This window comes from Littorina saxatilis, linkage group LG9 (genome assembly GCF_037325665.1).
Source record: "Littorina saxatilis isolate snail1 linkage group LG9, US_GU_Lsax_2.0, whole genome shotgun sequence".
Lineage (NCBI taxonomy): Eukaryota > Metazoa > Mollusca > Gastropoda > Littorinimorpha > Littorinidae > Littorina > Littorina saxatilis.
Genome location: NC_090253.1, coordinates 37,251,328 through 37,323,416, shown reverse-complemented (window position 1 = coordinate 37,323,416; position 72,089 = coordinate 37,251,328). Strand labels below are relative to the sequence as shown.

Genomic DNA, 72,089 nt, shown 5'->3' with positions numbered 1-72,089 from the left:
GTCATAGCCTTTTTGGGAGCCGCTCAGCAAGAACTTTCGATTCGTAGGAGATTCCAACTGCAGAGTGCTTTGCCAAAAGACTTTGCATCTATTTGTGGCAACGACACCATACCCATTACAGACAAACTTTTTGGTGACGATGTGGAGAAAGCGATTCGATCAGCCAAGGAAACTTTTAAAATCAGGAACACTTCACGTGAAAGTGCCAGTCGTTTCCATCCGTACAGGCGTGGTTCACAGTCAAACAATGAAAACGTCATACCGAGGTCAGAGGTCGGGAGCATCACGGGGGAGAATGTAAACAAAGATGGTGAACAAGATGTGGTGAGAGACTTGTACCTACAGTTAGACAGCATTGAATGGTCGCTTTGTGAAGATGTGAAGGATTTCAGGGCAGGCCAGATTAGTGAACATGTCAAGGACTGGGGTTCAGTCACTAGTGATCATATCATTTTGGATATGGTTAAAGGTGTGGACATTGAGTTTAATGATAAACCACGTCAGGAAAAGCCAGCTCATGAAGCACGGTTTTCAGAGAAAGAAACAGAAGCTGTGGCAGCTGAAATTGAAGAACTGTTACAGAAAGGCGTCATTACTGAATGCACTCATTCTGACCAGGAATATGTATCCTTTATCTTTGCACGCCCCCAAAAAGATGGTAGGATCAGAATGATTCTAAATTTGAAACAGTTGAATAAAAGCGTTGAATACCACCATTTCAAAATGGAGAATCTTAGAGAAGCTCTCTCTCTTGTGACACCTGGCTGTTGGTTTGCATCATTGGACTTAAAAGATGCTTATTACTCGGTGCGCATAAATGAAGAGTCTCAAAACTTTTTGAAATTTTGGTGGAACAACAGAATGTTCAAGTTCACTGTTTTTCCAAATGGACTAGCATGTTGCCCCAGATTATTCACTAAGATACTAAAGCCTGTTATGACTTATCTGCATCAGATGGGGTTTATTTCAACCATTTTCATAGATGACACGCTACTGTTTGGAGACTCAGAACTGGAATGTGTACAAAATGTCAAAGCATCTTTGGAGATTTTTCGAAAACTAGGTTTTGTGGTTCATCCAGAAAAATCAGTATTCAAGCCCACCCAGTCGGTCCGATATCTAGGATTTGTGATAGACTCTCAAAAGATGACTGTGACGCTTACTCCAGAGAGAAAGCACAAGATTTAGGACTTGATCTCTGACATGTTTTTGATGAAAGAAGTCCCGCAGTGGGGCACTGCGGTTATGAAATTAAAGGCCCCTCCTGTTTTTGGAACCGCAGGAGCTTTCTAGTTTGCTGTTAGGTAGATTTTTGGTTCCTCTTTCCTGTCATGCTCTCTTTTTCTTCATGAAGTCTTTTCTTTTTTCTGCCTTCTTGCTCATTCACCTGTATTTTTTCCAAAAATCTCTTCTCTTGCCGCTTGTCTCGCGATTCATGTATAGTTTAATCTGTTAGTGTTCTGATGTAAGTCCAGCAGTAGATAGGTTAAGCCTATTTTAACATACTGGAAACTGGTAATCTTCCAGTAGGTATTAATTTAGTTTTACTAAAGCCTGCTGGGACACAAGTAATGGGTGAGTGCATTTGTAAACAGGAATCGCTTGACAAGTGGCCCCCTTCATCCCCCCCTTCCTCGTCCTGATATGGCTCTGCGTAGTCGGCTGGACGTTAAAGGCATATGTACTCGATGACTATACACGCTAATTGCTTTACCAACAGCTGGAGACATGCTAAATTAAGTTCCCTGCAAAATATTGTGGTCTAGGACCCCTTCAATGTTGAGATATGTTAATTTTCATTTTGATCTGGATCGTCCTATTTATAGATTTGGCAACACATGTAACGTTGATGCAAGGGAGCTAACACCGCGGCTTTGTTGACATCCTCACTTTTTCAGAGGCTAGAACAAGCTGTAATGCATGTATTATGGTCCGCGCATGGTGACATATCGTCATTATATGGTCTTATGGTGCGTTTGACATCGATTATGGGCAAACTACACTTTGTAAACACGGGAGCGCGTACATATGCCTTTAAGCAACAAATAAACAAACAAACAAAAATTTGATGAAAGAAGACTCCATCAGGAAGCTGGCAAAACTGATAGGCACTTTGGTTGCTAGTTTTCAAGGAGTTATGTATGGTCCACTGTGGTACAGGGCATTGGAGAATGACAAGACTCGAGGCCTCAGAGAAAATCATGGAGATTATGATGCTACGGTGCAGATTTCTGTTGAAGCACGAGAAGAAATGAAATGGTGGATAGAGAATGTCAGTGCATCCTATACTGTGATAGATGTTTCACATGGGGAACCAGATTTTGTCATCTTTTCTGATGCTTCTTAGAGTAGTTGGGGCTGTTCGTGTGATCTAGGTCGGTCAGGGGGTCATTGGAATGCCCTGGAATCTCAAGAACATATTAACGTTCTAGAACTCAAGGCAGGTCTGTTTGCTTTGCAGTCATATCTTGCAAATCAGTGTGACATTCATGGATAACACTACTGCAGTTGCATGCATTAACAATATGGGCACCAGTCATTCTGTTAGTTGTAATAAAGTGACCAAAGACATTTGGAGTTTTTGCATAGCAAGAGACATTTGGCTCTCTGCTGAGTATGTGCCAGGGAAGGACAATGTTATTGCAGACGCCGAATCTAGGAAAACTAATACTGACACTGAATGGAAGCTTTGATCAGATCTGTTGTCTGAAGCTCTTGGTAGAGTCAAATTTGAACCTGAGGTAGATTTGTTTGCTTCTAGACTGAATCATCAGTTGCCTATATATGTGGCATACAGGGGAACGTCCCACTAGTCCGAGGGTTCACTAGTCCGAGGGTTCACTAGTCCGAGGGTTCACTAGTCCGAGGGTTCACTAGTCCGATGGTTTACTATAGACGCTCTCTTTTCCAGTTCGTCCCACTAGTCCGAGGGTTCACTAGTCCGAGGGTTCATTTGTCCGAGGGTTCACTAGTCCGAGGGTTTACTATAGACGCTTGAATTTCCAGTTATTATACCGCCCCTTAAAAGGCGGTATATAGGTTTCACTGTGTCTGTCTGTGTGTGTGTGTGTGTGTGTGTGTGTGTGTGTGTGTGTGTGTGTGTGTGTGTGTGTGTGAGTGTGTGTGTGTGTGTGTGTGTGTGTGTGTGTGTGTCTGTCTGTCCGCAAATAGATATCCGATGTTTGAGAACCGATTTCAATGAAATTATGTGTGAGGCTGTAGTACAACCCAGGCTCGATCCTCTCCATAATTCAGGTTGGTGGGATAACTAATTGACCCTCACGGGCAAAAGGAAACCCGAGGTGCTATATTATATATATATAATATGACTAAAAACTGTAGGCAGTTCGATTACGTAATTGTCCAGTCGGGGCGGTATCCTGATAAATTTAATATCCTTTCTTCAGTCAAAATATAAATAACTAAGTTTCTTGGGGGAAATAGTCTGAGATTTCTTCAGTCAAAATATAAAACACCACATTATCTTTTTGAATGAAAACAACTCAGTGTTTTTATGAGAATATTCTTCGATTTGGTTCCCAAAGCAGTGAAAAACACACGCACGCACACGCACATCCACGCACACATACACACACAAAATAAAAACAAATCAAATTGAATATCCTTTGTTTAAGCGTCCCTAGTGAACCCTCGGACTAGTGAACCCTCGGACTAGTGGACCCTCGGACTAGTGGACCCTCGGACTAGTGAACCCTCGGACTAGTGAACCCTTGGACTAGTGGACCCTCGGACTACTGAACCCTCGGACTAGTGGACCCCAGTCGGACTAGTGAACCCTCGGACAAGTGAACCCTCGGACTAGGGAACCCCTCTCGACATACAGGCCAGACCCAGGAGCTTATGCTGTGAATGCATTTCACTTGTTTTGGGGCAACATAAAGTTTTATGCTTTCCCTCCCTTTTGCCTTATCTCCAGAGTGCTGCAAAAAATTCAGAGAGACCAGGCAGAAGGAATAGTGGTGGTACCTTTCTGGCCAAGCCAACCTTGGTACGCCAGGATTGCCAACATGCTCACAGAAATACCAGTACTGATGTCAGCAAGGACAGATCTAATCGGCTTACCAGGAAAGGAGTGTCAGCATCGACTGGCAAGAACACTGCAGCTGATTTTGTGCAAGGTATCAGGAAAAGACTCCGACAGTCAGGGTTTTCGCAGCAAGCTTCACAACTCATCTGTGCTTCGTGGAGATCTGGCACATCTAGACAGTATGCACACTACATACAAAAGTGGAAAGTGTATGCTCGCAAAAAGGGCATTGATTCCGTTCATTCGTCTGTGAGTGAAGCTGTTAACTTCTTAGCAGAACTTTTTCAGTCTGGATTGAGTTATAGTGGAATCTGCATAGCCAGATCTGCATTATCATGCTATTTGAGTATTGAAGGATGTGAAAGTTTGGGTGAACATAAACTAGTGAGAAGATTCATCAAGGGTGTGTTCGAGCTTCGGCCTGCTTTTCCCAAGTACAGTGTTACCTGGAATGTAGATATAGTGTTGAACTATTTGGAGAATCTTCAGCCTCACAATAAACTTACTCTTAAGGAGCTGTCCAGCAAACTTGCAACAATGCTTGTTATTTTGTCTGGCCAACGTTGCCAAACTGTATATATAGTCTGTCTTTGGATAATTTAACTATGGAGAATAATCGTTGTGTGTTCAAAATAAGTGAAAAGCTGAAACATTCACGGAAAGGTGTACATCAAGAGCCTCTGGAATTTCTTGCTTATCCTCAGAATGGAAGCCTGTGTATAGTATAGTCAATGTACTGAATGAGTACATTAAAAGGACTCAGAGTTTGAGGGGAGACTTAAAGAAACTGTTCATCAGTTACCAGAAGCCTCATGGTGCTGTTTTTAAGGATACTGTGTCACGCTGGATTAAAGACATATTGAACAGAGCAGGTATTGACACATCAGTGTTTGGTGCTCATAGCACGAGGGCTGCTAGTACATCAGCAGCGGCTGCAAGGGGTGTTCCCATTGCTACAATCATGAAGGCTGCAGGCTGGTCTTCGGAGTCAACATTTGGAAGGTTTTACAAGAAGCCACACGCTGTCAACATGGGTCAAAAGTTGTTGGATTCTTTCCTGAAGAAGAACTAAAGTGTTGGATTGAAGTTTATTCTAACCAAGACTTTATGTTGGGACAGTTTTCTGTTGTCTCATGTACACTATTGCTCTAAAAATTCCTTGACGTAAACGCTACTGCATGTCGAGGTTAAATTACCACGAGCATGCAAGGCTTACCTGTAAGGTGCAGCTTTCTCTGGATTTATCCGAGATATGCATCAGGAGCGTTTATGTCAAGCCCCTCCCTTAATTTTCCCTCCCTTTCTTGTCATGCTTGACCTAGCATTGTTATATCAGTTAATAGTGTACATTCGTTCTCTGAAGTGTGAGTTCTGCGCATGCGGGCCGTTCTATTACTTGACATAAACGCTCCTGATGCATATCTCGGATAAATCCAGAGCAAGCTGCACCTTACAGGTAAGCCTTGCATGCTCGTGGTAATTTTGACATAACACTTTTACACAGCGTAAACAAGGACATTATCGATTGGATAATCATTTTATCTCGAATAATTGAAAGTTTACACATAGTTAATTCCTCGTGTGTTTTGTTATCCATTCAACCTCCAAACTGAAATTTTTAGAGCTTTTTTCAAATATGTACTCTCACAAGAGTGTGTGTATAAATCCGCTGTTATGAAGAACAGTAGGGCGTTAATGAAAAGAAAGATTGTGCCACTGAGAAGATCATCGATTCACAAGCCAAGGCGTTTACATTTGAATAACTGAGCGCTCTGAAACTAAAGTATTCCTGATGCGCGGTGACATAATTTCAAACCCCAACCCGAACTGTTTAGGGACTTGAGACAGGTTTTTTGTTTGTTTAATAGTACCCCTTTACCCTGTACCGAAATTTGACTCATTTGGCGGAAGTGCATTGTTTCAAAAGTGGGGAAAATGCCGTTTTCATGTTTAAAAAAACCAAAAAAAACACGTGTGTATGAGAAATTGAATAAAACACGCTTAAACCAAAATTTTAAAAAAAGTCTTCGCTTATTTCCACCTTTCAGTTTTTCCGCGTTTTTATAAGAATGTGTTTGTGTGCACACTTTCTGTAACTGTGAACCTGTGTACACGCAGGAAAAGAACAAAACGGTCACTTAGTGGAAGGTGAGTCATGGTTCAAAATTATTTTAAGCAAACAAAAATGGCAGACAACTGGAAAAGTAAACGGTCAAATATGGTTTGGAAACATATGACATAATTGTTTCAGACACACAACAGATGCAACATATTCTTGTTTTGATGAAAACTGATGGTTGTATTTTTTTCTTGAGGCAGGTGAACCAGGACAGTAATCTGAGAATGACCCAATTTCAAAGTTCAAGAATGGCTTTAATTTTAGGGAAGGAATAATCAACAAGATGGAGGATAACAATTCCGCAAGTCAGCACATCAACCTGAAAGTGAAGGGACGGGATGACAGTGTCGTTCACTTCAAAATAAAAAAGAAAACACCTTTTAGGAAGCTGTTGGTAGCGTATTGTAACAGAGAGGATATCCCAAGAGAAGCCGTCCGGTTTTGCTTTGAAGGAAATCCAATCAAGGATGAAGACACACCAGCCGTGTTGGAGTTGGAAGATGGTGACTCCATAGATGTGCGCCAGCAACATACAGGTAGTTGTCATTCTTTGTGAATTTCACCCTCACTGAAGTCTGCATGGGGTACACATTTTTTCTGCACTATGGAGTCTATATGTTCATTGGTGTCTAAACGTTGTTTTGTACTTAGCCTGAATTCAAGTGATCAAGGGTTGTTGTTCTTTTGTACTGTGCCTGTAGTCTTAAGTTTTCATGTACTCTGCCTGTAGTATGCATGTTGATAAAGTGTTTCTGTACTGTCTGAAATGGGTCTGTAAGTTGTAAGGTAATTGAACGTTTTAAGTTTAAACAAATCTAAGACATTCACGGGTACATTGACCAAGTGGTTTGTATAGGGGACAGACAGATGAATAAGTGAAGCAAAAACTTATCTCAGATAATCTCCGACCGTCTTGCCCGAGACTGATCACAAGCAACGTTTTATGAGATAAGTTTTCGCCTCGTTTGTTTGGTCCCCCTGTCCACACAATAAAGACCATTGGGTCGACGTAATTGTGAATTTTTGTTTTGTTAAACATCAAAACGTTCCAGTACCTTAAACACTTTTTTTCTTTCGAGGTATCCGAAACTGAGGTAGAGCAAAGGTGCTAATTTACATAATTTAATCACCACCTTTAAGACACCTTAAAGACACCCTTGGTGTACTTTCTCTTGCTAGGGGTTACCATTTTTATTTATATTGATTCTTGATTTTGAAACGTTAGCAGTCTATCTATTTTTGGATTTGGACTGAATCTGTGGTGGGTTTTGCATGCATAAATACGCAGTTGACATGGGAATCACATATAGCTGCTGATATTCTGTGTGCTTACGTGCGTGTGTGTGTGTGTGCGTGTGTGCATGTGTGTGTGTGTGTGTGTGTGTGTTTGTGTGTGTGTGTGTGTGTGTGTGACGCTATCATGGCAGGTTTAACAAGAAGAAAGACAGAGTGTCCAGTCTGCCATGACGATTTCACCAACCCCAAACTGCTGCCTTGCAACCACCTAGCGTGCCGTGACTGTGTTCTGTCCTGGCTACAGAAGGAAGGGGGACAGGGGGGTTGCCCCCTCTGCAGAGCCCCCATTCTCTTCTCCACACAGCAAGGTCAAGGTCAGCTGGCCACCATGGTCGATTCGCTACCTACCGACCGCGTCACCGCGGCTCTAGTGGAAAGTCAAAGAGTTATCAAGGGTCCACATATCTGTGCCATGTGTCAAAGCAATGTCGCTGCTACTTCATATTGTTTTGCATGCAGCATCAAACTCTGCAAGACATGCACCAGATATCACCAGAAACTTCCTGTGTCCAAAGACCATTCCCTGGAACAGATCAGTAAACTAACTGCAGAGCGATTAGCTGCGAACCGAAAGGCAACATGTAACAACCACTCCGATAGGCCGGCTGAACTGTACTGCTCCGCCCACCAAGAGCTCATTTGCATGATGTGTTACCATACCGATCACAGCAGCTGCCCAGAGGTGAAGGCCATCACAGACGCGGCGAGAAAGAAGAGGACAGAGTTGACACAACAGTCACAGAGACTGAAGGAAAAAGGAGAGGAATTCGCAAAACAGGTATGTGATCCTTCGCCTACCCTTTCCACCAACTGTCACCATTTCATGCGATCAATGTTATCACTCCCAGGCATGCATCCCACGCCACACACACACACACACACACACACGCACGCACGCACGCACCCACGTAAACACGCACCCTCGTAAACACACACACACACACACACACATGCGCGCGCGCACGCACACACACTTCTAATTTTTCAATTTAAGGCATTTCGCTCATTTGCGTCGCTACTCGTTTGTTGCGCGTCGGAGTATTGCATTTCATTTCTTATTTTATTTACTTTATTATCCCATGGCTTGGAAATTTGGGTCAAAGTCAACTTCGCCAAATTAAGGACATGCTTAAAGACCTGTAGGACTTTAGTTCTTACTCAGAAGATCGCTTACACTACTGCAATGTATCATACACACGTGAGAAGTACCACTCATGAGATAACAATATCGTTCAAACCACACATGTGTATATTATGTAAATGAGTTCGTGTCAAACTAGTCTGGCAGGGACCTACTTTTTTTTTACTGCTTATGACGCGAAAGTCACCGACACAAACCATTCTGATAATCATCGCTCCACGGCTATCGCCACTGAGTTTCTCTCTGACAGCATGCTAAATTATTGCGCGAATCTATCAAAACAAGAATACAGAGTTATCTCCCATATGTTTTTCGCGAGCACTGATCTAAATTTGAGATCAGTGTTCGTGAGACGAAAATGATTGCAGATTGGCTGACTTCGACAGTGATCTCCGTTCTGTTCTTCACAGTAATGATAAAGACATCAGGGCCGGACTACCGGGGGGGTTATGGGGGTTGCGCAACCCCCCCCCCCCCCCTAGCCTAAACATGTACCTTACTTATTTAATTTTTTTTTATTATTGCTTATTTTATGCCGTTTCATGCAAGGAGCGACCATTTTCCTATCTCAGAATATGACCTACCCATCAGCTTCAGGGGGCTTTGCCCCCTGACCCCCACAACGAGGGGGGGGGGGGGTTCTAGGGTTTCCGGACCCCCCCCCCAGCCCAAAAATAAAAATATTGAATGAGGTATGCATTTCTTTATTTTACATTGAGTTTCAATTTTTGGGGTATTAATCAGTGACAAAATCTGCTGCCTGAAACTGGTAATGATCATCCTCAGAATGCACCAGATTGCACCATTTTGCATCCTTTTTTTCAAAATTTTCCGGGGGGGCATGCCCCCGGACCCCCCTAGCAAGCTAGGCACTTCGCGCCGTCGGCTCGGCGCTTCGCGCCTTCACACCCATATCTTCACAATATACTTTTGAAAAAAAACAAAACATAAAATGAACTGATCCGCCCCTGCCGCCAGGGGGGACATCCCCCTGGGTCACCACTGGCAACCCCCCCCCCCCCCCCTCCTCTTCGCTTAGTCCGGCCCTGCACATCGTTTTAAGGTCAGAACAAGTCGACATTTTGAGACTGCTGTCGGAAGGAGACCGTGATATATGGTTGCATCACTCTCAATTGGTTACAGAAAAAATCGTCTGCACCGGTGCGCACCGAAGCCAAAGTTGATTATCACGTGACACTTTAGAGTTGTTTGCACAGTATATACATCCGCGAAAGATAGCTCGCTTGAAACTGTCTTACATATCAATTCCTTTGTAATTTAAAAATTACACAACACCATGAAAACTCATTATCGACGATCGCGAATCTGCTTATATCCATAACACAATTACGAAAAGATCTAAATATGTAAAAAATCGATTTCCTCTCCAGTGGCCGAGGTCTTGTCGGTAGCCCAAATAAGTTAGGTTACGCATGGAGTTACGAACACGTAAAGCCTACGTATTCCGTAGCTCCGCAAATGCGTAACTTGGTGGTCACGACGCTTGCTTAGTCGTTTGCGGAGTAACGAAATACGTAAGGAGCTAACGCTGTGCGCAAAGTTGTACTATTTTTAGTGAAGGGGTATATCCCGTGAAGTCGCGTCTAATTAGTGACGTCAAAAGCCCCAAGGAAGTCTAGTAGTCTCGGCGATACTGAGAATTCTTTCTTTTTGTGTACTTTACGTCATGATGTTGTGTTTGATTACGTAATATAGTATTCGTTTTGTTCTTTATTACGTTGTCGAAGCTGAAGCTCCAAAGCACCGCGGCGGACATTTTAGTGAAGTTGAAATCCACACCTTGCTAGAAAAAAAGAAGCAAAGCAATGAGGATCTGTTCAGCAACATCCGTTGACGGCTGAAGTTACGCCGCAAAAGCATCCGAAAAAATAACGTGCTGCCCGCCATGTTTGTTCGCCACCCGCGTGCTGCGCAAAGGTTTACGACAGGGGGGGGGGGGGGGGGGGGGGGGGGAGCTGTCGTAACTTTACGGTGAACGTAGCGGCGCAAGTTTCGCTACGCTCGCGTCATGCCCACCACGTTTTCATCTTACGGTGTCCGTAGGCTCTGCGCATATGCGTAAAGCCGCTACGTAGCCGACAAGACCTCGGCCACTGAGAAGGAAAACCAAGGCATCCTGTCAGGGATAGAATGAGACCCGAAGGGAAGTAACTCATTTTTGACCTGAACGTTAATGCACGACTGCATGGAAACACTTTTGCACCTGGTGTTTCCCCTGGATGAATTTTGTTCAGGACTAACACGTCACGCTACATCTTCTAGAGTCACGTATCTTTGCTTTGACGTGACAGATTGCACGAGTCTTTAGAAGATATTGAGGTTCCAAAAAAAGCGTCTTCAATGTGTAGGCCTACGCCTCGACTGCGGGACGTTTTGAGTAAAATACACGATAGTGCGGTATGTAGGATAAACAGAATACTAAAATGTGGCTTGCTGTGACGTATCAGATTTACACTCGTTACTGTTCTGACAAACTAACGGCGCTAGAGCGCTCAAAACAATTCCATTCGCTGTATTCACCCTCTCTGGATAACCTGCACATGTCAAAACAGTTGCAGAAACACAAACCTCAAAACCGTTAGGTTTTTTCTCTTTTTTCACTTTTGGCAGCGTTCACTCTAAATTTGCAGCGTAAAACGGACTCGTTTCTGTCTACAGCCAAAGCTTTTATCACACAAAAATTGCTATATATGACAGCTAAGACGGTATTTGTTACATTTTAGCAGTGTTCACCCCGAGTTTCTCCTGCAAATAAAAAATATTAGCAAAATCTCAAAGTATGTGCGAATCCCCTAATATGGACCATCTTCAACAAATCGAAGGAAATAAAAGCTAAAGGCTATTTTCATTAATTCATTAAGAAGCTTGCTGGAAATAACCTATAACTAGCCCTCGAGATTAAAAAAAAATATTACAAAAAGTCTTCTTTTCGTGGAAGTTGATAATTTCACTTATTTTCACTCTGTTTTTGATAAGCTTCTTTAGTTTCCTGGTGTGCTTCAAATAATGCTCTCATCGACCCGAAACAGATAAATCTAAAGCATATTTTAATTAGTCTGACTTGTACGCTAAGTTGTATAATGTTATTTTGAAGTATAGGGGTGGCAGTAGCGGAGGGTGATTCGTGAAGGCCGCTTGACTGGTCCATATTAGGCGCCCAGGCTCCTAATATGGACCATTTGTGATTTTTTCTGTATTTAATTTTTGCTGAATGTCTATCAAAGCTATTTCACTCTAATTAGTCCTAACGGTTAACATAAGAGAGAAGGACTACCAAACACAAAATGAAACTTCTTCGCAAGAAAACAAGCTAGTTATCAGCATGAAACAAAAAGTGGTCCATATTAGGAGCCCTTCCCCTATTCTCTATATATGTTTTTGCTTCAGATCAAGACTGCACAGGACAGGTTCGAAGACATGCACAGGAAGGCGAATGACGCCTTCGATAACATCCAGGAGAGTGTGGAGAAGCGACGTCAGGAGGTCCATGACCTCATTCAGACGGACGAAGACGAGACAATGACGGCACTGAGTGCAGTGAAGAAAATCAGTGCAGCAATGACATCACAGTCTGGGAACATCGATCACCTGGTGAAGTCAGCCCCTGATGACGCATTTCTGCAGACGCTTGAGCAGCTGAAGTCACGTCTGGACGACCTTGAGACAGAGAGTGGAACGACCGCCGAGGTCAAGTATGATGGAGATATCGGTCTGGACAGCAAACAACTGACCCGTCTGAAATCAAATCTGGCTAAACTAGGTAACGCCATTTCTTTCAAAAAGCAAGGAAAGAAAACACAAACAAACATACACACAAACTAAATGAATAACATATAATAGTCACAGCTTATGACAATTCTCATCTGGAAACAGATACCTGTTCTTAAAAACTTCACATTTGTATTTGTAAAAGGAATAATTCCTACACCAAAAGTCTCACAAATCACTATATAAAGTTGTTCTATATGATTCTGAGTGACAATAAGTGTCACTTTGCAATAGGAAGTGTTATAAAAGGTTAATTAAATGTTGCAGAAACGGCAAAGAAAGAGCGCTCTTCCCACCATTGAAGCTCAGACACTTCCACTGGGTTATTTCCCTAGTTTTTGGACGTGACGCTTGTTACTAGGTTTCACTCAATCAATCGACTAAACTATGATTTAGGTTTGACATTTGTTTACATTAATACCTTCAAACACAGGCATATTATATTTAACGACAGGAAACTTGTTTAAACGAATACATAAAGATAAGTTCTTAGAGCAATTGTACGGGAAAATGAATACGTACAGTATGTATCAAAGAATTAATTTTGTAATGGGTTGTTACAGGAACGATACAGAAAAAACAAAAGCAGACATCTACATCAACAAAAGCCTCCTCCGCTACTGCCACCCCGTCGTCAGGTAATCAACGTTCTGACATTCAATGTATGCTCTATTGGACATGCTTGATTTATTGATGGTTAAATATTACGTATGCTTGGTTGTTGTTGTTGTTGTTGTTGTTGTTGTTGTTGTTGTTGTTGTTGTTGTTGTTGTTGTTGTTGTTGTTGTTGTTTTGGTTTTTTTGTTGGTTTTTGTGTGTCTTTGTTTGTTTCTTCATTTCAATGCTAGGTTTTCATTTTACTGATTATTTTATTTGTGTCTGTGTCCGTCTGATCACATGAACAACTGTTGCAACCTCAGCCAGGAGAGCAGCGTTGGAAATTACCCTTCATGTGGGAGACAGAGTCATGCCGGGACTGGACTGGGTGCATGGCAATGAAGTAAGTGTAGGGTTCTTTTGTTCCCTAGCAGTAGCCAGTGCCACATGCATCCTTGCCACATGCAGAAGTCTGTCTTGCTTACAGCCTCGCCACTGTTTTTTTGTGTTTGGCAATCATTGTTAGCTTTCATTTTCCATGTTAGTTTGTGATTTTGTTTAGATACCCTGTTGATCAGGGGCCCGGTAGCTCAGTTGGTAGAGCACTGCCGGGACTTGTGATCGAAAGGTCGCAGGTTCGAATTCGGGCCGGGACGGACACGGGTCAACTTTATGTGCAGACCCAGAGACGGAAGCCATGTCCCACCCCGTGTCATCACAATGGCACGTAAAAGACCTTGGTCATTCTGCCATAAGTGCAGGTGGCTGAATACACCTAAACACGCAGACACCTGGGTAGCGCGACTCCGTTGCTGCTAGCTTTCCACTGGGAGGAAGCGACCCGAATTTTCCAGCGATGGGACAATAAAGTAATGAAAATAAAAAATGAAAAAAAAAAGGAAAAAAATGATCAAACTATCTTGCAAGTATGTAAACAGACAGACAGACGGTCTTTTTACCACACACACACTCACACATGCACACGCACACCCCACACATACACACACACGCACACACACACACAGACAAAGCCAAAGTAGTATATATATATATATTCAAAAATGAACCAAAAGGTGCCATTTGTTTCATTGTAAGGAGGATTTATAAGTGTTCAATATTATCATTATTATTAAAAAAAATCCATTATTATTAATAGTATATAGTATTATTATCCCTCCCAGGCTGCTTGGTCATCAGCCCCGACCATCAGTCCCCCCCCCCTTCTCTCCTTCGTCACATACCTTCTCCTTCAACCCCTTCCTTCTCCATTAGCAGTATATACCACCCACCGTTCCTCGTCTACTCAATCAGCAAAATACCTGTCACCGTCCTCCCCCCCCCCCCCTCCCCTCCCAACTCCCCTTCACCCCTTTTTGTCGATCCTTAATGAGTGCAATTCCACCCACAACCCTTTACCCTTTTTGTCGATCCTTTATTAGTGCAATTCCACCCACCTTCCTTGCATGCTCCCCCTTTTTGGGTTCATCCTCCTCTGACTCTTTTCAAAATGAGCAGTGAGCAGTGTCTTGTGTGTGCAGAATGGGGGAGGACCGGGCACGGTGACGGCGGTTCCAACACGGAGGGGAAAAACGCCAGGCTGGGTGGACGTCCAGTGGGACAATGGCGGTGGCGGTGGCCTTGAATGGACCTACCGTAATGGAGCTGCGGGCCGCTTTGAGCTGGAACTGGCCTGATCCACACTGCCACCACTCTGTGTACTCTGTACCGAGTACTGTTACGTGTTTGATGCTAGATTTTCGTCGCCGTTGTGGTAGATCACAATCGCGACATAACACCCCAAGAGCTTTTGTTCTTTGTCTTCGTATAGATAAATAGATAGAGAAATAGATAGAGTGCTTGTGTGTGTGCATGTGTGCGTGTGTGTGTGTGTGTGTGTGTGTGTGTGTGTGTGTGTGTGTGTGTGTAGGTTTTGCTGTTGTTGTTGTTGAATGAATTGTATTTCATTTAAGACCAAGCGGTTGAATATTATAAGGACACTTGAGCATCCAGCAGCCTCTTGTGCAGAAAGAAAACGTAGAACGAATTATGACAAGGAATGCGCATGCTCAGATACGGTAAGTGCACAACTGTTTAGCTTTCCAAAGCGCATGCTAAGAAAGTTACAGCATGGTTTTTCGGGTTTTCCCAACCCTACTCTATGAAAATTTAAAATGGCGCATTTGACCATATAAGTGTAACTGAGTGCTGAAACACAACAATCACCTTTGGAGGCGAAGTCCAATCAAACAGGATTGAGAATTTAAGGGTGAATTTCTTAGCCCTATAAAAACTGTTTTGGTTACACAAAGGAAACCAAGAACATACACAGAGACCGCGGCAGCCAGACCCCACCACAAACAAAACTACAATTCACAGGTGTTGCCTGTGAGCTATAAATAGCCCCAGACGACTCTGCAGAGTCTGCTGTGATAAGGGTGACGCAGTAGTCTCCCTGTCACACTCGCCCCCGTTTGAATGAACTTTGTCCCCAAAGTTTCGAACCCAGGACCCGCTCTACCCAAGCGACCAGTCCCCGTGTGAGGTTCGTCTGGATGAGACAGCACGAAAATAAGGATAAGATTTTATATAGTCCATGAGGGTAACCTCACAGATATTCGGGCTGCTTTCTCCCTGGGGAAAGCGAGCTGCCATACAGTATACGGCGCTACCCATTTTTTTCCTGCATGCGTGTATTCATGTTTCCAAGCCCTGAGACTTAATGCTGTGTGAGATGGAATTTTTTTTAACACTTTATTCCAAGTCGCACGGGTATTTGATGGCCATTTTTATCTATGCCTATACAATTTTGCCAGGAAAGACCCTTTTGTCAATCGTGGGATCTTTAATGTGCACACCCCAATGTAGTGTACACGAAGGGACCTCGGTTTTTCGTCTCATCCGAAAGACTAGCACTTGAACCCACCACCTAGGTTAGGAAAGGGGGGAGAAAATTGCGGCCTGACCCAGGCCTGAACACGCAACCTCTCGCTTCCGAGCGCAAGTGCGTTACCACTCGGCCACCCAGTCTCCCTGTAACGGGCGACGCCAAATGTAACCGAGTGCTGAAACACAACAATCACATTTGGAGGCGAAGTCCAATCAGACAGGATTGAGAATTTTAGGGCTTATTTCGTTGCCCTGTAAAAACTGTTTTGGTTACTCAAAGGAAACCAAGAACATACAGAGAGATGATACAATCGTTTATTTAACGTCACTCTGTAAAAACATTGGCGACATTTGTCTTAGATTAAAAACACACACAGGCGCGCACACAAACTTTCCCTTTATGTACAGAGAGATATGTAGAGGTTACATGCCGAGTCTCAGTGATTATCAAAAATAATGGTCGAAGTTAGCGGATCATGAAAAATGCGAGCTTTTTTTGATAATCACTGAGACGAGGTATGTAACCTATTTATTCCTCCTTTCTTCAGTTATTCAAAGAAAAGAGGAGTTTTTGTGCGAAAGTTTGATCGAATCATATTCACCCAACCAGTCTACCTGCGCAGGCGATCGATTAATGCGCGGTTGTATAGTTCCGTGCAAATCATTCAATTTTGTTAACACTTCTTGTCAGTTTCCATGTTTTGAACTAAAATCAAGTACACAGTTATGTTGTCATTCTGCTGTGGCGGTAAAGGCAGATAGTGTGTGTTCTGTTCATGTTTTGGTATCGCTCAGGAAATGTTCTTTCCTCGAATGTGACTAGCAGACGAAGTTTTACACCCGTGTTCCAACGTTAAAAACTGTATGAAGTTTAGTTTTCTGGGGCAAAATAGTGCATAAAACCGCTGCATGTTCTTTAAGTTGATTAAATGTTTGCAATTGATTGCGTGTGATCTGTTTATAAAATGAAATATTGTTGAAAACTGACCGTCGGATTGCAGTCTTGTCGATGCAGCCGAAATCTGAAAGGGGAACTACTCGTGTCGCTAGACAAAGTATGAGAGTTACCGTTTTCCTTGGAATCTTGCTGGCGATAAACGATTGTGCACGGCAGATCTGAACACAGGCGGAAGGTATCGTTCACTGGACCACTACTTTCATAGAAAGACTACAAGGTATGAGTCGTCTGTGTTCTTGGAGTCGCTTCATGCGGACAATTTTTTTGTTCAAGACGGTTTGCCTCTTCCTACAGTCTGTGTGATGTCAAATAAATGCAGTTGAATGATTGTTTTAACTGTATGTACCTTTAATTTTCAGCTGCCGTTCGCTGCAGGTTGTTTTTAACCATGATTTGGACGAATGTTCGTTTGCGAACCGCTACCCTGTAGTTGGTAAGAAATCATGCATCCCGCACCGAATATGCATACCAGTGCTCATTGGTCTAAAACATATGTAAATATTGCAGCAAAGGGAAGCTACCCACGGGAGTTTCAGTTTAGGTTTTTGGCATAACAACGGAATAACAGTAACCGTGAACGAAAGCGATGCAGACGATTTCAGTCGACCAATGAAAATAATCATCGAATATCCGACCAATGATCGCATCGGACTACTATCTCCTCGGACATACGACGATCATCATTCGCACAGGATCTAAGTGGTATGCCGTTGACAGACACGTTTGGTCGCACAAAATACGGTTTAAAAACATGCAGCGGAGAGGCAGCTAAATATAAAAGGTACAGATAGTTAGAACATTCATTTATCACGGCATTTGTAAAGTTACAAAGATTCTTGACATTGGCAATTATTTTTTGCACAATTTTTTTCTGAAGTTAGTAGAGCACGACTCGAAGCTGAGTGACATACCTTGTAGTCTTTCTATGAAAGTAGTGGTCCAGTGAACGATACCTTCCGCCTGTGATCTGAATTCAGAAAACAACCAAACAAATGGATTTTATATTGAGATTCATGTGTTCAAGCCTGTAGTTGCTGGTTTAAATGCGGTATGGTTGTATTGTTTGCTCCAAAAATGTATATTTTGTACATTACTGTATAATTAGAGTGTTCTGAACTTTTGAGTCGCAAAAAGTAGATCCACAATGTGTACAGTCTCTACCCATGAGCTATCGAGGATTCAGGCCCGTAGTTGGGTAAGTGATTTTGGTTGTTGGGTAAATTACCGAAAAATAACTAGCCCTACAAGTTGACAGAGAGAAAGAAGCAGAGGGGGGAATAAATATTATTATTTATATATACAGAGAGATGATGATAAAATCGTTTATTTAACGTCACTCTGTGAAAACACTGGCGACATTTGTCTTAGATTAAAAACACACACAGGCGCGCACACAAACTTTCCCTTTATGTACAGTGGTTCACCCCCCTCCCACCCCCCGCACACTCTCGCTCATCTAATGAAAAGTGGTAATTAGAGATACTTGGATATAAAAGGGTATTCTTAAAAGGTTCTGATAAAAATATAAAGTAGCTATGAGGAACAATGGCGTTAGTTGCAGTAATATCTCTTCATATCCAGGGACCAAGTGGGTGCGTGTGCACAAGTCTAGCGATAAGTTTGGGACCTTGCCACCCAAGGTCTTTATTAAAACTTAAAAGATAGCTTAATTTTCCCCGAGTACGCTAGTACTAGGGCTCAGCAGACTTTAATTGTCTGTCTGTGTGTGTGTGTGTGTGTGTGTGTGTGTGTGTGTGTCTCGACTTAACAGCTTCTTGCTGGGAAACTAATGGGCGCAGCTCGTTCAAAAGTTGATACACTAACTTGATAATAGGTCCGATTGATCGTATTAAAACTTCATAATGTTACCTGGGACCTAAATGCGAAATAAACCACACAAAAAAGACGCTTGTTTTAGAACCTCGATCTCTTCTAAAGCCTCGTGCAATCTATTACGTCAAAGCAAAGAAACGTCACTCTGAAAGTGTGGCGTGACGTGTTAGTTCTAAAGATTCATCGAGGGTAATTAGCGAGCGCAATTTGTGTTTCTATAATGACGTTTGTCTCGGTGACTTTGGCATCATAAGCAGTGGAAAAACAGGTCCCTGCCAGACTTGCTTGACATGACCTCATTTACATGATATACACACGTGTGATTTGAACGATTATTATCTCACGGGTGTCTCTCTCACGTATGTAGGATAAAACACATTTATCAATAGAACATACATGCAGTAATGAAGACGTAATATATTTGCGGGCCGAAAATTTGAATTTAAAAAGATGCGACATTCTGGCTTGGTTTTGGACTTTTTATTGTGTTGTTTATATATATATATATATATATATATATATATATATATAAAACATCAGAAATTGTGAAAGAAACAATTGAAAGTCAGCAGAGACTTTCTTCCGAGATTTGTTAAAATCTCTTAGCAGAGAAAGAGAGAGAAATAAGTATCCCTTCACAGACAGCCTATTGGCAGCATCAGACCCTCCTCAAGGGGGACCGAGATTTACAAAGCAAAGTCCCTTTGTGGGGGACGTATCACAAGGTAATCTAGTCCTGAGGAGGACCATTGTTTTTGTACCTAGACCAGACACGTGTTTCGACACTATTGTGTCTCATCAGTGGTCAGGTGGTACTGATGGCGAGAGTTGTCAACCCATGGTATCCAACTAAGAAGCAAACCACTCTCTGAATGGTAGCTTCTGTTGGCATGGGAGACTACCCTCATCTGACAACCCCAAGGGGATATCTGTGAAGGGAAACACTTTGATTTAAAGCCAAAGTTTTTATATAATATATATTAAATTGTAGTGGTGGTATTTTTTTGCAATTTATTTACTTTTTGCTGTAACACTTGGAATATTTAAAATAAAAGTGTCTGTATTTGGGAATGATGATTTTTTATTTGTTTTGTAGGTTGGTTGTGGTGATGATGGTGATGGTTTGTGGATTGTTGTTGTTGTTGTTTGTTTGTTTTTGTGTGTTGAATTGTTGCTGTCGTTGATGATGATGATGATGATGATGATGATGATGATCTCAATGTCATGTAGGTGTTTTTTTCTGAATCGCTGTACACACACACACACACACACACACACACACACACACACACACACACACACACACACACACACACACACACACACACACACACACACACACCACTACCCTCGTCTCCGATTCCCCCTCTATGTTAAAACATTTAGTCAAAACTTGACTAAATGTAAAAACATGAAAGGAACGAGTCGAAGGAACATATACAGTTAAACATATGGAAGGAAACAGTAACAGAAAGGACACGGCAAATACCTCAATAACTGTTTAAAAAAAAAGAGTAAACACACGTATAACAAAGATAGCTCGCAGAGAAAAAAAAGCAAACCCCTAAACCCGATGTCTCAATGGAGATCACACGCGGCAGGCACACACACACACACACACACACGGCAGGCAGGCAGGCATGCACACACACACACACACACACACACACACACACACACACACACACACACACACCGTGCACACACACACACATGTACAGAGCATAAATAAGAGTTATGGCTACAATAGGCACCAAACTTTGAAAGTGTAGCTTTATTTCATTGGAATACTTAACATAAGACAGGCGTACTGTCGCTGTATCTGGCGCCTATACAACAACAAAGCCGCCGACAATCACAGTGCAATACGAGTGCTTCTTCAAACACTGCAGAAAGTTACCTCCCTTGGATCACCCAAATTTGTATCACATCCGACCACTTCAACTGCACTTCCGCATTGCCGAAACTTGTGCTGTGTTGAGAGCAGCGAGCAAATCAAACCATCCCCGCTGACACCTCTTCTTAGTGACAGGTAACTCTTTCTATCTTTTGTACACAGTCTGCGCAGTTGCCAGTGAGTGATAATTAGAACTGTTGTTGTATAAGTTGAACTGTACAAACGATAAAGTTGGTCTGTTCATCTGACACGAAAGTCACCGTCTGCCGTCGCGTGTCTATGGAAAGCCGTTTGGCTCATAACCATTACGCGTGTAATAAAACATAAATACACGCGTAATAAATGACTAATACACGTGTATTTATTTCTTATTGCACGTGTAATTTATCTTTTTTCTCATGCTACAGAATAGCATAATGATTAAATACACGTGTAATAAATATTTCATACTCGTGTAAGAAATGATTAAATACACGTGTAATTAACATTTCATGCGCGTGTAAGAAATATTTAAATACACGTGTAATTATTTATTACACGTGTATTTAAATATTTTTTACACGCGCATGAAATGATTATTACGCGTGTATTAATTATTTCTTACACGCGCATGAAATATTTCTTACGCGTGTATTAAATATTTCTTACACGCGCATGAAATATTTATTACGCGTGTATTTAATCATTTCGTACACGTGTATGACATTTTTATTCCACGTGTATTTAATCATTTCGTACACGTGTAAGACATGATTAAATACACGTGTAATACATTTTTCATACACGCGTAAGAAATGAATAAATATGCGTGTAATAAATATTTCATACAAGCGTTAAAAATGCAGGAGTCACGTGGTTAAGCGACTTAAAAACTCGGACTGGGAATCCACATGAAAAACACTCTATGCGTCTTCATCGCCTCGCTTTGCACGCTTACAGCTCAAGATGGCGGAAGCGGCAAACGTCAATGTCACCTTAGAAGGTTTGCGAGAACAATTTAACCCCTTTGCCCAGGCTCGCACAGCATTGGAAAGGTAAGTTACTTGTTTTATCAGATGAAGTCGGTTGTTGTGCGCGCGAACCGGAAGTAGAATAGACGAGAGTTGTTGCTTTGCATGTCGTATATTTTCCGATTCAAGTTTTAAGTTTATTACGGGTGTATGTAATGATTAAATACACGTGTATTTAAATAATTTCCTACACGTGTATTTAATCATTTCTTACACGCGTATAAACTATTTCCTGCACGTGTATTTAATCATTTCTTACACGTGCATGAAATATTTATTACACGCGTATTTAATCATTTCTTACACGCGCATGAAATATTTATTACACGCGTATTTAATCATTTCTTACACGTGTATGAATTATTTATTACACGCGTAAAAAATGATTATTACACGTGCATTAATCATTTATTACACGTGTATCAATTATTTATCAATCAATCAATCAATCAATGAGGCTTATATCGCGCATATTCCGTGGGTACAGTTCTAGGCGCTCTGCAGTGATGCCGTGTGAGATGAAATTTTATACGGCCAGTAGATTGCAGCCATGTCGGCGCATATTTACCTTTCACGGCCTTATTCCAAGTCACACGGGTATGGTAGACAATTATTAACTGTGCCTAAGCAATTTTGCCAGGAAAGACCCTTTTGTCAATCGTGGGATCTTTAACGTGCACACCCAATGTAGTATACACGGGGGGTGGTTCGGACACCGAAGAGAGTCTGCACACAAAGTTGACTCTGTGAAATAAATTTCCGCCGAACTTGGGATCGAACTCGCGCTGACAGCGGCCAACTGAATACAAATCCAGCGCGCTACCAACTGAGCTATATCCCCGCCCCGTGTATTTATGTTTTATTACGCGTGTACACGTGTATTTATGTTTTATTACGCGTGTAATGGTTATGAGCCAAACGGCTTTCCATACGTGTCGGTTTGTTGGTCGACCAACGCTCGAAATGAGGGCAATGCCGCGGAAATGCGGATAGCAAGCTTCTTGAATGTAGGTCACTAGAACGAATCATAAGAAATGGGATTTGCTTATACAGCGCTGTGTTGCAAAAGCATGTGTTTTCCCAAAATGTAGACGGCTGTACTATTTAGCTCTGTAGATGTTCTATCAAGAGAAAACACACTACATGTACGTAATAGCCGTTTTTTACATTTAGTCAAGTTTTGACTAAATGTTTTAATATATAGAGGGGGAATCGAGACGAGGGTCGTGGTGTATGTGTGTCTGTACATGTGTGTGTGTGTGTGTGTGTGTGTGTGTGCGTGCGTGTGTGTGTAGAGCGATTCAGAGTAAACTACTGGACCGATCTTTATGAAATTTGACATGAGAGTTCCTGGGTATGATATCCCCGGACTTTTTTTCATTTTTTCGATTAATGTCTTTGATGACGTCATATCCGGTTTTTTGTAAAAGTTGAGGCGGCACTGTCACACCCTCATTTTTCAATCAAATTGATTAACATTTTGGCCAAGCAATCTTCGACGAAGGCCGGACTTCGGTATTGCATTTCAGCTTGGTGACACGCTCAGAAAGTTAAAACGAAGAGAGGTACAGTAAAGCGTGCTATGAACCACAGCGCAACCGCTACCGCGCCAAACAGGCTCGTCACTTTCACTGCCTTTTGCACTAGCGGCGGACTACGTTCAATTTCATTCTGTGAGTTCCACAGCTTGACTAAATGTAGTAATTTCGCCTTACGCGACTTGTTCTACTTTCGGTTTTAATGCATTCTTGGAATGATATGGGATTTGCTTGTACAAAGGGGTGTTGCAAAAGCAGTTGCATACAGAAAGGTAGACGGCTGTACTATTAATTTTAGCTCTGTAGATGTTATTTCTAGACAGAAAACAGTACAACGTAATAACCTTTTTTTCTACTTTCGGTTTTACTGCATTCTTGGAATAGTCAGGTACGTTCTAATTTCTGATAAATCATGCAACGTTTCTTGCTCAGGGAATTGCTCAGCGGTTGCAACGGAGCCTTGGAATTGTCTTTCATTTATATGTTTTTACCTCAGCTATATGGGGCGGGGATGTAGCTCAGTCGGTAGCGCGCTGGATTTGTATCCAGTTGGCCGCTCAGTGTCAGCGTGAGCTCGTCCCCACGTTCGGCGAGAGATTTATTTCTCAGAGTCAACTTTGTGTGCAGACTCTCCTCGGTGTCCGAACACCCCCGTGTGTACACGCAATACCAAGTACGCACGAAAAAGATCCTGTAATCCATGTCAGAGTTCGGTGGGTTATAGAAACACGAAAATACCCAGCATGCTTCCTCCGAAAGCGGCGTATGGCTGCCTAAAAGGCGGGGTAAAAACGGTCATACACGTAAAAGCCGTGGGAGTTTCAGCCCATGAACGAACAAACAAACCCTATATGTACATGATTATATTGGTAAGAGTAGAGAGCAGCAGTAACCCCCCGCGGGTTAGGGGGAAGAATTTACCCGATGCTCCCCAGCATGTCGTAAGAGGCGACTAACGGATTCTGTTTCTCCTTTTACCCTTGTTAAGTGTTTCTTGTATAGAATATAGTCAATTTTTGTAAAGATTTTAGTCAAGCAGTATGTAAGAAATGTTAAGTCCTTTGTACTGGAAACTTGCATTTTCCCAGTATGGTAATATATTGTAATATTGCTATTTCATATGTTACGTGGATTTCCATTGGTCAATTGGGCAAAACTGAGCTCAGTGCAAAAGTGATATCGACGACATTTCCGTCGATATCAGTTTTGATATCGACGACCACTTTATTGCTTCCCCACTTCAAAAACAAAAACACCTAAATTTAAAAACATACAAATATATATGAAAATGTAATGATCCCAGAATTTAGTTGAGCAAGTGACTAAAGACTTTTTGAAAGAAAAGACATTTTGAAATACTGAAAAGTACAAGAAAAGAGCGAACAAGTCGCGTAAGGCGAAATTACTACATTTAGTCAAGCTGTGGAACTCACAGAATGAAATTGAACGTAGTCCGCCGCTAGTGCAAAAGGCAGTGAAAGTGACGAGCCTGTTTGGCGCGGTAGCGGTTGCGCTGTGCTTCATAGCACGCTTTACTGTACCTCTCTTCGTTTTAACTTTCTGAGCGTGTTTTTAATCCAAACATATCATATCTATATGTTTTTGGAATCAGGAACCGACAAGGAATAAGATGAAAGTGTTTTTAAATTGATTTCGAAAATTTAATTTTAATCATAATTTTTATATTTTTAATTTTCAGAGCTTGATATGTGAAATATGATATGTTTGGATTAAAAACACTCAGAAAGTTAAAACGAAGAGAGGTACAGAAAAGCGTTGCAGCTCAACGCAACCACTACCGCGCTAAACAGGCTCGTCCATTTCACTGCCTTTTGCACGAGCGGCGGACTACGGGCATTGTGACAAAATGCAGTGCGTTCAGTTTCATTCTGTGAGTTCCACAGTTTGACTAAATGTAGTAATTTCGCCTTACGCGACTTGTTTTTTATTCTGTAACGGATAATTCGATTTTAATGACAACTTTAATGAGCAAACTAATTAACTATTTTTAAGCTTCCATGCTGAAATGCAATCCCATAGTCCAGACTTCGTCGGAGATTGCTTGACCAAAATGTCAATCTATTTAGTTGAAAAATGAGGGCGTGACAGTGCGGCCTCAACTTTCACTAAAAGCCATATATGACGTCATCAAAGATATTTATCGACAAAAATATATCATACCCAGGAACTCTCATGTGAAGTTTCATGAAGATACGTCCAGTAGTTTTCTTGGAATCGTTCTACACGCACAAATACACACATACACACACACACATACACCACCACCCTCGTCTCGATTCCCCGTCTATGTTAAAACGTAAATGTAAAAAGAGCACACAAAACAAACACTTAATTTACTAGTATTGGTGAGAGGCAAACATTGTAATCATTATGGGAACTAGATTTTCATCATGAAACACAAACAAACGTGACATTAAACGTGTAAAAGTGATAAGAATGTTCTTGTCCCTCTTGTAAGGTACACTTTAACCACAGTATATCTAAAGACCCCATACGCACTTACTTTTGAACTGTGATGATTCTACAATCCAAACACACTACTTATTTAACTCAGTACCGAAATGTGTCTCATTTGGCGGTAGTGCATTGTTTCAAAAGTGGAGAAAATGCCATTCTCATGTAAAAACAAATTCTTAGCTTCTTTTCACCATTCATTTTTTCAGCGTTTTTATTTTATTTTAAAATGTTATTTTTTTACACAAATTCTGTAACTGTGAACCTTTGTATACGCAGTGAAAGAAAAAAAACACGTTAAGAGTTAGTGGAAGCTTAGTCATGGTTCAAAAATTATTTTAAGCACACAAAAATGGCAGACAAATGGACAAGTACGAAACAGTCAAAAATATGGTTTGGAAACATATGACATCATTGTTTCAGACACACAACAGATGCAAAATATTCTTGATTTGATGAAAAATTATGGTTGAATTTCTTTCTTGAAGTAGGTCAAGAGAGTAATCTGAGAATGACCCAGCTTTAAAGTTCAAGAATGGCTCTTATTTCAGTGAAGATATAATAAACAAGATGGAGGATTCCAAACCCGCGAGTGAACACATCAACCTGAAAGTGACGGGACAGGATAACAGTGTCGTTGGCTTCAAAATCAAAAAGAACACACCTTTGAGGAAGCTGATAGGAGCGTATTGTAAAAAAAATTGTATTCCAAGAGAAGCCGTCCGGTTTTGCTTTGGCGGAAATCCAATCAAGGATGAAGACACACCAGCCGTGTTGGAGATGGAAGATGGTGACTCCATAGATGTGCGCCAGCAACATACAGGTAGTTGTCATTCTTTGTGAATTTCACCCTCACTGAAGTCTGCATGGGGTACACATTTTTTCTGCACTATGGAGTCTATATGTTCATTGGTGTCTAAACGTTGTTTTGTACTTAGCCTGAATTCAAGTGGTCTAGGGTTGTTGTTCTTTTGTACTGTGCCTGTAGTCTTAAGTTTTCATGTACTCTGCCTGTAGTATGCATGCTGATAAAGTGTTTCTGTACTGTCTGCAAGTGGTCGAAATTTGTCTGTAAGTTGTAAGGTAATTGAACGTTTTAAGTTTTAACAAAACCAAGACATTCACGGGTACATCGGCCCAGTGGTTTTTATAGTGAACAGACAGACGAATAAGTAAAGCGAACACTTATCTCAGATAATCTCTGATGACCATCTTGCCCGAGACCGATCAGAAGCAACGTTTTCTGAGAAAAAGTTTCGCCTCAGTTTTTTGTTGTTGTTGTCTGCTTGTCCACTGTAAAGACCATTGGGTCGATGTACTTGTAAAAGGTGTGAACGTTCCAGTACCTTACCATTTTTGTTGTTTTAAATTCTTAATTTGAACTGTCAGCAGTCTTATCTATTTTTGGATTTCGATAGAAAAGAGACAGTGAGATATGTTGTGGGTTTCGCAGGTAAAAACGCGCCGTTTACATGGGCATCCCATAGCTTCTGATATTGTGTGCGCTTACGTGCGTGTGTGTATGTGTGTGTGTGTGTGTGTGTGTGTGTGTGTGTGTGTGTGTGTGTGTGTGTGTGTGTGTGTGTGTGTGTGTGTGTGTGTGTGTGTGTGTGCAATCCCGCGAGTGAACACATCATAAGTCTGAAAGTGACGGGACAGGATGACAGTCGTTAACTTCAAAATCAAAAAGAACGCACCTTTGAGGTTGCTGATGGTAGCGTATTGTAACAGAGATGGTATCACAACAGGAGCAGTCCAGCTTGGCTTTGACGGAAATCCAATCAAGGCTGAAAACACACCAGCCGTGTTGGAGATGGAAGATGGTGACTCCATGGATGTGCTCCAGCAACAGACAGGTAGTTGTCATTCTTTGTCATTAGCCCAGTGGGTTTTTTTAGTGGATAAAGACAGACGAATAATTAAAAGGGAAAACTTATCTCAGATAATCTAGCTCTGACTGATGCCCGAGACTGATCAGAAGCAACGATTTCTGAGAAAAGTTTCTCCTCAGGTTTGTTTTGTCTGCCTGTCCATTGGTAAAAAAGACCATTGGGTTGATATACTTGTTAAAAATGTGAACGTTCCAGTACCTTGTCATTTTTTTTGTTTTAAATCTTGATTTTGAACCGTCAGCAGTCTATCTATTTCGCTAGAAAAGAGATAGTAAGATATGTTGTGGGTTTCGCAGGTAAAAATGCGCCGTTCACATGGGCATCCCATAGCTTCTGATATTGTGTGTGCTTACGTGCGTGTGTACGAACGTGCGTGTGTGCATCTGTTTGTGTGTGTGTGTGTGTGTGTGTGTGTGTGTGTGTGTGTGTGTGTGTGTGTGTGTGTTTGTGTGTGTGTGTGTGTGTGTGACGCTTTCATGGCAGGTTTAACAAGAAGAAAGACAGAGTGTCCAGTCTGCCATAAGGATTTCACCAACCCCAAGCTGCTGCCTTGCAACCACCTAGCGTGCCGTGACTGTGTTCTGTCCTTGCTACAGAAGGAAGGGAGACAGGGGGGTTGCCCCGTCTGCATAGCCCCCATTCTCTCGTCCACACTGCAAGGTCAAGGTCAGCTGGCCACCATGGTCGATTCGCTATTTACCGACTGTGTCACCGCTGCTCTGATGGAAAGTCACAAAGTTATCAAGGGTCCACATATCTGTGCCATGTGTCAAAGCCAGGTCGCAGCTACATCATATTGTTTTGCATGCAGCATCAAACTCTGCAAGCCATGCACCAGATATCATCAAAAACTTCCTGTGTCCAAAGACCATTCCATGGAACAGATCAGTAAACTAACTGCAGAGCGATTAACTGCTAACCGAAAGGCAACATGTGACAACCACTCCGATAGGCCGGCTGAACTGTACTGCCCCGCCCACCAAGAGCTCATTTGCATGATGTGTTGCCATACCGATCACAGCAGCTGCCCAGAGGTAAAGGCCATCAGAGACGCTGCAATAGAGAAGAGGACAGAGCTGACACAACAGTCACAGAGACTGAAGGAGAAAGGAGAGGAATTCGCAAAACAGGTGTGTGATTCTTCGCCTACTCTTTCCATCAACTGTCACTATTTCATGCGATCAATGTTATCACTCCCAGGCACGCATGCCCCGCCACACACACACACACACACACACACACACACACATACACACACACACACACACACACACACACACACACACACACACACACGCACGTACACACACTTTTAGTCTATCCATGTAAGGCCCTTCGCTCATTTGCGTTGCTACTCGTTGGCTGCGCGTCGGAGTATTGCATTTCATTTCTCATTCCATTTACTTTATTATCCCACGGCATGGAAATTTGGGTCAACTTCGCCAAATAAGGACAGGCTTAAAGACCACTAGGGTCGACAGACTTTTGTTCTTACACAGAAGAGCGCGTACACTACCCATGAATGTTTTTGCTTCAGATCAAGGCTGCCCAGGACAGGTTCGAGGACATGCACAGGAAGGCGAATGACGCATTTGATGACATCCAGGAGAGTGTGGAGAAGCGACGTCAGGAGGTCCATGACCTCATTCAGAAAGACGAGACAATGATGGCACTGAGTGCAGTGGAGACAATCAGCGTAGCTATGACATCACAGTCTGGGAACATCGATCACCTGGTGACGTCAGCCCCTGATGACGCATTTCTGCAGACGCTGACGCAGCTGAAGTCACGTCTGGACGGCCTTGAGTATGAGAGTGGAACGACCGCCGAGGTCAAGTATGTTGGAGACATCGATCTGGGCAGCAAACAACTGACCGGTCTGAAATCAAAACTGGCTAAACTAGGTAACGCCATTTCTTTCGAAAAGCAAGGAAAGAAAACACAAACAAACACACAAAACAAACACATTTAATTACACACAAAAAACACCAAAACAAAACAAAACAAACACATGTACAAATATCACCTTTTTGGACAATTTTCAGCTCAAAACAGATACGTAAAAACTTCACATTTGTATTTGTAAAAGGGATAATTCCTACACCAAAAGGCTTTCAAATCGCTTCAAAGTTGTTTTATAGGATTCAGAGTAAGTAATGATGTAACTTTGCGATAGGAAGTGTTTTAAAAGGTTAATTAAATGTCGCAGGAAAGGCAAAAGAAGAGCACTTTTCCCACCACTGACGCTGGGTTACTTTCACTGGGTTACTTCCTTAGATTGTCAACGTGACGTTACTATAGGTTTCACTCAATCAATCGACTTTATGAATTTTATTACATTAATACCAGCGCACACAGGTGTATAGTATTAAACGACGGGAAACGTATTTAAACGAATACATACAGATAAGTTCTTAGAGCCATTGTACAGGCTACTGAATACGTACAGATCAAGGATTAATTGTGAAATGGGCTGTTACAGGAACGATACGCAAAAAAAAAAGGCAGACATCTACATCAACAAAAGCCTCCTCCGCTACTGCCACCTCGTCTTCAGGTAATCAACGTTTTGACAATCAATGTATGCACTATCAGACATGTGCTAGTTTTGTTGATAGTTCAATATTACTTTTACTTGGTTGTTGTTGCTGTTGTTGGTGGTGTTGGTGGTTGTGGTGTTGTTGGTGGTGTTGTTGTTGTTGTTGTTGTTGTTGTTGTTTTCTTCTGGTTCTTTGTGTCTCTGTTTCTTCATGTCAATGCTAGTTTTCATTTAACTGATAATTTCATTTGTGTCTGTGTCCGTCTGATCACACGAAAAACATTTACAGCTTCAGCAAGGAGAGCATCATCGTGGGGAAAGAGTCAGGCCGGGACTGGACTGGGTGCATGGCAATGAAGTAAGTGTAGGCGTTCTTGTGCTTCCTAACAGTAGTCAGTTTCACATGCATCCTTGCCACATGCAAAAGTCTGTCTTGTATACAGCCTCACCACTGTTGTTTATTTTGTTTGGCACTCATTGCTAGCTTTCATTTTGAATTTTAGTTTGTGCTTTTTTGCAGATACCCTGTAGGTCAAACCTGTTTTGCCAATGTGTAAACAGACAGACTGACGGTCGTTTAACCACACACACACACACACACACACACACTCACTAACACACTAACGCACACACGCACGCACGCACGCACTCTCTCTCTCTCACACACACACACACACACACACACACACACACTCACACAAAAACACACACACACACACAAGCAAACCACACACACACAACCACATAAACATACATACACACATACACACACGTTTGAATAGTCCACTATTCAAATGGCAATCCATTAGATTAGCGTGGAATGACATTAAAAAGTACCCCAATAAAAGTAAGCACAATCAATAATGACATAATAAATACGTTTTTAGAAAGGCAAAATAAATTAATCCAAGAAAAGCCTGGTATAAAAAAATATATATACAACAGATCAAATATCTATTCTTAAAAAACGTGAAGACCAAACTTTAAAACGTATGAATGGTAGATTGCATGGATGATTTGTTGATTTTCAAAGAGTATTTGACAATGTATGGCACGATGCATTGCCAGATAATTTAAGTGGAATGGGGTTGACAGGTCAACGTTTTAGCATTATAAGAAATGTATATACAAACTAGATGAATACCCGCTTCGCCGGGTACGGCTGCGCCGGGAAGAAGTCGAGCCGAATACCCGGCTGCGCCGAGGACCCGGCTATGCCGGGTGTACGCCGGCTTTGCCGGCGCACCGCACGGAGGAAGGGAGATAATCGCGGCTGAAAACACTGGAGAAGATAAGGAAGAGTTACTGGGAATGGATCCAGAGAAAAACCAAAATCGGTTTAGCGCTGCGCGCTGAGAGCACGTGTTGAAATATCTCATCGATGAGGTTGTGTCCGGGGTGTAGCTGAATACGGTCTCCAAATTTGAAAAAGATCCACCGAGAACTTTGGCCGTGCATCGCGGACACACACACACACACACACACACACACACACACACACACACACACACACACACAGACAGACAGACAGACAGACACAAGTCGTATATATATATAGATGCAATAAGTTTGTGCAAAATTAACGGATTTTTTGTTTGTTTGTTTGCTAAATGCCCAGCCGACCACGAAGGGCCATATAACGTGCGCCACACACAAGACAGAAGTCGCAGCACAGGCTTCACCCAGTCACATTATTCTGACACCGGACCAACCAGTCCTAGCACTAACCCCATAATGCCAGATTGCCAATTTTAAAGTCTTAGGCCGGGGTTCGAACCCACGACCTCCCGATCACGGGGCGGACGCCTTACCACTAGGCCAACCATGCCGGTCCAAAAATTAACGGATGGCCACAGTAGGGACGTTGTTCTTAAAAAAAAGAAAGGAGTACATTAGGGCTGTACATTAAGCCCAGCTTTATTCGGCTTATTTTCAAATGACACGGGATAGTTGAACAAGTCGTGTAAGGCGAAAATACAACATTTAGTCAAGCTGTCGAACTCACAGAATGAAACTGAACGCACTGCAATTTTTCAGCAAGACCTTTTTCTCGTAGCATCGTCAGTCCACCGCTCGTGGCAAAGGCAGTGAAATTGACAAGAAGAGCGGGGTAGTACTGTAGTTGCGCTGAGAAGGATAGCACTCTTTTCTGTACCTCTCTTCGTTTTAACTTTCTGAGCGTGTTTTTAATCCAAACATATCATATCTATATGTTTTTGGAATCAGGAACCGACAAGGAATAAGATGAAAGTGTTTTTAAATTGATTTCGAAAATTTAATTTTGATCATAATTTTTATATTTTTTAATTTTCAGAGCTTGTTTTTAATCCAAATATAACATATTTATATGTTTTTGGAATCAGGAAATGATGAAGAATAACATGAACGTAAATTTGGATCGTTTTATAAAAACAAATATTTTTTTTACAATTTTCAGATTTTTAATGACCAAAGTCATGAATTAATTTTTAAGCCACCAAGCTGAAATGCAATACCGAAGTCCGGCCTTCGTCGAAGATTGCTTGGCCAAAATTTCAATCAATTTGATTGAAAAATGAGGGTGTGACAGTGCCGCCTCAACTTTTACAAAAAGCCGGATATGACGTCATCAAAGACATTTATCGAAAAAAAGAAAAACACTTCCGGGGATATCATTCCCAGGAACTCTCATGTCAAATGTCATAAAGATCGGTCCAGTAGTTTGGTCTGAATCGCTCTACACACACACACGCACAGACAGACACACACACACACACACACACACACTCACACACACACACTCACACACACACACACATACACCACGACCCTCGTCTCGATTCCCCTTCTATGTTAAAACATTTAGTCAAAACTTGACTAAATGTAAAAATGATTCTTCTAAGACTGAAACTCAATTTGATATCTTTTTTATGCTGGTGATTTAGTTATTTTTCAGGTCGAATTTTTTTCTTGAAGCGGAAACTCAGCGCTGAAAGTCCAGAGAAAGGTGCACTAGCCTTTGGAGAGTGCTTCTCAAAATGTACTAGCTAAATAGAAAATGTTACTAGCCAAACCAACAAGATGACTCTTAACTGTCGAAGCTGCTTTTCCCAGTTTTACCTAAGAGACCGACTGTATATTGTGTTATTGTATTTGTCAGACTTGATTGTACCAAGTCCCTACACATGTTGTAATGCGCTTAGAGCCAAATATTTTTGGTTTTTTTGTAAGGGATAGGCGCAATATAAATACACTTTATTATTATTATTATTATTAATTTTGAGGCTAGCATTTGATCATTGTACACCCCAGCGGTATGCATCTATTCTGAATTGTTTTCCCTGCCAAAAGATCAGCCGTGTTCAATTTGAGCTGAAGATCGATGCTGTCGGTTTGGTCTTGGTTTACTTCTTGCTTTTTGAACGCTGACTGAATTGAGGCCTGACCACCGACTTGTTTTCCTTGTCGTGAAAGTTGAGCATCACGTGCTGAAAATTAATGTGCTTCTTGCTGTTGCTGTGATACTGCAGTGTTTCCTTTTTTGAAATTGTCTGTGCCTGTCACAAAGTCAGATTTACCGGCGATAGACGGAGATTGCAAGCAAACTGCACACGTTGTCTTGTTTGTGGTTTTGTCGTACAAAAGCCATAAAAATTCCTTCTTCCATTTTGGAACAAAGGTTCGCTAACTTGTTGTTGAAGATTTAGCTTTCTTCGGTAATTTTCTGTTGTCCGATTCGCCAGTCTTCGTCCGCTTCATCACTGAATGTTCGATCGAATGAATGTTTGGAGAGTGCGCACGTTGTGAAAGTGAAAAATGAAGATCTGACAATGCACGAGTCATTTCGGCCGCGGTACATGCAATGTCGTTCGGAGGTTCGAATTTGTTTCAGCCAACTTTACTCGCCTTTGGTGAGTAGATTAAAAATTTCTACTCGCCAGGTACATTTTTCTACTCGCCATGGCGAGTAAAACACTCGCCACTTTCAGGCTTGAGATTCATTAATACGGATTTCCAAAATGGGGGCATCACTGATAAACAGAGACAAAACCAAAGTAGTAGTATGTTCAAAAAGTGTTCATTATTATCATTATTATATCATTATTATTTTTATTATTAGTTTTATTATTATCCCACCCAGCCTGCTTGGGCCTCACCCACGACCATCGGTCCACCCCCCATCCCCCACTCTCATTCATCACATATCTTCTCCTTCCTCACTCCTTCAATAGCAGTATATACCACCCACCCTCCCTCGTCTCCTCAGTCCATCCTACACCACCCTCTCCCTGTTTTGCATCCACCCGCCCCTCTCCCTACTTCATCCCCTTCTTGCTCCTCAATCAGCAATATACCTATCATCGTCTTTAGGCCCCCCCCTGCCCCACACACACACACACTTTCACCCCTTTGTGTCGATCCTTTATTAGTGCAATTCCACCCACACCCATTCACCCGTTTGTGCCGATCCTATATTAGTGCAATTCCACCCACACCCATTCACCCCTTTGTGTCGATCCTTTATTAGTGCAATTCCACACACACCCATTCACCCGTTTGTGCCGATCCTATATTAGTGCAATTGCACCCACACCCATTCACCCCTTTGTGTCGATCTTTTATCAGTGCAATTCCACCCACACCCATTCACCCCTTTGTGTCGATCCTTTATTAGTGCAATTCCACACACACCCATTCACCCGTTTGTGCCGATCCTATATTAGTGCAATTCCACCCACACCCATTCACCCCTTTGTGTCGATCTTTTATCAGTGCAATTCCACCCACACCCATTCACCCCTTTGTGTCGATCCTTTATCAGTGCAATTCCACCTACACCCATTCACCCCTTTGTGTCGATCCTTTATTAGTGCAATTTCACCCACACCCATTCACCCGTTTGTGCCGATCCTATATTAGTGCAATTCCACCCACACCCATTCACCCCTTTGTGTCGATCTTTTATCAGTGCAATTCCACCCACACCCATTCACCCCTTTGTGTCGATCCTTTATCAGTGCAATTCCACCTACAGCCATTCACCCCTTTGTGTCGATCCTTTATTAGTGCAATTTCACCCACACCCATTCACCCGTTTGTGCCGATCCTATATTAGTGCAATTCCACCCACACCCATTCACCCCTTTGAGTCGATCTTTTATCAGTGCAATTCCAGGGATCGCGCTAGCTTTTTAAAAAACGCGTAAGTCATACGCAACGAAACGAAAAAAACGCGTCACGGACCAATATTTTTGCGTACTACGAAAACACGTACAGACACAAACAAAACACGCACGAAAGACTTAAAGACACTCCTTACCTAAATACGGCGAGTTTTCCTGTCGAACTCCGCGCACGCCTGTCGAATAACAACCCTGCTGTCTCCAACCTTCGGGCCTTGCGAGTTTGTTTCCCGCTCTAATACGACTAGACACACTTTCCGCCTTTTGGAAGCGCGAGATGGGAGAGCAGCTAATGTCTGTTTCATTATCCGACAAGACATTATCTGGTAATACCCTCGTTACGTTCGTTTGCGATACTTCGATGCAAAAAGAAACGGACTTTAGTTTTGACGGGCAGATTTCATGTGTGTCGTCACTTCTCGAGCCCTATAGTCAGTTTCAGGATCGGGTGATTATTAAGTCAGAGCAAAAGCGCTGCGTGAAGACAAGAAAAAGTTACAATATTTTTGCGTATGGCTTACGCGGCGCGGCGAAAAAAACGCGTCAGCGACTTTTAAAATGCGTCAAATACGCAAAAATCGTGCGTAAACGCGATCCCTGAATTCCCCCACACCCATTCACCCCTTTGTGTCGATCCTTTATCAGTGCAATTCCACCTACACCCATTCACCCCTTTGTGTCGATCCTTTATTAGTGCAATTTCACCCACACCCATTCACCCCTTTGTGTCGATCCTTTATCAGTGCAATTCCACCCACACCCATTCACCCCTTTGTGTCGATCCTTTATTAGTGCGATTCCACCCACACCCATTCACCCCTTTGTGTCGATCCTTTATCAGTGCAATTCCACCCACACCCATTCACTCCTTTGTGTCGATCCTTTATTAGTGCAATTCCACCCACACCCATTCACCCCTTTGTGTCGATCCTTTATTAGTGCAATTCCACCCACCGTCCTTGCATTGCACGCTCCTCCTTATTGGGTTTAACCTCCTCTCCCTAAACAGTTTCTTTCAAAATGAGCAGTGAGCAGTGTTTTGTGTGTGCAGAATGGGGAAAAACCGGGCACGGTGACGGCGGTTCCAACACGGAGGGGGAAAACGCCAGGCTGGGTGGACGTCCAGTGGGACAATGGCGGTGTCCTTGACATGAATTACTGTAATGGAGCTGCGGGCCGCTTTGAGCTGGAACTGGCCTGATCCACACTGCCACCACTCTGTGTACTCTGCACTGAGTACTGTTACGTGTTTGATGAAAGATTTTCGTCGCTGTTGTGGTTGGTGACACGGCATGCGCATTTGTTCTTTGTTTTCGTATAGATAGATAGAGAGACAATTATAAAGACAAATAGACAGACAAATATTCAGATGATTGCACAACTGTATAATATAAATACACACTCACACACACACACACACACACACACACACACACACACACACACACACACACACACACACACAAAATATTTTCATAGAGTAGCTTGAAATAATAAGGAGACAAATATTCAAATACAGGGTGACACGAAAAAAACAGATCCCACCAAAAGTTTAATATTTTCTGAAATAATCAGCCGATTCTTTTATTTTTTCAGGTGAGCCAAGCTGAAATGATGTTCTAACAGCCCACCAAGTTTGAGCTTCAAGATGTCATGGACAACGGAGCATAAGACATTTATAGTCGAGGCCTATTTTCGGTCGAATTCTATCCACGCTGCTCAACTGGAATTCAAAAGACAGTTTGGACGTAGAGACTTTCCTGTTAAATCAGTTATCTATGGATGGAGGGATAAGTTCAGAGACCATGGGACTGTCAATAACCTCAATAGTAAAAACCCTAACAGGGGATCCCACTCTGGTCGACCTAAATCAGCAAGGACACCGAGGAATATTGATTCAGTCAGAGAGTCTGTTGTGCGCAGCCCGAGCAAATCTGTTCGCCGGCGAAAATAGGCCTCGACTATAAATGTCTTATGCTCCGTTGTCCATGACATCTTGAAGCTCAAACTTGGTGGGCTGTTAGAACATCATTTCAGCTTGGCTCACCTGAAAAAATAAAAGAATCGGCTGATTATTTCAGAAAATATTAAACTTTTGGTGGGATCTGTTTTTTTCGTGTCACCCTGTAGATGGATAAATAGATAGATAGATAGATAGATAGATAGATAGATAGAGTACTTGTGTGTGTATATACATAGATATATGGATAGATAGATAAGACTCAAGACTCAAAAGACTCAAAGATTTTAATGTCCTTATAAAAAAAACAAGGAAAATTGCCTCGCAGTGTCAGGCGGTTTAAAACATAAATAACATCTCAATCACTAACAGTTTAAAATTCCACTAAAAAGATCCATAACATTCTTTGCAATCACTCATGGATACAGGCACCCACATTTATACACGCACACGCACGCAGACTCGTCCGCATACTCACACACACACACACACACACACACACACACACACACACACACACACACACACACACACACACACACACACACACACACTATCTTCCTTGTATACCCTCTCTCGTCTCCCCTTTCCGTTATTAAACTTACAATGAATTAAAAATGCTCAGCGTAAACTGAGTTGTACACCTAAAGTAAGAATATCTTAAAAGTTCATTTAAATAAGAGACATGATTGCACTCAAAAGTTACTAAATGACTACCAACACTTTCAATCCATCGGACTGATATGTAAATATGTAAGAGCATACGTAATATCCTATTGCCGACAGTTCTTCCTCCTAAACACGACAACAACCCTGGGTGTTTCAGGTGTGAGCGTAAAAAACTTGTCATCTGTAAAAAAAAACACTTGATTGAGTCCACCACATTCAATTCATGTAAAACAGGTGAAATTTTCATTCTTAGAGAACACTTCACCTGTGACACCAAAAACATCATCTATCTCATTATTTTCGTGTAAAAAAAAATGCCACTGTGCCCAGTACGTGGGGCAGACTCAAAACAGACTCAGAGAAAGGTTATATCTCCACCGCTCACACATTGGGAAGAACGCAGGTAGTCGTCTCACAGAGCACTTCAACAAACCCTCTTTCTGGATTGCAAAATTAAACAAGTCGCGTAAGGCGAATTTACTACATTTAGTCAAGATGTGGAACTCACAGAATGAAACTGAACGTAATGCATTTTGTCACAATGACCGTAGTCCGCCGCTCGTGCAAAAGGCAGTGAAATTGACAAGCCTGTTTAGTGCGGTAGTGGTTGCGCTGTGCTGCATAGCACGCTTTTCTGTACCTCTCTTCGTTTTAACTTTCAGAGCTTGTTTTTAATCCAAAAATAACATATTTATATGTTTTTGGAATCAGAAAATAATGAAAACTAAGATGAACGTAATTTTGGATCGTTTTATAACAAAATAATTTGAATTACAATTTTTCAGATTTTTAATGACCAAAGTCATGAATTGATTGTTAAGCCTCCAAGCTGAAATGCAATACCAAAGTCCGGCCTTCGTCGAAGATTGCTTGGCCAAGATTTCAATTAATTTTATTGAAAAATGAGTGTGTGACAATGCCGCCTCAACGTTTACAAAAAGCCGGATATGACGTCATCAAAGACATTTATCGAAAAAATGAAAAAAACGTCTGGGGATATCATACCCAGGAACTCTCATGTAAAATTTCATAAAGATAGGTCCAGTAGTTTACTCTGAATCGCTCCACACACACACACACACACACACACACACACACACACACACACACACACACACACACACACACAACTTTGTTATTATCATTCTCTTCAAGACTCTCTGTCTAATAAGTCGAGCTAAAATGGGCTACGTTCAGCCTGTGTACATTTCCTTCTGTGATGTGACTATTGGATGACGTCATCGAACCTTCGTTGCATAAGCTAACTTTGAATGCAAGCTCGCGCCATCTTGTTAGCGTAGGTTCCTAATGTGAACGACTCTCGCGCAAGTTCTCAAAAGCGTGGTTACCCCTTGCACATCCGGTCTATAGGTACATGTGCATTTTGGAATGTCAAGGACGACAGAAAGCAGAGCCAGCTATGATGTATTTCGTGCACCCTTATTTATCCTCTATTTTATGTGTTATAAGAGTGCAATAGTTACATCATAGATGTAACAAGAGAACAATGGAAATACAAGAAATATACCTAGAGTACATTTACAAAGACAAAGAAGGGAGGTCATGGGATATATATAAATATATTATATTGTGAAATCTAAATTTGTTAAGAAAGACTTTGAATATATGTATATATAGACATATATATACTCTCCCCAAAAAGAAACTTGACACAGGTAAACATTGATTTTTTAAAATATATTAGTATGTTATGTTTTTATGTGTGTGTGTGCGTGCGTGCGTATGCGTGTGTTTTCTCTTAGTTTGTTTGTTTGTTTGGTTGGTTGGTTGTTTGTTTGGTTGATTGTTTGTTTGGTTGCTTGGTTGTTGTTTTTGTGGTGGTTTTTTTTGTTAGAGGCGGTACGTGGAAAGAGACTTCAAAGCTTCTTTGGAATGTTTCGTGTATTTAGTTGAATCTCTTTTAGACAGGTTAGAAGCTTTGGTTTTTATTCAGTATGAGCTTAGTGGATTCACTATATTTGTAATGGCCATTTCTGTGTTAAATTCATGCACGTTATTCATGGTCTGTATCGTATAATCGCGGGTATGCTATGAAACAAAATCATCTTCCACATGTGGAGTGTACATATCTGTAAAGAGTAGTTTTTTTCGATTAGTTTTTTAATAACATAGAGAATTTGATATGGTGAACGTCATCTTCATTACTTGGTGACGAGAAAAAGTCCATTATTCTAATCTTTTCAAAAACAACGAAAGAGTTTAAATTTTACACTCAAAGTTTTCTAAGCTGTGATCCTAAAAAAAAAAGACAAAAAGACAGATGCAGCTTCAGAAGAAGAAATAATAACACAATTATGTTTTAATAAGCAGCAACCAAACTGAGGAACTGTGTTGTTGTCTTATACGCGTATCAGAAAGCCTTTCGTTTACCGTTAAGCCTTGAAAAACAACTCCAAACAATAAGCATACTACTCATTCATTCTGAGATTTTTCCTTGTAAATTCTACTCTTTTGTAACCAGTTTTGTAGAATAGAATTTGTGTATCAACTGTTTTTGTACTTTTTATTTTTTATATAAAGTGTTGTGTCTCGTTTTTATAGTCATTTATTACATTGTAGTTTTTTTCTTGCAATTTATTTACTTTTTTATGTAATACTTGGAATATTTAAAATAAAAGTGTTTGAATTTTGGAATGATGATTTTGTATTTGTTGTGTTAGTTGGTTGTGGTGATGATGGTGGTGGTTTGTGGATTGTTGTTGTTGTTGTGGATTGGTACGGTCGTTGTCGTTGATGATGATGATGATGATGTATTCATGACACAGTAAGAGTACAACACGCATGCAGAAGGTTGCCAAAAAATATCAAAAACACAAAAGGAACGAAGGAACATATACAGTGCTACATATCGAAGGAAACAATAACAGACATGACACGGCAAATACCTCAATAACTGTTACAGTGACACGTATAACAAAGATAGCTCACAGAGAAAAAGAAAGCAAAAACACTTAACCCCATGTCTCAGTAAACCCACCTCTGTCAACATGAACACGCGACTTGACGTGAACGCTAAAGACTGATATCTTACAACAAGAGCAACTGCACGAAATTAATATTAGCGTGCGTGTATGACAAGGCAAGCAAACCCATAGTCACGCACAGCTAGACGCGTTTTGTTCCGTGTCAATAGCGTGCTTAATACCAGAAACCGCCATTAGGCTCAAGATACAAATGCAAAGCACAAATAACACACAGTTCGCCTCTTTTGTCAGGGTCGTTGATCTCGGTGACACTGAGAGACCAAGTGACACACAGAGTGGCGTCACACGTCGGCAGTGCCTGCCAGAAGGTTTTAAATGGTGTATAAGCGACACAGAAAGGCGTTACCTTTTGGCAGCCACAACACCACTCAGACAAACGCCTTTCGGACTGAAGCTAATCCCCAGTGTGTCTATTTTAAAGTCTACAGCCGGTGCCTCAAACCAAACAAAACTCATTTATGTGTCCTTTCCTCGCTCACCTGCAGAGGAGTGTGTATACACTATTCAGCTCCTGCCAAGTACAGGCGACAATGAAATCGGTGCTGACTGGTGACACAGCGTTACAAGAGTTTCTCACTTTGAAAGTTTAGCAATTTGGAACCAGAACAGGTACCCACAAAATTATCCAAGAAGTTATTAGTTCTATCTAGTGATATAACACCCACCGGTATTCCTTTTCCAGTCACCAAGAAGAAGTCATCTATCAACAGCTGACGAAATTTTGGAAAAGAAATACTGACACACTGGTTCCTGTTGAGTTTGATCTTGTCTTTTCATATCTGGTGAGTATAATTTGCTTTTTGAAGCAAACCTTTTCCTACGCATTTTTACAACAAAATGTTGATTTTTGATTCACATTTTTTTCGTAATAATTCACTGTTTTATTGTAAACCTCTTCCTACTTATTCTAAGTTCTGCTGAAATGTTGAAAGTTCGTTTCAATGCATAACGTAAGATGAGAAATGTACTTTAGAATAGCTCTGTTATGGTGGTGATAAGACAAAGGCAGACGTTTTCCTACTGAGGTCATTTCAAACCAAGACATCGACATTGGCAAGACATTTTGTGATGAAAGAAGGATTAGAATAGATTACCGATCGTTATAGATAAATAAATTTAGAAGACTATCTATACGACTAAACTTTCTTCAGCTAAGAGGCATAAGAAGTACTTTACCCATTTCCGCAGTATTACTTGGCGTATTTAATTGCAGCCGCGTTCAAGATTGTCGGTTTCATACCAGGCTGTACAAAAATATGGCACAAATCAACACATTCATTGACTGTTTATTTAAATGAGCTTATTGACGGGCCGCCCGAGCGGCTCGTCTTTGGCGTCGGGTAAGTAGCTTGCAGGTGGAGACATTTTTGTTCATGGGGGATTTCTGTGACGTATGTACCACGTGACAGGAAGTCGCCGTTGGTCTCTGCAAAGAAACTACAATGCAGTGTGTGGTCTCGGTGAGACTGTGAAAGACAGAGAGCGACAGATACACACAGTGATTCAAGGCGCACAACTCTAGTAAAGTTGTCGTAGCACGTCCGTCTATGGCCAAAGTGATCCGGGTTCGATTCCCGGCATGGTCGGTCTATATTTTTTTTTCTTTTAAATTCTTGTTTACTATTGTTTATTATGAACGTTTTAATGTTTTATTTTACTCTAATGATTTTTTTAATTGTGTAAAATAAATAAAAATAAAAAATTTTTTTTTTTAATCCAAGTGATCCGGGTGGAAAGCGATTCGTCTATGGCCAAAGTGATCCGGGTTCGATTCCCGGCATGGGCGGTCTATTTTTTTTTATTTTTTTTTTAAATTCTTGTTTACTATTGTTTATTATGAACGTTTTAATGTTTTATTTTACTGTAATAATTTTTTTAATTGTGTAAAATAAATTAAAAAAATTTTTTTTTTTTTAAATCCACGTGCACAAGACAAAAACTTTCATACTGGGGGAGCGAGCCAGTCTGAAGAGTACTCGGGTCCAGCGCCAGCGTTTTTTATAAGAACTTGGAGTGATTGCGAATTTGCGCGTTTCTCGTGAGTGCTTTCGAAGTTTTGTAATTTGATTTTCCCCAGCGAGTGTTCTTTGGAGGGCAGTAGACTGTGATTGCTGGTGCATGTTTTTATTTTCGTTTTTCGTTCTTTGTTTCCGTTTGTAGTCTGTGGTCAAATACCTCACAATGTGCTCAAACAAATCACAGGCACAGGAAATGAACAAGAAGAAGTGTGTCACAAGAATTTGAATTCTAACAAAAACATGTGTATGAGTTCATAGACTACCACTGTCGAACCCTTCACTGTACAATGTAAATGAGTACAAAATATAGTCGTCAGTTTGGGAGACATTGTAGAGCACAGGTGAACTTTATCACAAACGGACAACACAAAAAGTACTTTCTTTTCAAACTTGAAAGTTTGTTGTCTATTTTTACCAGGGTCTTTCAATAACATGTGTATTTTTTATGTGAAAAAATTCATCTATTTTAACATTGTTGTACTTAAAATCTTAACATCTGCTAACAATTTGCGTATGAATATTTTTTATTCCTGCACTAGAAGGGAAGAAATCAACCTGTGGAAGACGTGCTGTGGTTTGTCTCCCTTCCTTCGAAACCGAAACCGTCTGTAACGCTTACAGGGCCACATAGATATCAGTCAACTCTCTCTCCACCCCCCACCCCCCCCCCCCCCCCCCCCCCCCCCCCGGCCCCCGACACCTCCACGCATTCAGCGTAACGGCTTGTACGGCGTGTTACTTCAACATAATATGATAATAATAATAATAATAATAATAATAATAATAATAATAATAATAATAATAATAACTTCAACAAGTATTTTTTGGAAAAAAATTAACCTTAACAAGGCCTCAACACAACAGCGCTTCCTGGAATTGCATGGCTGTTACCGGGAAATGTACTGGGTCAAAGGTCCGCCTGAATCGAAAATTTACTGGGGAAAAGACAGTGACTGCAAAAAATCGTGTACTTCATGATTGGTACAATGGCCAACACAAATGTTGTCGGATCAAGTCTACTTCCATTCTTTAGATGGTATATGTTTTTTCAAAGAAATAGTCTTTTACATTGACTACTGCCCTCCCAGGAAACCTGGCCACATCCTCAACAAAGTCAGCCAGAGCTTCGTTTAAGTGTGACAATGGGTCATATATTGGTGCTACATTACTAGCATTCAAATGTGTATTCATGGCAACAGCATTTTGCCATTTACAACAGTTTCACTAACACTGTATTCTTTCTTGCTTTATTATTTTGTGACTCAGTGATAATTTTAAATAAAGTTATTTGCATCATACACTTTGATTTTATTCATTTCTATTTATAACTACTTTTACTACTTTCCCTTCTACACTGTGACATGCCACTGTATGACGCTCATTCAGACCAAAAACAATACCATTCCTACCTGTTGCAACGTCTATCGCTCGCACTTTCTTTTGGTTCCTTGGTTGATCGATCGGTTTCTTGGTGGAAAACATATTTCTGTCACCAATACCAGTATTATTGCATCACTTCCATAAAGGTACAGTAGCCTTCTTCCTTTCTGTTAAGCCAATAGGTCTTATTCATTATTGAGCTCTTATTCATTATTGCATTACTTTCACAACAATCTTCTTCCTTGATATTGCGATAGTTGTTATCTCCCATTTATGTACAAACGCCGAAAAGACAATTTAACAGGACACATCAACACTATTATTTTGTTTACCTGTACCAACAGGTGTACAACTTCCTGTTTCTTTGATATTGTCAATGTTTCGGCCCGTGTTGATCCTGGGATCAACTGAATTTCTTGTTGATATTGTTTTCCAGCAGCCGTTTTAAAATTGAAGGCACTAAAAGTGTACGCCTCTATGTGTGTGCGTGCGTGCGTGCATCCGTCCGTGCGTGTGTGTGTGTGTGTGTGTGTGTGTGTGTCTGTGTGTGAATCTGAGTTCATGTCTGTCTGTCTGTCATCTGCCTCTCTACGTCTGCCTATCTGTGTTTATCCGTATACATGTGTCTGTGTCTCTGTCCGTATACAGTCACCATGGCAGGTAAGGCAAAGGGAGACTTACAGTGCCCAGTCTGCACCAACACCTTCACCAACCCCAAAATCCTGCCATGCAACCACCTGGCGTGTCGAGGCTGTCTTCTCTCAAGGCTGGAAAAGGAAGGTACGCAGGCAGGCTGTCCTCTCTGCAAAGCAACCATCCTCTCCTCCGCCAAGAAAGGTCAAGGTCAAGGTCGACTTGCTTCCGCGGTTGATTCGCTTCCCACGGACTGGATCACCACGGCCCTCGTGGACAACCAGAGAATTCTGGCTGGTCCGCATGTCTGCGCCATGTGTGAAAACAACGTCACCGCTACGTCATACTGTTTTGCGTGCAGGGTCAAACTCTGCCCGACATGCACCAGCTATCATGAGAAACTTCCAGGGACGAAAGAGCACAATTTGGGACAGCTCAGCAAACTCACTGAAAAACAATTGGCTGCGAACCGCCAAGCAACTTGTAACAACCACGCCAATAGGCCGGCTGAGATGTATTGCTCCTCCCACCACCAGCTCATTTGCATGGAGTGTTGCACGACCAATCATCGCAGATGTGCAGAGGTGAAGGCCATCGCGGAAGCAGCCAACGAGAAGAGGTCAGAGCTGAAACAACGTTCTCAGAAGCTGAAAACGAAAGGGGAAGGACTGGGGAGTCAGGTTTGTGTCCCTGCGGATCTTTGGGCGATCTCTTTGACTCCTTTGCTTTCTTTTACTGTGCGTGCGAGTTGCTATGGCTTAGCCACAGTTGAATGTAGTATCTTTACATGACTGCAAACTGTAATTCTTGACGAACAAGCTGCTTATTTATTAATGAGATAGTAGTAACTAATACCATGTCGGAATAGTCATCCATGACTGTGACCATGCAATAACACCACTGCACAGTGTAATAAAAGAACAATTAAATGCGACTAATACACAATGGTGCGTATGAGCTTTGTGCCTTACGAGTTTGTTCCTTGGTCGTTCTCGTGTCACAGATAGCAACACACACACACACACACACACACACACACACACACACACACACACACACACACACACACACACACACACACACACACACACACACACACACACACAAATAACATAAACAACATTCTGATACCGTCTCATTGCCTTGTTGGAATGAGAAAGCATGAAATGATTTGTAAGAATCCAATCGCATGTCCTTAAAAAGGATGTGCCGCTACCGAAAAACTATCTAATCGACCCGAACGATACACAATTCGGCTCCTTAAGATTGGGACAAAAGCATTAGACAGGACATAGACTTCAAAAGAGTCATGTCGAGATGCGGCCTTTATATAAAATTATATCAAAATAATGTAACTACAAAATAGTAATCTTACAACAAACATATCTGAGGAAACCAACGAAAATGAGAATGTATGTATATGTAGAACTTAAGGTACAGTAGCTATAGTTTGCATTCTTTCAAATATTACAATCGAAAGGGACCCGTGAACGTACATGTCTGAATCGAAATGGTACATGTAGGTTAGTTCTACATTCTGTTTTCAGTAACCAATGTTAACAAGCGTGGCTGGTGTGATATGTTCCAGGTCAAAAATGTCAAGGACAGGTTCAAGGACATGCGGAGCAAGACCAAGGACGTTTTTGACAACATACAGCAGAACGTTGAAAAACGACGCCAGCAGGTCAACGAACTCATTCAGATGGAAGAAGACTCAACGATGACGTCACTCAATGAGATCGAGAAGTCGCGAGATGGGGTGGATTCCATCTCTGAGAACATGGATCATTTGCTGACGTCAGCCCCTGATGACGCACTTCTGATGATGCAGAGGCATCTGAAGTCACGCCTGACCGACCTTGAGTCAGAGAGCAAGAGAATCACCAAGGTCAAGAATGCGGGTGACGTCGTTTTCGATGGTCAAATACTGTCGCGCCTCAAATCGGACCTGTACAAACTGGGTAAATCAAACTTTCTGCCGCCTCCAAATATTAGATCAAGTGACAGGCGCTGCAGTGGCCTAGTGAATAAGACGCTGGCCTCCCAAACGGGAGGTCGAAGGTTCGAATCACCTCGCGCCTAATGGGTGAAGGGTTGGAGATTTTTCCGATCTCCCAGGTCAACGTATGTTCAGACCTGCTAGTGCCTTGTCCCCAGTCGTATGTACACGCAAGCACAAGACCAAGTGCGCACGGAAAAGATCCTGTAATCCATGTCAGCGTTCACAAGCATTCTTCCCCCGAAAGCGGCGTATGGCTGCCTGAATGGCGGGGTAAAAACGGTCATACACGTAAAAACCCACTTGTGCAAAAAAACACCCAAAAACCACGTAGGTGTTAGATCAACTCAAAACGGACGTAACCGCTTTAAATGCCAAAAATAAGAAGAAGAAATGTTAGTTTGTGGAACGTTTAGACCAAACGAAACATCCACATTTGGAGAGTGTCGACCTAATGCTCTCTATATACATGTAGTAGACAAACATACACATGATTATGAAGCAAAGCAAAGAACAAACTTAGCTGAGGTAAATGAGGTGTAATTCAACACCTGCGCTATTGTATTTGTCACATAATTATGTGTATGTCTGTCCGATGTACTCATGAATATTTCGTTATGTCTGTCATGAAACGTTCCATAAGCAAATATTTATCCTTCTGATACACAAACGATACACAAATAATTAGATTTCTCACCTTTTTCTCCCTCCTCCCTGTTGCTTGAATTTGTGTGGTTGGGCCAGAGACTATAGAGTATACAGAGACTGTATAGCCTACTCTATAGTCTCTGGTTGGGCGCACATTTTTCAAGGTCATTCATATCATTTATATTCTATAAACTCAATTTGTTTCAGATCTTTAATTCGAGCTAGCAATGATATTCAATCAATCAATCAATATGAGGCTTATATCGCGCGTATTCCGTGGGTACAGTTCTAAGCGCAGGGATTTATTTTTTTAATTTTTTTATGCAATTTATATCACGCACATATTCAAGGCGCAGGGATTTATTTATGCCGTGTGAGATGGAATTTTTTTTTACACAATACATCACGCATTCACATCGGCCAGCAGATCGCAGCCATTTCGGCGCATATCCTACTTTTCACGGCCTATTATTCCAAGTCACACGGGTATTTTGGTGGACATTTTTATCTATGCCTATACAATTTTGCCAGGAAAGACCCTTTTGTCAATCGTGGGATCTTTAACGTGCACACCCCAATGTAGTGTACACGAAGGGACCTCGATTTTTCGTCTCATTCAAAAGACTAGCACTTGAACCCACCACCAAGGTTAGGAAAGGGGGGAGAAAATTGCTAACGCCCTGACCCAGGGTCGAACTCGCTACCTCTCGCTTCCGAGCGCAAGTGCGTTACCACTCGGCCACCCAGTCCCTGCAGATATTGCAGAACTGTGCTTATCAGCATGATTACTTTCATGCTGGAATTAACGTACTATTACATGTGTGATACACACACACAAAATTTAATCCTGGAATATAAATGGTACGGTTTAACTTCTTCTTCTTCTTCTTCGTTCATGGGCTGAAACTCCCACGTTCACTCATGTTTTTGCACGAGTGGAATTTTACGTGTATGACTGTTTTTACCCCGCCACGGTTTAACTTATGTTCTGTGTTTTAGTAACAAAATCTAGGTTAATATCTTGAAATGTAAAGATCTTTTGTCATTCACATTGTTTGAATGAATGCTAGATCGTAGGGTAAAACAACACTCTCTCTTATTAACAGTCTTCAAAGAGCATTGGAAACATGGATGGACACATTTTCAGAAACCAGAGAAAAAAAAGTGAACTGACCTTGTTTTCGGTTGCAAATTGTGAGGCTTTGATCATACAATGACGCCCACAGAATAAATGCATTTAGTCAGTAAAACCGTTATCGCGGTAGGTTTTCTGAATTTGCTGCCTTTCTTCAAAATGCATCGCCCCATTGCGTTTTAGAATCTTAGATAATCAGCCTTTTCAAAAACTGCTTGAAGTGTACAAGAAGAAAAGTGCATCGATAAATAGTTGTAGCATGAAGGCCTATAACACAAACATTGAAGGATTTGTTCTTTTTTTTTGTATCAACTTTGACTTACTTTACAGGGGAGGTACAAAAGCCACAGTACGAAATGAGGTACGTCTCAGATGAGGTGGCAACGAACCCGCAGTATCCTGTGGTGTACTTGTCAGACGATGAGGAGAGACCACAGTATCGAATCATTTCAACATCAGAGGATACGACTGTTGCCGTGTCAGGCGCCTTACGCTCAGGTATTATGAATGTGTGTGTGTATGTGTGTGTGTGTGTGTGTGTGTGTGTGTGTGTGTACGCATGCGTGTGTGCGGGCGTGCGTGCGTGTGTGTGTATGTGTGCGTGTGTGTGTGTTTGTGTGTGTGTGTGTGTTTCTGTTTGTATGTGTCCCTGTACATCTGCTCTCTCTGTCTCTCTGTCTCTTTCTCTCTCTCTCTCTCTCTCTTTCTCTCTCTCTCTCTCTCTCTCTCTCTCTCTCTCTCTCTCTCTCTCTCTCTCTCTCTCTCTCTCTCTCCTCATTCCATATTAATTGGTAACGACGCAATAGAGGAGGTTGGATATCATACAGTTTTGGGATTAAATATCGATAATAATTTGTCTTGGGCCCATCATGTTCGGTCGTTATGTAAAACAATGTCGAGAAAAATATATCAGTTAAATAGAAGTAAACACTTTCTAGATCAGCACTCAAGGTTATTATACTTTAACGCATATATACAAACCATCACAGATTATTGTTCGACCATCTAGATCTGGGACTCTGCCAGTGCTAATATTTTAAAACCATTGTATAGTTTACATAGGCGAGCGCTAAAACTAATTTTACTGAAACAACCCAGTCTTGTATTTGATGATTATAAGAAACTTAAGATTCTCCCATTAAAAGAAAGATTTAAATTAAATGAAGGCGTGCTCCTTCACAAAATACTTTCCGGCCGTGCACCACGAACTTTCGTTGCAAACTTTAAAGTCAAACCAAACCGAAAGTTTAACGTCACAATTCCAAGGATAGATCTCTTCAAGTCAAGCTTAGCCTATTCTGGTAGCGTCCTGTGGAATTCTCTCCCGGAATTTGTGAGAGTCCCAATGAGTCTCAATACTTTCAAAAAACACCTTTCATTGTATTCAATGTTAAATTACGAAAAATCACAGTGATGGAAGACTTCGTTTAGTTATATTTTCATTTGTCCAAAGCATCAGTGTTCATTATATCCACACAAAAACACTCAAAGCTTTAATAAGACATTTACTCATGCATGTGTATTCAGCATTGTTTTCACTACGTTACATATGTTTGTGTATAATATGTAATATGTAAATATTCATATGTTGTTGTTTTTCTCTACCTTTTTCTCTACGTGAATATCCGTGTAAATATGTGATTAGATTAGTCCCCTCTCTGGGCGAGGGCTGGTTGAAAAAAAGCTCGTTGTATTGCTTATGCCACAACTCTCGAAAAAAAAATTTGATTTGATTTGATTTGATTTGATCTCTGCACGTGCGCTCGTGCTTGTCTTTACACGCATGGACTGTGGAATCCATTGCAGGTTACCCCAGAGGAGCGGAATTGGCCAAGGTCCTGAAGGTGGGGGACAAAGTCAGAAGGGGCCGAGACTGGGCTCTTTGGAACGGCGTACAGGCAAGTACACAAGCTATCATTACACCCCCGTATATTCTGGGGGGGGGGGGGGGTTGTAGAGGCTTCACTCTGGCTGCTTGTTTCAGAAGGAGACTTGCCCCGGCCGGTTCATACACCTTTTATTCTTCTTCTTCTTCTTCTTCTTCTGCGTTCGTGGGCTGAAACTCCCACGTACACTACGTGTTTTTTGCACGAGTGGAATTGTACGTGTATGACCGTTTTTACCCCGCCATTTAGGCAGCCATACGCCGCTTTCGGGGGAAGCATGCTGGGTATTTTCGTGTTTCTATAACCCACCGAACTCTGACATGGATTACAGGATCTTTTTTGTACACACGGGGGTGTTCGGACACCGAGGAGAGTCTGCACACAAAGTTGACTCTGAGAAATAAATCTCTCGCCGAACGTGGGGACGAACTCACGCTGACAGCGGCCAACTGGATACAAATCCAGCGCACTACCGACTGAGCTACATCCCCGCCCTTCACCTTTTATTCAATAGAACCCACACAACACTTACTTTGTTTACATAGGGTCTAGGTTCTGTTGCCAGAAACCAATTTTTGAATTTCACTTCAAGGGGAAGATTGCCCTGGTCCTGTTTCAGGTCAGCCCTTGTTTTCATTTATTGCATTTGATGCGTTATCTTCCCATATTTAGGACATATGGGTCCCCCCTCTCCCAGTGGTTAGCTACCAGCAGTAATCAGAGGTGCGATACCCACGATTTCGCGTGCTCAGGTGTCATCGCGTACACTTAGGGCTGAGTTTAACGAAGATGTTTACGTGCCACGGCGGTGACAAGCGGGTGGGACAAGCATATCGTCTTTGACCCGTGTCCGTCCTGTACCAGGATTCGAACCAGTAACCCGAGGAACCCTAGTTCAGTGCTCTACCCACTGAGCTACCAGATCCTCCACTGTATCCGTTTTAAACATTAGCAAAGCTTGCTTAGCTAAATGTTTGCCACATCGTGCGTGACTGGGAAGGCACACATTTAGTAAAACTTCGGCCCCGCAATTTTTGGCAGAGTTGCGCCGTCTTTGCGGGTCTGCGTCCTTGATATCCGTGTGTGTCCAAGTCCCTGGAAGCTCGGATCTTTAACGTGCGCGTCGGTATTTTTTCTGTATTTGCGCACTGGGATGGTACAATTTCGTCTTCACTGAACGCTGACTCAAGGGAGTACAGAACCCTCCGTTCACAATCACAGGAACTGCACTAAACGCTGACTCTGTGGAGTACAGAACCCTCCATTCAAAATCACAGGAACTGTACTGAACGCTGACTCAAGGAAGTACAGAACCCTCCGTTCACAATCACAGGAACTGCACTGAACGCTGACTCTAGGGAGTACAGAACCCTCCGTTCAAAATCACAGGAACTGCACTGAACGCTGACTCAAGAGAGTACAGAACCCTCCGTTCACAACCACAGGAACTGGATTGAACGCTGACTCAAGGGAGTACAGAACCCTCCGTTCAAAATCACGGGAACTGCACTGAACGCTGACTCTAGGGTGTACAGAACCCTCCGTTTAAAATCACAGGAACTGCACTGAACGCGGACTCAAGGGAGTACAGAACCCTCCGTTCAAAATCACAGGAACTGCACTGAACGCTGACTCTAGGGAGTACAGAACCCTCCGTTTAAAATCACAGGAACTGCACTGAACGCTGACTCAAGGGAGTACAGAACCCTCCGTTCAAAATCACAGGAACTGCACTGAACTCTGACACTAGGGAGTACAGAACCCTCCGTTCAAAATCACAGGAACTGCACTGAACGCTGACTCAAGGGAGTACAGAACCCTCCGTTCAAAATCACAGGAACTGCACTGAACGCTGACTCTAGGGAGTACAGAACCCTCCGTTCAAAATCACAGGAACTGCACTGAACGCTGACTCAAGGGAGTACAGAACCCTCCATTCAAAATCACAGGAACTGCACTGAACGCTGACTCAAGGGAGTACAGAACCCTCCGTTCAAAATCACAGGAACTGCACTGAACGCTGACTCTAGGGAGTACAGAACCCTCCGTTTAAAATCACAGGAACTGCACTGACCGCTGACTCAAGGGAGTACAGAACCCTCCGTTCAAAATCACAGGAACTGCACTGAACGCTGACTCTAGGGAGTACAGAACCCTCCGTTTAAAATCATAGGAACTGCACTGAACGCGGACTCAAGGGAGTACAGAACCCTCCGTTCAAAATCACAGGAACTGCACTGAACGCTGACTCAAGGGAGTACAGAACCCTCCGTTCAAAATCACAGGAACTGCACTGAACGCTGACTCTAGGGAGTACAGAACCCTCCGTTCAAAATCACAGGAACTGCACTGAACGCTGACTCAAGGGAGTACAGAACCCTCCGTTCAAAATCACAGGAACTGCACTGAACGCTGACTCTAGGGAGTACAGAACGCTCCGTTCAAAATCACAGGAACTGCACTGAACGCTGACTCTAGGGAGTACAGAACCCTCCGTTCAAAATCACAGGAACTGCACTTAACGCTGACTCTAGGGAGTACAGAACCCTCCGTTCAAAATCACAGGAACTGCACTGAACGCTGACTCTAGGGAGTACAGAACCCTCCGTTCAAAATCACAGGAACTGCACTGAACGCTGACTCAAGGGAGTACAGAACCCTCCGTTCAAAATCACAGGAACTGCACTGAACGCTGACTCTAGGGAGTACAGAACCCTCCGTTCAAAATCACAGGAACTGCACTGAACGCTGACTCAAGGGAGTACAGAACCCTCCATTCAAAATCACAGGAACTGCACTGAACGCTGACTCAAGGGAGTACAGAACCCTCCGTCCAAAATCACAGGAACTGCACTGAACGCTGACTCTGGGGAGTACAGAACCCTCCATTCAAAATCACAGGAACTGCACTGAACACTCACTCTGTGAAAAACAGAACCCTCCGTTCAAAATTTTAGGAAAGTCAAGAAGTGGATCCGGGTCAGGTGTGTGTATTCTTGGATTCAGCAATTGTTCCCATTTAGGCCACGACAGGCATACCCTCACAGCTGAACCCGTTCCTTGACTGGGTACTGTTTCATTTTTCAAAGTACAGCCATTACGCTGACATTTGAAGATACCTTATTCCGCGTACACAATCTTGTAAAGCATCGGCCAAGGCTTTTAAATGTGACACAGCAACTCCTTGTTTCTTTTTTTCAGATTTGTTATTACTTTATTTTTCTTCACTAAATTATTTTTGTAAATGGCAATGCTCAAAGTAAATCCGACATGTCTAAATTTCCAGAATAAATTTTCTGTGCGCAGGACACCGGAGGCACAGGCAGGGTGACGGCCATTAATTCCCAGATCATCCCTTTCCCGGGCTGGGTGGACGTGCAGTGGGACACAGGAGAGGAGGATTCTTATCGTATGGGCTGTGGTGGTCGCTATGAGCTGGACCTGGCTTGACTCCTGACCTCTTCAACTCTGTGATTACCATGATGATGATGTCACTCGATTGAGCTTTTTCGTAGCTTTTAGAGTTCCGGTTTAATCTAGCTGTCGTCATTTTATGGTCAGGTGATTGGTTTTGTTTAGTTTACTGCTGGGTTTAATAGGTTTGACCTTGTTTTGTTTCCGTTGGTTTCGTTTGACCTTGTTTTGTTTCTGTTGGTTTAGTTTGACCTTGTTTTGTTCAGCTTCGTTGAACTTCGTTTGGTCTATTTTCTCTTGTTAATTCAATACAAATGCCTGCTTTTTCATTCGCCTCGCGCATCCTCTTTCCGTTTCGGTATTACCTTTGACCACCGTCGTTGTCGTCGTCGTCGTCGTCGTCGTCTGGAAAAATAGTGAACTCTTAATGAAGTTGAACGTTATTTTATTTAATAGTGAAACGCATTACACATTTTTTAATAATGTGTTTGTTCGGTCGATTGGCCGACTGATTGACTGGAAGCTAGTTTGGTTGCTTGCTTGTATACTAAGCCGATGTGGACAAATTAGGATAGTTGGTGCTTGGATAAAAATCACTAAATGTGTATAATATCAAAGACTGTGAGCGCCCTCGAGAAAGTAAGTGAGCGAGACTTGAAAGTGTGTGTGTGTGTGTGTGTGTGTGTGTGTGTGTGTGTGTGTGTGTGTGTGTGTGTGTGTGTGTGTGTGTGTGTGTGTTCTGTTGTCTGTCCGTCTGTCTGTCAGTCTGTCTGTCAGTCTGTCTATCAGTCTGTGTGGGTGACTTTTCTAAAATTGCCTTAACATTTCAGCTCAGCAAGCATACCTGAACATAGTGTGAGAAAAAAGGAAAAACATAGTTCAAATTTTGTTCTTCTCTTTAATGAAATAGAGTTAACAGTAAGAACAACGTACGGTAAAAGGGGACGTTTAACCGAATTTCCCCGCCTATAAAATACTTCAAACAATAACATTTGTCACCTTTAGGATCGGCAGTCTTGCGTACTTTTGATATTGCGCACGGCAACAAAATTGCACGGCCATTTCACGCGTGATGTTATAACTAATTTCATATCAAACATTTGACAAAACTACTGCTACAACGCAGCAAGCTTTGGTGTGTAACCCCTCAAAATTACCGATACAACGCAAAACGTGTTGGTGTGCAACCCCTCAAAACAACTGCTACAACGCAGCAAGCTTTTAGGCGTGTAACCCCTCAAAGTTACTGCTACAACGTAGCAAGCTTTGGTGTGTAACCCCTCAAAGTTACTGCTACAACGCAGCAAGCTTTTAGGCGTGTAACCCCTCAAAGTTACTGCTACAACGTAGCAAGCTTTGGTGTGTAACCCCTCAAAGTTACTGCTACAACGCAGCAAGCTTTTAGGCGTGTAACCCCTCAAAGTTACTGCTACAACGTAGCAAGCTTTGGTGTGTAACCCCTCAAAGTTACTGCTACAACGCAGCAAGCTTTTATGCGTGTAACCCCTCAAAGTTACTGCTACAACGTAGCAAGCTTTGGTGTGTAACCCCTCAAAACTAGCCTACTGCTTAAAGGTCCTTGTCTACATTTTTATACCGAAATCGCCATTGGACCATTAAAATGCAGAGTCTATTATCTACAAATATCAACAATACACCCCCTTTCGATCAGGAAAGACGAAGCCAGTGTAGCCGTTTGAAAATTCATTGTAGTATTCCAGCGTAGTACTCATAGTAGGATATCCTTATTTGGAAAATGCCAAGCGCAAAACTCCTCTCAAATCCCGTGCATTTCGTGCGTTTAAAAAAAAGCGTGGACAGCGCTCCAGTGTCAAACTGTTGCTGCACTTGTTTGGGCGTGGCTATAAGCATAGTGACATGAATTTGATTGGTCAGTATTTTTAGGCAAAGCACATGTTCTCAGCAAACAGAAAACAAAATATTAGAAGCGTGAGTCACGCTACCCAAAAATAAAATCTTTTTTTACATATATTTTTTTTTCTATAACTTTTTTCCCCATGGTTCATTCATCATCTGACATAACTTTTTAGCGAAATCTAACCATAAGATTATTGAAAAAAAGCAAAAATGTAGACGACCACCTTTAAACGCAAACAATGTTGGTGTGTATTCCCTCAAAATTATTGGTACAACGTAATAAGTGTTGGTGTGTAACCCCTTATAAGTACTGCTACAACGCAGCAAGCTTTGGTGTGCATCCCCTTAAAACTGACTCCCTGCACTTTTTAGGCCTTGACACGGTTTACCCTTACTTTTACCTGCATCACATGCAACAACAGTGAAAACTGGGGGCAGGGTTCTACTCTGTAGGCATGGTTATCTGCGCATGACACTCTGATATTTTGTGCTGCCTAGAAATATGATGAAGAACAATGTCCTAAGTCGAGTATTATTATGATCAATTGTTTTGATGAACGCAAAAATCTTCTTTTTTTTCTTCTTTTTTTGTTGTTGTGCATTAACTTCTTTTTTCTTTGTTCTTTGTGTTGTTGTTGGAAATTTTGAGTTGAAAACTGAGGGTTACTCGAAAGTAGTCGGGGTTTGGAGACAAGTATTTAATTCTCGACACTATCACGTGACCATTATGACAGGTACCTTGAACCTGGAAAGTGCAAAGGTTAACTAAAGCGTGTGTCTCTTCCTGAATTGAATGATTGAATAAAATAACACACGCAATGATAATTAAACAGAGGTAAAAAAAATAATTAAATTAAAAATAAAAACGAAGTTAATTTGTTGATACCTCTAGTACAGTTCATACTCCACCACACAACGTACTCCACTTTCATTGAACAAACCATGCAACCATTCTTTACACGTCGGTTACCACAAAAACACAACACCAACGCACTCCAGCCCCAATTCGGACGGTGATCTATCAGAGATCATATTACAGTATCTCTGGATCTACTCCTTAAAAATATCATTGGGCTGTGTGTCGTACTGAGACAGCTGAAAGTCTAGCTTAAACGTTTCTTGAATCCCAAACAACATATCTCTGGGGACGCTTCTGTAGGCAGCCACCATCACCTTCCTTCTAAATGCGGACCACTTGCTGTTGTCCAAAGCGCTCCCAGCGTGGGCTTCCATCACCTGCTTCGTGACGCGCTCCTGCGCCTCTTGCCAGGTGACGTCACGCATCTGTGATGTCATCATCTGTGCGGGGAAGGGGCTGTCCAGAGGAATGTAGCCGTTGAGCTGAAAGGCGGCCCACAGGCGGCGAGCCAGGCCCACTTTGTCCAGGCATGCGTGCAGCTTTGGTCTCTCTTTCCACAGCTGATAGTGGTAGGCTGTCAGTAGCTGCAGTTCATCCTGCACGTGACTTTCGTGATCTTTCTGGTCTTGAATTAGGTCACCTAAACCTGCAAGGAAATGAAAAGATATGGAGGCTTCAGCTGTAGTTTATCCTGCACGTGACTTTTGTGCTGTTTCTGGTCACCTTGACCTGTTAATCAAAAGAAAAATATAATGTCTGTAGCTATTCTTTATCCTCCCAGCGACTTCTGTGTTGTTTTTGGTCCCGAATTAGGTCACATAAACTTGCAGGGAGACTGCGATATGAATTTGCAGCGGTAGTGTATACTGCACGTGACTTTTGTGCTGTTGTTGATTCTGAATTAGGTCACCTTAACCTGAAGAGAAATAGAAAGATATGAAGTGTACAGCTGTAGTTTATACTGCATGTGACTTTTGTGCTGCTTTTGATTCTGAATTAGGCCACCTTACCTTACCCTGAAGAGAAATAAAAAGATGTGAAGTGTACAGCCGCAGTTTATACTACACGTGACTTTCGAGCTACTTTTGGTCCAGAATCAGGTCACCTAAACCAACAGTGAAACGAAAAGATATAAAGGGTTCCGCTGTAGTGTTTCCCGCACGTGCCTTCTGGGCATTGTTTTAGTCCTGAAATAGGTTACCTAAATTTGAAGAGAAACAGAAAGATATCAGGTCAGCAGCTGTAGTGTACCCTGCACGTACCCAGTTTACTTGCGAATCTGGCGGACGCACGCACATTCCAGGCGGTACACAAATGTTAACAGTTGTAAACAAGCACACTGTCCACTGGGGAATACACATGCATCGTCTCGTTAATTGTGTATACGTGCGTGCGTGCATGTGTGTATGGGTGCATGAACGAGCGTATACAATTACGGGCAGGTCAGTCAGTCTGTCAGTCTGTGTGCACATGTGTCAGCCGGCTCGCCTGTTTTGGTCGAAACGCATATGAAAGCACTTTCACACCCTACTCTCGTATTCTGGTAAACATACAAAGCAAACGCCGGCTCCAACACTCTAAATAGAAGATGCTCGAAAATAGCTCTGTTGGGTTTGAATACTCTTGCTTTTATTGAGGCAAGCTTTCCCACGTGACATTACAGGCCAGGTGCCAGCAAGGAGTGTGTCTGAAACACACGGACAAGGAGCACGCGTGGAAAGTTTGCCTCAATAAAAGCAACTGAGAATTCACTCTTTTACTACCAGACAGAGTTATTTCCGAACATCGTCTCTTAAATTGTCCTTCTGTCAACACTCTTCCAACAAACCTGCAGAGTTGAGAATGAAGTTGGAATCGCGAGAGAAAGTCTCCAGCTGGCCGAGGTAAGTGGGGCGGAAGATGCAGGGGTTGCACACTCTATGCTGGGGAGCCCAGTGTGCGTTGGGCTCCGTGGACAATGCATAGTGCAGCGACTCGGCGAAGGTGATGTCATCTGCACACTTGAAAAGTGGGAGAGGATAAGCTAGAGAGATAGATGCAGGGGTTGCACACTCTATGCTGGGGAGCCCAGTGTGCGTTGGGCTTCGTGGACAATGCATAGTGCAGCGACTCGGCGAAGGTGATGTCATCTGCACACTTGAAAAGTGGGAGAGGATATATAAGCTAGAGAGATAGATAACTGGGGGAGGGGGAGTTGGGGGAAGGAGGGGAGGGATAGAGATAGGTGGGAAGTGCAGATAGTGAGGTAGAATGAATGCGAGAGGAGGAGGAGAGAGAGAGAGAAAGAGATAGTGCGTGTGTGTATGTGTGTCTGTGTGTGTATGTGTGTGTGTGTGTGCGTGTGTGTGTGTGTTTGTGTGTGTGACATACAGACAGACAGACAGACAGAAAGGCAGACAGAGAAAAAAAGAAAAGTGAGTGAAAAGGCGTGCATCCGTATGGGGGAGTCAGTGTGTGTGAGAGAGAAAAGGAGGGAGACAAACAGACAGACAGACAGGGAGAGAGAGAGAGATAGAGTGAATGAATTTGACAATTGACAATTGACAAGTGAGTGTCTTGGTGTATTTCCGAACATTACCGATAAAACTGTATTTACTTTTTCGACAAGTATATATACAAATAAAAACTACAGGACCAGCAGCGTAAAATTAAACTAAGTCTGATGAATAGATATTTTTCCGGAAAGAACTCTGTCAGAATTTACAAGCGTTGTGAAAGAGTTGTGCCCAGCGGCTAACCTCGTACAAACAGGAAACACATGGTCGACCAGTTAAAACAACGATCGTAGCGAATGACTGACTCCGATGTGTATGGTATGTAGTTTCCGTTCGATATGACCCCATTTCTTTCGAAAATATACACATCGGTGTTTACGATTTGTTGCGGCAATGCCGGATCGCTTGCCCTGAGTGATAGCCGACAACTTGTCTTGCCTGAGGTCACGTGAGTTTCGCTTGAGGTCAAGGTCACGACAGGATAGGAAACTAACACGTGCTTAAGGCCTGTCCAGACTTGGACGCCGTTTTACGCCATATGCGCCGCAGGCCGTTTTGTGCGTCGCGCGGGATTTTGCCGAGTGGCCACACATCGACCACATTTTTCACAACGCGGTATCAGTGGAGCGCAAGCGTCAAGGTCACCTGACAGGAAGGTCAACACGCTAGCGGTAATTTGCAAAGATGGCTGCGTACATACAAAACAGTGACAGTTGCATCGACTGCCACGCCGCAAACTTTGCGTCCCTGTTTTTGTATAACTTGGAAAATGTATTCCACAGGGATTCGTGGCTTCTGTATAGATCGATAAGTTCGCCGATCTGTGTCGAAGAGATACTTAGAGTCTACCCACAATCCAACTCGATCTGACGGTTGACGTCATCGCTCTGGTTTTCTCTGATTGGTCAAATTTCCGTCGTTCTATTTCTGTGTCAGAGAAATTAGAACACGCTCTATTCTTCTGCAGATAACGCTTCGCGATCATAGCCCGCTGCGGCGTGCCCAGTGGGACCGTTTTGAGCATAAGTCAAATGTGGACAGGGTCAGCCTGGAGTGTCTGGACAGGCCTTTAGCGATCGCAGCATGCCTTCAAGTGAATTGTGGCTCCGATGTGCTGAGATTTCGAAAGAAAAGGCATTATTTCGATTGGACAAGGCATAACATACACGTCAGAGTCAGTTATTTGCTGCGATCGTGGTTTAAACTCGTCGACCACGTGTATCCTGTGTGTACGATGTAAGCGGGGCGCAACTCTTACACAAAGCTTGCAAATCCCTAAGATAAGATAAGATAAGAAAACTTTCATCTCCATTTTCATTTTACATCCAGAACATCCAGACGACGGTTCCTCACCTCACAACAGAAGATGAACAGAGCGATGTGCAGAAGAGAGCCATGACACTTTCAATGCTCGACGAAAGATACCCCAAGGAAGCATGGATGCGGGTCTTTACAGATGGGTCCGCCACAGACGTCGTCAAGAGAGGAGGAGCTGGTGTCTACATCCAACACCCCAGTGGAGAGTGGCAAGCAGAGGCTATACCAACTGGCCTCCACTGCGCCAACTACAGGGCAGAGGTTGAAGCACTGATCCATGCAGCCAATACCATCAAACGCAAGGTCAATCCCGACACTGGAGTTGTATTCCTGATTGATGCCCAATCTGTGCTGCAAGCAGTCACCAACAGCAAACTTCCTCTGCTTGCAACGACACTTCACAACATCAAATGTCTGAAGGTAGTACTGCAGTGGATCCCATTCGTCGCGATATAACCTTCGTGGTTGAAAACGACGTTAAACACCAAATAAAGAAAGAAAGAAAGTGGATCCCATCACACTGTGGAATAGAAGAGAACGAACAGGCGGACAGAATGGCCAAACTTGGTGCAAAGGACGAGCAAGAAGAAAACGCAGTAAGCTCTACAGAGATGTAAATTGCGTTAACAATCATAAAATATCTGACGCACGACAGCTAACAGCAACTGTCAAGGCCTGACCAGGTAACAATCTTCCGCCTGAGAACAGGGCACAACAGACTGCAACAACACCTGCACAAGAAATTGCGTGCCGTGCCCTCCCCCATGTGCCCCTGTGGAGAAGCAGAACAAGACACAGTCCACGTACTACAGGACTGCAAGAACCTCAAGCCCTTGAGGACAGAGACTTGGCCCGTGGAAGCTCTACAAAAGACCACCAGCTTCATATCCAGAGCTGGACTCCAAGTGTAAAGGCGAACGACAAGAAGAAGAAGAAGAAGATTTTGCACAAACATGGAAATTTTTCTTTTGGCACCACATCGCATTTCTAATAACACAAAGACACGAAAGAAAAAAAAAATTAATCGAAAATAAATACAATACTTACAGAGTTATTTCCGTGAATTGTCTATTACGGTTAACACAAAATTCTTTCTCCATATTTTACCTTTGTTTTATTGACCCTGTATCTTCCAACGTCACCCAGAGCTTGTTTTTCGAACTCTGACTGGACTTTGAGTCGTGCAGCCCTCTCCGCGTTGAGTTTCTCTCTCATGGCGACCACTGTCTGACCAATGTCCAGCCACGAATCGGGCAGCACAAACTTGTCCACATAGCTGCGAGGAACAGTAAAATATTTCATCACCTTTGATATTGTTTTACACACACACACACACACGGGCGCGCGCGCGCTCACGCATGCGCACGCACGCACACACACACACACACACACACACACACACACACACACACACACTAATACACACATTCATACACACACTTACACACACACATGCACACACACACACACACACACACACACACACACACACACACACACACACACACACACACACAGACAGTCTGAACAGCTCAAGTGTAGAATTGGATGATTAATATTTGTTATCAGCATTTAAAATGGTTTTTGCTGTAGGAATAAAGGAGTTTTCAAAAGTATTCTAGCGGGCCATAGGCACCCTGAGTCGCCGGCCGGACGGCAGCGCTTCAAACTTACAATGAAGAAGATGGGATTGGTCGCTCAGAATTGTGTAAGCTTTCTTTTTCAAAAACATATCGTTGTGGACCTCACTTGAACTGGAACGTTCAACGTCGACCTACTCACGCACTCCACAGGCGACTCCAAGGGTTCCTGGCGAACATGATTCGCTTTGTCTTGAAGAGAAGACTCGAACCCTCAGCCGTATCAATGTTGGCCGTATTATCCTTGCCGGGGCTGTGTTGGTGGACGTACAGCCTGTCGATGTCCATTGGGCTGGTTACTGTCTTGTTGCTCGTCTTCTTGTTGACCCCGGTCTTGAAGAGGTAGAAGAACACCCTCTTCCAGAACGTCACACCAACCTGAAAGACATGGAGATACGGGGCGTGGTAGTTCGTATAAATATTAGAAGAATTATTATACGTTGTTAAAAAAAACTTAGCATACACAAAATATTGTTACACATTTTGTACCCCAACTAAAACATTCATTCCCGTGTCATTTCATTTAAACGTTCTATGTTATAAGAGGCACTTTACTTGGCTATCTATACTATACTTTTCAGGTCAAAGATTTCTGTTACTGGGATCACGTGACCTCCGCTCGATTAAGGGTACCCCCAAAATCGATCTGAGAAAAGCTCTAAGTACCAAATAGAAAATCGACCAAAATGGAGGGTAGGCACAGCTTGGGAAAGTCTACTTACGACGAGAAAGTCATATCAATTATCGATCCAGAACAGGTTGTTTTGTTTCGTTATCTTGCGTAGTTGATTCACGAAGTGTGTTCCATTACTTTTGCAAAGGACTCCGGAGCTTTCGATGTACAATACAACGTTCGTAGCTGTTAAATATTATATAGGTTTTTTTATGTTGGTGGAGCAGGGTGGCGGTACGCGGTGGTGGTGTTGTCGATTTTGCTGTTTTGTCTTGTCTTGTTTTGTTTTGTTTTGTTTGTTGCCTTACATGTTGTTACGTTTCCTTTTTCGTATTTCCAAACTTTAAACTTCTTGTTCTTCGTCTGCCTTCATGGGCTGAAACTCCCACGTTTACTCGAGATTTAGCACGAGTTGGGTTTTACGACGTGTATGACCGTTTTTACCCCGCAAATTAGGCAGCCACACGCCGCTTTCGGAGGATACATGCTGATTATTTTCGTGTTTTTGTAACCCAGTGAACTCTGACATGGATTACAGGATCTTTTCCGTGCGAACTTGGTCTTGTGCTTGCGTGTACACACGAAGGGGGATAAGGCACTAAAAGGTCTGCACATAAGTTGACCTGGGAGATCGGAAAAATCTCCATCCTTGACCCACAAAGCGGCCGCGGCCGGGATTTGAACTCATGACCTTCCGATTAGGAGGCCGATGTCTTTTCCAATAGGCAACTGCGCCCGTCAAACTTTAAACAATCATGTATGTGTCACAGTTTCTACATTAGCACGTGCGTGTACGATAAGTTTCGAGTGTGCTGAATGTTCAATGAAACCTTGATGAAATCATCGACTATTCACCAAAATGGACAAGGAAGGGCAGAATGGGTGTGTGGACGTACTGTATTTGTGATGTGGAAAGGAGGGAGTGGTTGTGTGAATATCAGTGAACCAGTCTGCATGTTTTGACAGTGAATATGCATGGAGAGTACGAGTGCAGCAAATTAAAGGCCAACATATCGGCTGGTATGCGCGCGCGACAGATGTAGCTAAGTTTGTTTGTGTCTAGACTCCATCCGGTGTCGCTGTCAACGCTAAATTAAGCTTTTTAGCCTTTTATTACTACAAGGCTTAGTGCCCGGGAGACAGATGTTCGGCTTTAAAAGGAGAAAATACTCAAATTGAACCATGACAATAGTAGCCTCTTATAACGTACTTTGTTTACGGCTTTGTTTGTGACAGGTTTTGGTGTACGATTGTGTTAGTCTCGAGTAACTCACTCTGACCACTATATTATATTTTGGCACATTCGTTTAATTCAATCTTGTTTTGTACGTACGTACGTACGTACGCACACGCGCGCTCGCAAGAACGCACTGCACACAAACCACCATCACCAGCACCAGCACCATCATCATCATCATCATCACTGTTCATCATCATCAACATCATCATCATCATCATCATCATCATCATCATCATCATCATCATCATCATCATCACCAACATCAACATCGTCATCATCATCATCATCATCATCATCATCATCATCATCATCATCATCATCCGTTTACCTTGGGCACTCTGCAAAAGCTGATGTTTCCAGGGAGGTAAACGTACGGAGGACGAACACCGCCCTCTACTTCTCTCCCTTCCTTTTCCTTCCATTGTCGACACACTGATTCGTAAACAGCTCTCCTTTGCTCAAAGATACTTGCGACATCTTCTGAATGCTCTTCCGCCATTTGCTTCTGGAGTTTTATGGTGGGTGTCTGTTTTCCTATGACCTTCAGGGATTTAGTCGTCTGCCACTCAGCGTCTCCTTCGGTAACCATTTCTGTTCTTGAAATTGTCGTCTGCCCCGCCTTGAATTGTCTCCTCTTGGTTGATTTGGTCGTCTGTTTTTCTGGGCGCGGTGCATGTTTTCGTGAGCCCCTTGGAGTGTTAGTCGTCTGCTTTTTCAGCAAGACGGCGTCCTCCTGCTGTCTTCTGAGAGTGCTAGTTTTCCATTCTGAGTTTGATATGTGTGAGCTCTTTGGAGCGCCTCTCACAATTCCTGAAACTACATAGAAACAAATCAGAAGGATCTTCATTAAAATTTCACAAATTAAACACATGGAAAAATCTTAAAAAGTCTTTGATTTGACTGAAAGTGTGACCCCTTGCCTACCAAAATACGTATCAGGTACGAACTTTGCTATCATAAAAAGATTACTACTCTGAACATGGAAACAACCGCTTTATATTGGCCTTTGAATTGCAGCAAGATAATTGCCTCCCCTGAACATAATTTTCTCAGTTTTGGTCTAATTGTTTTACCTCGTATGTTATGTTGTTGTTTATGGCATTCCGTTTGTCAAATAATTATTTGGATACTTTTTCATGTTTTTGTCACCAGTTTTAGCTAAATAATCATTATTTAGAAGCTCATGTGCTAAATAAGTAATTGTTTATAAACAATGTAAAACAATTCTAAATATTTTTTTTTTATGTAAACCATTCATTATTTACCTAAACAATTCATTGTTTACGTAAATAATTCATTGTTTACGTAAATAATGATTTATTTAGCAACATTGCTGATTGTTTACAAACAATGTAAAATACTGTCTAAATAATATATTGTTTACGTAAACAATATATTATTTAGACTTATATTACATTGTTTATAAACAATCAGCAATGTTGCTAAATAAATCATTATTTACGTAAACAATGAATTATTTACGTAAACAATGAATTGTTTAGCCAACACATTTTCCATTATTTAGGGGTTTCTAGGATTCGCAATTTCAGCTTGTAAAATAAACAAATTTACTAACATTTTCTGATAAATAATGTTTGGAGATACCTTGTATTGAATTATAGTATATACACAAAGAAAAAAAATGAAGCTTAGAAGTCAATTCGTGATTCCCCTAAATAATGAAAACTGCTTTCCCTAAACAATGAATTGTTTAGGGAAAGCAGTTTTCATTATTTAGCGAATCTGCTAAATAATGCATTATATAGGTAAACAATGATTTATTTAGCAACTGCTCACTTTATCCACCCAAAAAATATTATTTTGTGAAATAAGTGATTATTTATGTAAACAATACATTATTTACGTAAACAATGAATTATTTACGTAAACAATGAATTATTTACGTAAACAATGAATTGTTTACGTAAACAATGAATGGTTTACGTAAACAAAAAATTATTTAGATTTTTTTTACATTGTTTATAAACAATTACTTATTTAGCACATGAGCTTCTAAATAATGATTATTTAGCTAAAACTGGTGAAAAAACCATGAAAAAGTATCCAAATAATTATTTGACAAACGGAATGCCATAGTTGTTTGTTTTTAATGTGTTTTTTAAATAAAAATCTTCCGGCATTCAAGGGGTTGACAGAGGCGTGAAGAACAATACTTCACCCGTACGACCTTGTCGTTGGCTAAGTGATCTTTAGAAGCTATCAATGCTTCAGTTTGTGTCACCGCAAGTGTTATGCAAAACATCGGCCTGCATATGCACATCCAGACAAACATCTTGTGAACAGGTTTACAGTAGAACCTCTCCTTTGAGACCTCCAAAACGTCTGAGAAAAGCAGTTCTTAAAAAGGAGTGAGTCTTAAAGGTCCTTGTCTACATTTTTATACCGAAATCGCCATTTGACCATTAAAATGCAGAGTCTATTATCTACAAATATCAACAATACACCCCCTTTCGATCAGGAAAGACGAAGCCAGTGTAGCCGTTTGAAAATTCATTGTAGTATTCCAGCGTAGTACTCACAGTAGGATATCCTTATTTTGGAAAATGCCAAGCGCAAAACTCCTCTCAAATCCCGTGCATTTCGTGCGTTTAAAAAAAAAAGCGTGGACAGCGCTCCAGTGTCAAACTGTTGCTGCACTAGTTTGGGCGTGGCTATAAGCATTGTGACATGAAATTGATTGGTCAGTATTTTTAGGCAAAGCACATGTTCTCAGCAAACAGAAAACAAAATATTGGAAGCGTGAGTCACGCTACCCAAAAATAAAATCTTTTTTTACATATTTTTTTTTCCATACATTTTTTTCCCCATGGTTCATTCATCATTTGACATAATTTTGTATCGAAATCTAACCATAAGATTATTGAACAAGTCGCGTAAGGCGAAAATACAATATTTAGTCAAGTAGCTGTCGAACTCACAGAATGAAACTGAACGCAACGCAACGCAGCAAGACCGTATACTCGTAGCATCGTCACTCCACCGCCCGTGGCAAAGGCAGTGCCCGTGGAATTGACAAGAAGAGCGGGGTATTCGTTGCGCTGAGAAGGGTAGCACGCTTTTCTGTACCTCTCTCCGTTTTAACTTTCTGAGCGTGTTTTTAATCCAAACATATCATATCTATATATTTTTGGAATCAGGAACCGACAAGGACTAAGATGAAAGTGTTTTTAAATTGATTTCGAAAAAAAAATTTTGATAATAATTTTTATATATTTAATTTTCAGAGCTTGTTTTTAATCCGAATATAACATATTTATATGTTTTTGGAATCAGCAAATGATGGAGAATAAGGTAAACGTAAATTTGGATCGTTTTATAAATTTTTATTTTTTTTTACAATTTTCAGATTTTTAATGACCAAAGTCATTAATTAATTTTTAAGCCACCAAGCTGAAATGCAATACCGAAGTCCGGGCTTCGTCGAAGATTACTTGACCAAAATTTCAACCAATTTGGTTGAAAAATGAGGGCGTGACAGTGCCGCCTCAACTTTCACGAAAAGCCGGATATGACGTCATCAAAGACATTTATCCAAAAAAGGAAAAAAACGTTCGGGGATTTCATACCCAGGAACTCTCATGTCAAATTTCATAAAGATCGGTCCAGTAGTTTAGTCTGAATCGCTCTACACACACACACACACACACACGCACGCACACACGCACGCACACACGCACATACACCACGACCCTCGTTTCGATTCCCCCTCGATGTTAAAATATTTAGTCAAAACTTGACTAAATATAAAAAAAGCAAAAATGTAGACGACCATCTTTAAAATGGGGTCTAAATTTGTACTGAATATAAATATGAAAGTCTGAGGAAACAGGGAGGGAGGGAGGGAGGGTAATGGTCTTAAAAGGGGGGGGGGGGGTTACACTGTACAAACATATTACGGGAAGGAGCGACTCTTCGATTCTGTCTGACGATACCGTGTCATCTTGGACTCCAGCCTCGTAATATACTCGCACAAGATCCGTTTGTGCCGTATAATTCTGTTTCTTTGCATGGCATAGCACCATGATTTGAATAACCATTCCATTTCATATGACGTCATGAGCCGAAATGATACCGCTAAGAGGCTATTATTCAGAGAGAAATGATAATAGATAGAACACATACAACACCACAAAAGAAGAAAGAACAATTCCGCTCTAATGTGCAATCTCAACCGTAATGAATGTTTTAAGTCTGATAAAAAAACATTTAAAAAAACATTGATAATCAGGAGTGCTTTTAGAGCTCATTCCGTCAGTAAATGTCCCAGTTGACATTTTGTGTGCTCTAAAGAGTGAGTTGGTTTCTACAAGATGTTATTCCATTGAAACATGATACACTAAGGACAGGAATAACAGTAAGAGCACGAACTCAAGCGAACGCATGTATTACGAGATCCAGACTGATGAAAAACTACATTGACCATCATCATTTCAGACAGAATAAAGCTGATGTACCATATTCTTCATCTTTGTTTCCTTCTTCTTCTTCTTCTTCTTCTACTTCTTCTTCGTTCATGGGCTGAAATTCCCACGAACACTCGTGTTTTTCGCACGAGTGAGATTTACGTGTACGACCGTTTTTACCCCGCCATGTAGGCAGCCATACGTCGCTTTCGGGGGGTGCATGCTTAGTATTATAGTGTTTTTATAACCCACCGAACTCCGACAGGGATTACAGGAGCTTTTCCGTACGTGTACATACGATGTACTATGAAACACACTCAAATTGAAAGCAAATAAAACATATAGAAGAGTGAATTCTGCAGTATAAGCTTACTTATATGACAGTGAATAGCCAGTAATTAAGACACGCCGTTGCATTACCGTGAATAATTACCTCCGATCTGCTGGTTTTAGAAAAGAAAAAAAGGCATTGTATTGAGCGGACACTGTAAAAATGGCCGTTTTCTTTCGAAAACCATGCATATCGCACCTCATATTTTCGTGTGACGCCGACGGCGCGTCTCCACTAACTACAGTCAAACACGCTTAAGCCGAACTCGCCCGGGGAATGAAAAATCGTTTCGCTTATCCGAGTTTGTGCATATCCGAGTTCGGATAAGCCAAACCTTTCCCGAGAAATTACCCTGCAGTTCGGCTTAAGCGAGTTTTGTTCAGGATAAGTTGTAAAATCACTTGGAATCTCTCTCTCTCTGTCTCTGTCTCTGTCTCTCTCTCTCTTTCTCTCTCTCTCTCTCTCTCTCTCTCTCTCTGTCTCTGTGCGTGGTGTGTGTGTGTGTGTGTGTGTGTGTGTGTGTGTGTGTGTGTGTGTGTTTAAATGAATAAGATCCAAACAGTGACAAGCTACAAGTGCTTTCTTCAGTGGAGCTTTATTAATACCTCAAAGCCAACTGTAAAAATAAATGGTGAAAACAGTGACACATCTCAGAAACAAAACCAAAGATTCCACAAGCAACTACGCTTTTGTTAAAAGGATTCCAAGTAATGTTTAATGAAACCCTCTCCATTAAAGAAAGAAAAGAAACAAAATTAGACAGTTTGTCTCTGTGTTCATAAATCAAGATCAAATCTCCGTAAACATAGATTGTAGGCAAATGTTTTGTTTCGCTGCATGTTTATTGTGATTTGATCTTCACCACTCGCTCAAAATGAGCACATACATTCCTCAGGTAGATTTGCTCTTCACAAAGATCTCTTCCTTCGATTGGAAAAAGAGGTTTGTATGAGAGCCACTCGTTTTTGAACACTGCAACAGTTGTTTGGAACATGCTGGCAGGCGCAAGGATTTCAACGTCGCATCACGTGACACGTGTATTTCTTGGTCAATGTGGCTCACGTCATCAGTTTCCCCGCATACTTAAAAACAGGTGACGTGTTCGTTTTCGTAGGATAATTATAGCCGTGACGAAATATGTTTATCTTCCTGACGTGTTTTTTCAAGGAAAAATAAAAAAAAATTCTTTCCGACAGTGTTTAGAGTTTGGCTTATCTGTCAAAATCACGTTTGAGATGTCCGTGATTTGAGTTAGCAATTTTTGGCAGAGTTTGGCTTATCCGAATTAGAAATAGTCTTACAAAGAGGGGGGTCTGGCGGGGAATTGGTTTTGGTTTCAGATATCCGAGTTTTTTGCTTAAGCGTGTTTCGTTTAGGCGAGTGCGGCTGTATTCCCAATGAGCTGCCTCTCAAGGAATACAACTCTCCCACAGCCTATAACAACCCAGAGAGAATTATTTCCGATTTTCGGCAACAAACCCCTTGATTTGTATAATACTTATAAGTTAAGTACTTGGCCATCATCAAAATATCAATACTCTGACGAGGAAAACATCCGCTGTCTATTATACTTGTCCTTTAAATTGCAGCAAGATGATTGCCTCCCCTCGAGACCATTTTCTTACTTTCGGTGTAATTGTTAGAGTTTATATGTTATGTGTTTTCATTAATTTGTTTAACCAAATTCTTTCGGCAGTCATGGGTTTTTATAATTAGTTCCAAATTAGCTGCTGCCGGCCAGCTGTTGTCTTCCATAATGTCGCTTCACAAACAGAGAGGATCTATCTATAAGCATAAGTTGTGTCTGTACTAACCTATATCTGCGACATACGTTTTCAGGTGCTGTTTGGCAATGAGCAGGACTATCGCCATCACGGACAGCACAACGACAATCATCAATCGACGTGGTTGATAGCGTGCCAACGTTGGTAAGATCATTATGAAGAACAGTGGCTTACGTTGAATATGAACACTGCCAAACTCACGTCACACACAGAATATGAACACTGCCAAACTCACGTCACACACAGAATATGAACACCGCCAAACTAACGTGACACACACAAAATGAAACCGTCAAACTGCCTTGGCGTGTGTGTGCGAGTGTGCGAGGGCTGTATTTTGTATATTGATTATTTGATACATGTATAAATGTGTCTCCAGGAATATGTTTTGTTTTAATCTTGTGTCGATACTATTTAGTTCTGCCTCGTTATTAGCCATTGAGTATAACTCATCATTGCTTTGTTGTTGTTCTTTGGCCATTTACGTTGAATGACTTGTTATACATTGACATTGATAGTTTTATTCTTCTTCTTCTTCGTCGTCCGCTAGATAGTTTTATCATAAGAACCTTTTTTAATTCCTATTAACTCGATGTTCTTTAACTATATTTATACATAAATGCATATTGTAAAGCAGTATGCATTGTTAGAGGATTTTTTAGTAGCAGTGTTTAAATGTCGAAACTGCTTTTCCCAGTTTTACCTAAGAGACCGACTGTATATTGTGTTATTGTATTTGTCAGACTTGATTGTACCAAGTCTCTACACATGTTGTAATGCGCTTAGAGCCAAATATTTTTGTTTTTTGTAAGGGATAGGCGCAATATAAATACACTTTATTATTATTATTAAACTCACTTCGCACACAGAATATGTACACACACCGAGGGGGGAAACAGTAAAAGAAGAGTGTTGATTTTTAGCTAAACCATTTCAATCACTCCTTGAAAAAGCAGTACAGTCCCATCGATCTGTCTCAACCGATCCAAAAGTGTGAATCCCTCTTTGTCGCGGGTAAATCAGATTTGTCAAACATAATTTAGCAACACCTGCCCTTGCACGTGTGCCAAGATATAATAGTCTTCTCTTAATGCACAGTTTTGAAACATGTAGGGGAAGGGCTCCTAATATGGACCACCTTCTGTTCTGACAAACTAACGGCACTAGAGCGCTCAAAAAAGTTTTATTCGCTGTATTCACCCTCTCTGGATAACTTGCACATGTCAAAACAGTTGCAGAAACAGAAATCTCAAAACCGTTAGACTTTTTCTCTTTTATTCACTTTTGGCAGCGTTCACTCTAAATTTGCCGCCTAAAACGGACTCGTTTCTGTCCACAGCCAAAGCTTTTATCACACAAAAATTGCTATAATTATATGAGAGCTAAAACCGTATTTGTTACATTTTGGCAGTGTTGACCCCGAGTTTGTCCTGCAAACAAAAAATGATAGCAAAATCTCAAAGTATGTGCCAGTCCCCTAATATGGACCACCTTCAACAAATCGAAGAAAATAAAAGCTAA

The 72,089-nt window shown here is 41.8% G+C and overlaps 3 protein-coding genes, 1 long non-coding RNA gene and 1 pseudogene across 6 annotated transcripts in view; 3 read left to right on the top strand and 2 right to left on the bottom strand.

Annotated features, from left to right (window-relative positions):
* LOC138975976 (uncharacterized) overlaps positions 1 to 2,215 on the bottom strand; it is a 37,578-nt gene extending 35,363 nt beyond the window's left edge. Inside the window, exon 1 of the long non-coding RNA XR_011458832.1 lies at positions 1,669 to 2,215. This is a non-coding gene — a long non-coding RNA (uncharacterized lncRNA). The remainder of the gene's footprint in view (positions 1 to 1,668) is intronic.
* LOC138975974 (uncharacterized) overlaps positions 1 to 19,738 on the top strand; it is a 24,361-nt gene extending 4,623 nt beyond the window's left edge. Inside the window, exons 1-7 of one of the 3 annotated variants that reach the window (XM_070348755.1) lie at positions 279 to 324; positions 6,364 to 6,703; positions 7,595 to 8,241; positions 12,013 to 12,385; positions 12,957 to 13,031; positions 13,314 to 13,393; positions 14,529 to 19,738. In XM_070348755.1, coding sequence (XP_070204856.1) covers positions 6,451 to 6,703; positions 7,595 to 8,241; positions 12,013 to 12,385; positions 12,957 to 13,031; positions 13,314 to 13,393; positions 14,529 to 14,684 — 1,584 coding nt within the window. In that variant the 5' untranslated portion in view covers positions 279 to 324; positions 6,364 to 6,450 and the 3' untranslated portion in view covers positions 14,685 to 19,738. Of the gene's footprint in view, positions 1 to 278; positions 325 to 6,363; positions 6,704 to 7,594; positions 8,242 to 12,012; positions 12,386 to 12,956; positions 13,032 to 13,313; positions 13,394 to 14,528 lie in introns of those variants that run through there. The other 2 variants (XM_070348756.1, XM_070348754.1) reach the window with 2 other exon arrangements.
* Positions 19,739 to 20,502: 764 nt separating this feature from the next.
* Positions 20,503 to 36,633, top strand: LOC138975969 (uncharacterized). The gene is made up of 8 exons (XM_070348744.1): positions 20,503 to 20,699; positions 26,139 to 26,410; positions 27,336 to 27,443; positions 27,963 to 28,609; positions 29,017 to 29,383; positions 29,962 to 30,036; positions 30,308 to 30,376; positions 36,232 to 36,633. The coding sequence occupies exons 2-7, from the start codon at positions 26,158 to 26,160 to the stop codon at positions 30,373 to 30,375; spliced, it is 1,518 nt and encodes a 505-aa protein (XP_070204845.1). The 5' UTR covers positions 20,503 to 20,699; positions 26,139 to 26,157; the 3' UTR covers position 30,376; positions 36,232 to 36,633.
* A 4,625-nt stretch (positions 36,634 to 41,258) lies between these two features.
* LOC138975963 (transcription intermediary factor 1-beta-like) lies at positions 41,259 to 54,543 on the top strand. Its single transcript, XM_070348735.1, has 6 exons — positions 41,259 to 41,596; positions 44,861 to 45,525; positions 46,434 to 46,806; positions 48,958 to 49,125; positions 50,434 to 50,525; positions 53,820 to 54,543. The coding sequence occupies exons 2-6, from the start codon at positions 44,866 to 44,868 to the stop codon at positions 53,961 to 53,963; spliced, it is 1,437 nt and encodes a 478-aa protein (XP_070204836.1). The 5' UTR covers positions 41,259 to 41,596; positions 44,861 to 44,865; the 3' UTR covers positions 53,964 to 54,543.
* A 304-nt stretch (positions 54,544 to 54,847) lies between these two features.
* Positions 54,848 to 71,585, bottom strand: LOC138975962 (uncharacterized; annotated as a pseudogene).
* Positions 71,586 to 72,089: the final 504 nt, after the last annotated feature.

What these genes read in the sequence shown, in the direction of transcription:
- LOC138975969 (XM_070348744.1), top strand. Translation starts at nt 26,158, where the DNA reads ATGGAGGATTCCAAACCCGCGAGTGAACACATCAACCTGAAAGTGACG. An exon ending in ATCAAAACTGGCTAAACTAG is followed by an intron (nt 29,384 to 29,961) that starts GTAACGCCATTT and finishes GGGCTGTTACAG; the next exon opens with GAACGATACGCAAAAAAAAA. An exon ending in TACTGCCACCTCGTCTTCAG is followed by an intron (nt 30,037 to 30,307) that starts GTAATCAACGTT and finishes AAACATTTACAG; the next exon opens with CTTCAGCAAGGAGAGCATCA.
- LOC138975963 (XM_070348735.1), top strand. Translation starts at nt 44,866, where the DNA reads ATGGCAGGTAAGGCAAAGGGAGACTTACAGTGCCCAGTCTGCACCAAC. An exon ending in ATCGGACCTGTACAAACTGG is followed by an intron (nt 46,807 to 48,957) that starts GTAAATCAAACT and finishes CTTACTTTACAG; the next exon opens with GGGAGGTACAAAAGCCACAG. An exon ending in CTCTTTGGAACGGCGTACAG is followed by an intron (nt 50,526 to 53,819) that starts GCAAGTACACAA and finishes TTCTGTGCGCAG; the next exon opens with GACACCGGAGGCACAGGCAG.